Source organism: Pleurodeles waltl, chromosome 8, assembly GCF_031143425.1.
Source record: "Pleurodeles waltl isolate 20211129_DDA chromosome 8, aPleWal1.hap1.20221129, whole genome shotgun sequence".
NCBI classification, from domain to species: domain Eukaryota; kingdom Metazoa; phylum Chordata; class Amphibia; order Caudata; family Salamandridae; genus Pleurodeles; species Pleurodeles waltl.
The window spans coordinates 497,717,765-497,789,853 of NC_090447.1; positions in this window are offsets into that span (position 1 = coordinate 497,717,765).

Genomic DNA, 72,089 nt, shown 5'->3' on the forward strand with positions numbered 1-72,089 from the left:
AATGCTAAACATTTATGAAAACTAGACAAAATTCTGAATTCAGCAAGGGGTCATTTGTGTAGATCCTACAAGGTTTTCCTACAGAAAATAACAGCTGAAATAAAAAAATATTGAAATTGAGCTGAAAACAACTGCCATTTTTCTTTATGTTTTACTCTGTAACTTTTTCCTGCGATGTCAGATTTCTGAAAGCAATATACCGTTTTGTCTGCTGGACTCTTCTGGTTGCGGGGATATAAAGGGATTGCAGGTTCATCAAGAACCCTAGGTACCCAGAGCCAATAAATGAGCTGCACCCTGCAGTTGGTTTTCATTCTATACTGGGTATACAGCAATTCATTTGCTGAAATATGAAGAGTGAAAAAGAGGTATCAAGAAAACCTTTGCATTTCCAAAATGGGATCAAGATAAGGTTTTGAGGAGCAGTGGTTATTTGCACATCGCTGAATTCCGAGGTGCCCATACTAGCATGTGAATTGCAGGGCATTTCTCAAATAGACGTCTTTTTTACACACTCTCTTATATTTGGAAGGAAAAAATGTAGAGAAAGATAAGGGGCAATAACACTTGTTTTGCTATTCTGTGTTCCCCCAAGTCACCCGATAAAAATGATACCTCACTTGTGTGGGTAGGCCTAGTGCCCGCGACAGGAAATGCCCCAAAACACAACATGGACACATCCTATTTTTTTTATAGAAAACACAGCTGTTTTTTCCAAAGTGCCTACCTGTAGATTTTGGCCTCTAGCTCAGCCGGCACATAAGGAAACCTACCAAACCTGTGCATTTCTGAAAACTAGAGACCTAGGGGAATCCAAGGAGGGGTGACTTGCGGGGCTCGGACCAGGTTCTGTTACCCAGAATCCTTTGCAAACCTCAAAAAGTGGCTAAAAAAACAAGTTTTCCTCACATTTCGGTGACAGAAAGTTCTGGAATCTGAGAGGAGCCACAAATTTCCTTCCACCTGGCGTTCCCCCAAGTCTCCCGATAAAAATGATACCTCACTTGTGTGGGTAGGCCTAGCGCCCGCGACAGGAAACGCCCCAAAGCGCAACGTGGACACATCCAAATTTTTTGAAGAAAACAGAGGAGTTTTTTGAGAAGTGCCTACCTGTAGATTTTGGCCTCTAGCTCAGCCGGCACCCAGGGAAACCTACCAAACCTGTGCATTTCTGAAAACTAGAGACCTAGGGGAATCCAAGGAGGGGTGACTCGCGGGGCTCGGACCAGGTTCTGTTACCCAGAATCCTTTGCAAACCTCAAAAAGTGGCTAAAAAAACAAGTTTTCCTCACATTTCGGTGACAGAAAGTTCTGGAATCTGAGAGGAGCCACAAATTTCCTTCCACCCGGCGTTCCCCCAAGTCTCCCGATAAAAATTATACCTTACTTGTGTGGGTAGGCCTAGCGCCCGCGACAGGAAACGCCCCAAAGCGCAACGTGGACACATCCAAATTTTTGGAAGAAAACAGAGGTGTTTTTTGAGAAGTGCCTACCTGTAGATTTTGGCCTCTAGCTCAGCCGGCACCTAGGGAAACCTACCAAACCTGTGCATTTCTGAAAACTAGAGACCTAGGGGAATCCAAGGAGGGGTGACTCGCGGGGCTCGGACCAGGTTCTGTTACCCAGAATCCTTTGCAAACCTCAAAAAGTGGCTAAAAAAACAAGTTTTCCTCACATTTCGGTGACAGAAAGTTCTGGAATCTGAGAGGAGCCACAAATTTCCTTCCACCCGGCGTTCCCCCAAGTCTCCCGATAAAAATGATACCTCACTTGTGTGGGTAGGCCTAGCACCCGCGACAGGAAACGCCCCAAAGCGCAACGTGGACACATCCAAATTTTTGGAAGAAAACAGAGGTGTTTTTTGAGAAGTGCCTACCTGTAGATTTTGGCCTCTAGCTCAGCCGGCACATAGGGAAACCTACCAAACCTGTGCATTTCTGAAAACTAGAGACCTAGGGGAATCCAAGGAGGGGTGACTTGCGGGGCTCGGACCAGGTTCTGTTACCCAGAATCCTTTGCAAACCTCAAAAAGTGGCTAAAAAAACAAGTTTTCCTCACATTTCGGTGACAGAAAGTTCTGGAATCTGAGAGGAGCCACAAATTTCCTTCCACACGGCGTTCCCCCAAGTCTCCCGATAAAAATGATACCTCACTTGTCTGGGTAGGCCTAGCGCCCGCGACAGGAAACGCCCCAAAGCGCAACGTGGACACATCCAAATTTTTGGAAGAAAACAGAGGTGTTATTTGAGAAGTGCCTACCTGTAGATTTTGGCCTCTAGCTCAGCCGGCACCTAGGGAAACCTACCAAACCTGTGCATTTCTGAAAACTAGAGACCTAGGGGAATCCAAGGAGTGGTGACTTGCAGGGCTCGGACCAGGTTCTGTTACCCAGAATCCTTTGCAAACCTCAAAAAGTGGCTAAAAAAACAAGTTTTCCTCACATTTCGGTGACAGAAAGTTCTGGAATCTGAGAGGAGCCACAAATTTCCTTCCACCCGGCGTTCCCCTAAGTCTCCCGATAAAAATGATACCTCACTTGTGTGGGTAGGCCTAGCGCCCGCGACAGGAAATGCCCCAAAACAGAACATGGACACATCACATTTTTTCATAGAAAACAGTGCCTACCTGTGGAATTTGGCCTCTAGCTCAGCCGGCACCTGGGGAAACCTAGCAAACCAGCACGTTTTTGAAAACTAGAAACCCAGGGGAATCCAAGATGAGGTGACTTGTGGGGCTCGGACCAGGTTCTGTTACCCAGAATCCTTTGCAAACCTCAAAATGTGGCTAAAATACCACGTTTTCCTCACATTTCGGTGACAGAAAGTTCTGGAATCTGAGAGGAGCCACAAATTTCCTTCCACCCAGCGTTCCCCCAAGTCTCCCGATAAATATGATACCTCACTTGTGTGGTTAGGCCTGGTGCCTGCGACAGGAATAGATCACACAACGGTCAATGTTGGTCCTTACGTGAGGCAGCTGTTGACCCTGGGGTGATCCATTCCTGACACAGGCACTAGGTGTAGGCCCTCAAGTGGGGTAGTGTTTTTATCAGGACAAGTGAGGAGTCACTGGGTGGTAGGAATGTTGTGGATCCCAGCATATTCCTGTAGTTTGTGTGACAGAAATGCGAGAAAAATAGAGTTTTTTTTCAACATTTCAGCTTTGCAGGGTATTCTGGGTAAGAAAACTTTGGGGAATCCACACAAGTCACACCTTTGTGGACTCCCCCGAATGTCTAGTTTCCAGAAATGTTTGGGTTTAGTGTGTTTCTCTATATGGCCGCCGAATCCAGGACCAAAAACACAGGTGCCTGCCTTACAAAACCAGTTTGTTTTGCCATAGACAATTTTGATGTCTCCACAATATGATTTGGGTGGTGGAATTTGGGGCTGAACTAAATTGGTGAGCTCCCAAGAGAGCACTCTCTCTCTGCTTGCCGCCGCATTCACCTGCTCTCTGGGTTGGCCTAACCCACTATTACCCAGTTGCACGAACAGCTTGCGAAGGGACAGCAGGACTGTCCTCATCACCTCCCTCATAATGTACTGGAAGAGGAGTTTTCGAATGGGACTCCTCTGACTGAAAAATCACTCCCAGAGTCTGCGCCATTGTCCTATCCCTCAGATGCTGTCTCAGTATCTGATGTCTCAGTCTCTGATCCTATGTCAGAGCGGTCCTCTATAACCCAAGTGCAGGCAGCAGTCATCCATCAAGATGCCATCTCTGCTATTGGCTAAACTGTTGCTCTAAAACACTAGCCTACGTAGACAGTCACAAAATCGATGGTGTGTGTGAGATATGTGCAACAGTAGAGGCCACCTTACCTGCGCTTCTTCCCTCAATCAGCACGTACTTTCAAGACACTCAAAAAACACCTTGTCACATACCATTCGTCACAGTCTTTAGCACCTCCTGCGCCCAGTCCAACAATCATTATTGGTGCTCCCACTCCCTCCTCCTCGGATTCCCTCATTACCACCCAGCAAAAGTGCCCTTCATCTCTCCATAGACTTTACTAATGTACTCAGCTATTTACATAAAATACAGATGTGCTCTTTGCAGTAGGCATATAAACCTTCTGCGCTTCTTTATGGCACTAAAACTGCCACTAGACAAGTCGGACCCTTTTCCCCCCAGGGAAACCACACACATATTGACAAAAGTGATGTATATATGACAGCCAACCACCTGAAACTCAACTCAAGCAAAACCGAAATAATCCTCTTTTGCCCACACAAAAACACCTGGGACCCCCCATGGTGGCCCACCACGCTAGGCCCTGCACCCACCCCCGCCAACTACGCACGCAACCTCAGCATCATCCTAGACTCCTCCCTCTCTATGACCCAACAAATCAACGCTCTTACCTCTTCATGCTTCAACAAACTCCGTATACTGAAAAACATTCAAATGGATCCCCACAGAGACCAGAAAAACTGTCACTCACGCACTCATCAGCAGCAGGCTTGATTACGGAAACGCCCTCTACGCCGGCACCACTCTAAAACTCAAGTGCAAACTACACGCATCCAGAACTCCGCAGCACGACTCATCCTCGACCTCCGCCGACATGAACACATCTCTCCACACCTCAAATCCCTCCACTGGCTCCCCATTGACAAAAGGATCACCTTCAAGATCCTCATCCTCGCACACAAATCACTCCACAACACAGGCCCTGCCTACCTCAACGAGAGTCACCTTCCACACCCCCACACGAAACGTCCGCTCAGCTGACCTCTCTCTCGCCTCTGTCCCCCGCATCAAACACACCACCACCGGGGGCAGATCCTTCTCCTACATTGCACCCAAAACCTGGAACGCACTCACAACCCACATTCGCAAGACCCAAAACCTACTTCTTTTCAGGAAGGGCCTCAAAACCTGGCTTTTTGAACAGTGAACCTCCTAGCCCCTTTCCCTCCCCCTGTCCCCCCCCCGCAGCGCCTTGAGACCCTCACAGGTGAGTAGCGCGCTTTATAAATCTCTTTGATACAGATCTACCTATATATATATATATATATATATATATATATATATATATATATATATATATCTCTACATAGATATACCTATAGATATATCCATGTACCTAGATATATCTATCTAGATAGATATATATATATATAGATATATACATATATATATTTTTTAGTTGCTGTATTGTTTCCTTGGGGGCCAAAATGGCCCCCAGGGAAACCCTACAACATCTAAAAAAAAAATTGCCCCCACAGGGGGTCACCCTGCCCACGGGCGACCCCCTGTCATCTCTTTTTTTTTTGTTGAAAAAATCGCGCCCCCCCCCCCCCCAGGGGGCACCTACCTTTTTTTAAATACCGGCCGCCCCCCAAAAGTGAAATCCCTGGTGTCTAGTGGGGTTTCCTGGCCCCCGATCGCAGCTGTGCTGCGATCAGGGGCCAGGAAACCGTTTCAGAAGGCCTCGTAAGAAAGGGGAGACTCTCCCCTTTCTTACGAGGCCTTTTCAAAATGTTTCCTGGCCCCCCCGATCGCAGCTGTGCTGCGATCGGGGGAGCCAGGAAACCTGAAAGTGTTTCCTGGCCCCCGATCGCAGCACAGCTGCGACCGGGGGCCAGGAAACACTTTCAGGAAGGCCTCGTAAGAAAGGGGAGACTCTCCCCTTTCTTACAAGGCCTTCCCGAACGTGTAAAAGGCCGTTTTCCCCATGAAAGCAGGAAGCGGTAGCTTCCGTGTCTCCCGGGGGTAGTAAAAAAAAATAAAAAAAATCCTCGGGCGCGACGCACCCGAGGATTTATTAATGCCCTTCCTGGTGTCGGCCACTGGTCGTGACCCGCACCAGGGAGGGTGTGTGGGCGTCGGCCAGTGGCCGACGCCCGCACTCAAGCGGTTAATCTCAGTACTGCTGCCACTGCCTTTGCAGGTGGTTGACCATCTGATTGGACTGGAGTTTTCTCACTGCCTATACGTGCTAACATTTTTTCTGATTCTAACATTGTGCACCCGTGGCATAAAGACAGGTCCATGAACTCCTCTTCCCTCATCTCCAAGCACTACAACTTAGATTGAAATTGTTCGGTCCACCGGTGCATTTTGTGTTCTACTGATGATGGCGAGGCAGCAGGATGAATGCCGTCTAAGTTTAGCTGAACTGAGCCATTGGCTGGCCCTACCGTTGGGGTTTTCACATAATTTGAAGCCTGGGGGTTGCTTGAAGATCCAAAAATCCAGGTTTGTGGTTTTTATTGTACCGAGAACCTGGGGTAGAAATTGCCACTGACATCTTTGGTACATGTTTTTTTTCCTTGCCTTTTTAGCTGGCTTTTTTGCCTTTTAGATGTACGTTTGGGTATTGGAGCTGAATACTCATTTGTGCACTCCGAATTTGTAGACGCTGTTTTTCCCATCTGTGTGAATTCATCTATATAAATTGAGTTTGTTGATGTTAATTTTTCCATCTGTGTCCCCATTGTAGTGGAAAGAGTGATATCTGAAGTGTCTAAGAGTGTGAAAGGCCTACTTCGCACGTTTGGATCATCATTACCACAAAAGGATATATCCTGAGTATTTACCCCATCTTTTGCAGGACAATTTATCACTGCTCCTAGTATCTTTTGAAGTGACACTGTGTGAGATGGACCGTGCTTAGTGTGAGGAAGTAGCCTCTTTCTAGCATGGTTACCCCCACTTTTGGCCTGTTTGTGAGTGTATGTCAGTGTGTTTTACTGTGTCACTGGGATCCTGCTAGCCAGGACCCCAGTGCTCATAGATAAAACCCTATATGTCAGTGTATTTTGCCTCTCTCACTGGGATCCTGCTAGCCAGGACCCCAGTGCTCAAGGTTTGTGGCCTAATGTGTATGCCTGTGTAGTGAGTAACTGTGTCACTGATGCTCTGCTAATCAGAACCTCAGTGCTTATGCTCTCTCTGCTTTTGAATTTGTCACTGTAGGCCAGTGACTTCATTTGCCAATTTCAACTGGCATACTGGGCCCTCCTAATAAGACCCTAGTTTATGGTACCTAGGTACCCAGGGCATTGGGGTTCCAGGAGATCCATATGGTCTGCAGCATTCCCTTTTGCCACCCTTAGGGAACGCAGACAAACCCTTACACAGGACTGCCACCGCAGTCTGCGTGAAATAAAGCACATGTTATTTCACAGCCATTTTCACTGCAAGTAAGTAACTTTTTAGTCACCTATATGTCTAACCTTCACTTACTGAAGGTTAGGTGCAAAGTTACTAAGTGTCAGGGCACCCTTGCACTAGCATAGGTGCCCCCACATAGTTCAGGGCCATTTCCCCTGACTTTGTGAGTGCGGGGATGCCATAACGCTTGTGTACTACATATAGGGTAATATCTATATATAGCTTTACAATGGTAACTCCGAATATGGCCATGTAACATGTCTAAGATCAGGGAATTGACCCCCCATTCCAAGTCTGGTATTGGGGAGTCAATTCCATGCATCCTGGGGGCTTCACCATGGACCCCAAGTACTGCCAAACCAGCTCTCTGAGGCTTCCACTGCAGCTACAGCTGCTGCCACCTCACAGACAGGGTTTTGCCCCTCCTGGGGTCTGGGAAGACCAGTCGCAGGAAGGCAGAACAAATAATTTCCTATGAGAGCAGGGTGTTACACCCTCTCCCTTTGGAAATAGGTGTGACAGGCTGGGGAGGGGTAGCCTCCACCAGCATCTGGAAATGCTTTAAAGAGCACAGATGGTGCCCTCCTTGCAAAAAACAGTCTACACCAGTTCAGGGACCCCTTCTCCCCTGCTCAGGCAGGAAACTGGACAAAGGAAAGGGGAGTGACTACTCCCCTGTCCATCACCACCCCCGGAGTGGTGCCCAGAGCTCCTCCAGTGTGTCCCAGACTTCAGCCATCTTGTATTGCAAGGTGTGGAGTCACTCTGGAGGCCTCGGAGTGTCCAGTGCCAGCAGGTAACGTCAAAGACCCCTTCTGATAGGTCCATACCTGATAAGGTAGCCTATCCCCCTCTCAGGGCTATTTAGGGTGTCTCCTGTGGGTTCTCTTAAGATTCTGCTTGCAAGTTTCCTTCAGGAATCCTCTGCAACAACTTCAGACTCTTCTGACCTCAGATCAACCGCAGCCTGCTCCAAGAAACTCTGTAACAGCAACAAAGTGTCTACAAGAGACACTTTTCTTCAGCAACCTCAGCTCCAAGTCAGCAACTGCAACAGTTTCCACAGTGTGCATGCTCTGGGGACTCCCTGTCTTCATCCTGCACCAAACGGACCGAAGAATTCTCCCATGGAGTGGCAGAGTCACTCCCATGCTCCAAGCAGGCACCTTCTAATGTGACAACCGGTACCCTGGGACTTCCCTCATGGCAATGAGTGTGCTCCTAAGGGCACAGAGGATGGACATCATTGACAAAGACTGTCCTGAGGTCCTGCTGACACAGTATGGAGGAGGTAAGACCTTGCCTTCCTTGAGAACAATGGTACCAATGTGTATTGTATCTGATTCACCTCCTGAAACCTCTGTGCACTCTTTGCAAAATTCCTTCATGCACATCCTGGCCCAGGTCCCCAGCTCTCCACCCTGTGATGCTCAACTCACTGAGTTGTTCTCCGGCGGCGTGAGACCTTCTTTTGTTGTGCTGCATCAACTGTGTTTTGCACCTGGGGCGGGGCAGGGCTCCGCGGAAATCTGATTGGCTACGTGATGCGGCATTCTGCCAGGAGCAGCTGTCAATTTTCTGGGAGCTGGCCCCTGCGTGCTCTCACCCTAGAGACATTTGGGCACCTCTCCGCTCTTTTTTGGAGCCTCATGGCTGAATTGAGAGAGCCTCAGCAGCGTATGAGTGGCCATGCACATGACTGATTGGATTGGATATTGCTCCCTGTAAGCATGGAATACGCTGTTTGGTGGATGATCCTGCTGCGTGAGTCCGCTCTTCCTCCTCCATTCCTATATTGTTGTGGCTGTTGTTGAGTTTCTACCCTGGAGAGCCCTAGCATTCACATTTATCCCTATGGGTGTGCTTCCTGTTGTTGCTCTTGCCATGTGCATGGGATGTCGCTTGTGACTTGGGACATGCTGGGAACCTTGTTTCATTGGACTATGCTTTCCGTTGTCCCTAGCGATACTGTGTGCACACTTATGGACTCCTTGGGCTGCATTCTTGGCTCCTGGGGCTGTTGTTGTTGGTTCTGTGCAAAATTTGTATAAATAAATTTAAAAAAAACAGTGTTTTGCATCTCCTTCGAACCCAGATCCTGCAGCTTCTGGGGGTGCTGGCTAGCATCTTGAGGGGTCTCTAAAGTGCTGAGAGCCCCCTCTTCCTCCTCACACAGAGTTGAGGACCCCAGGTCCCTCCTGGGTCCACCCAGCACCATTTTGATGACAAATTTACTTTTATCGTAGCCAAGGCTTGTTGGCACCTTCCAGCACGAAATCTCATCTGCAACGATCTTCCCGCTGTGGGACATCTTTTGCATTATGCAAGAACCCACTGGCAACTTTCTAGGGTGCATTTCTGCAGTCTTCTACAAACCAGGGACTCTTCTTTTGCACCCTCTTCTGGGTTGGCAGGGGCTCCTGTTCTTCCTGGAGCTTCTTTTGACTTCTGGACTTGGGCCCCTTCCTTTGCAGGTCTTCAGGTCCAATAATCCAGCAGTTGTTCGTTGCAGACTTGGTTGGCTGCTGCGAAGTCCCAAAAACAAGGTGTAGTGTGTCCTAAAGAAACTTGCAGTACTTTACTCCTGCTTTTCTGGGCTCTGGAGTGGCGTAATTTACTTACATTTACTGTATTCTTATTCTGCCAGCGAGTCTGCACACACTACACTTGTCTAGGGGGGAATTTGTGATTCACATTCTAATTTCTTAGTATATGTTTTGTGTTGCCCCTAGACCCATTTTCTCCCATTGCATTCTATAGGATTTCCTATTCTTTGCATTGTTCTATGACTATTTACTTGTCTAATTTTGGTGTTTAGTGTATATATTGTGTATAATGCTTACCTCCAGAAGGAGTATTGTCTCTAAGATATTTTTGGTACTGTGTCACCCAAAAAATACCTTTATTTTTTGTAACACTGAGTATTGTCTTTACTTGTGTATAAGTACTGTGTAACTATAAGCGCTATTGCATGAGCTTTGCATCTCTCCCAGTTCATCCTAAGCTGCTCTGCTATAGCAACCTCTATCAGCCTAGGCTGCTAGAACACTGCTACTTCACTAATAAGGGATAACTGGACTTGGAATAAGGTGTACGTACCCAAGGTACCCACTACAAACCAGGCCAGTCTCCAACACTTAGAATTATTGAGAGTAGCGCATTCGCTCTTATTTGTTTTTACTTTTTCCAATATCTCTGTTCAAATATTTGGTAACATGCTCAATTTATCGATGATTGATCCACTTTTGCAAAAATCTTACTGTTGGTCCATATTGAACTTTTGATCTGATGGCCAAATGGGCAGCAGATCCAATTTGCAATTAATATCAGCGATGTGAGTGGCCATAACATTCATTAGATCAATTTGTAAATCAGGTTTGTTGGACTGCATAATGAGAACTGTCGTTGAAGTATGAAGAGCGTTTAAAAGTGAGGTGTGTAGTCGAGGGAGGTCCCCCAACTCGCAACTAGTAAATTCAACTGGAAGGGGACTTTTGAAGAATGTTTTGCTATTTCTATTGATGGTAACTGGAGTGGTGTTGTTGGTGACTGGAGTGTCCAGGTTACTAAATTCCATTGCGCCTACATCTAGTTGTAGTTTGCTCATGTCACTAGAGACTTCTATGATCGTGTTGGAAACTCTTTCTTGTTGCAGTATGGCCGGACTTTGATTATCGTTTTCCAACAATAGTGGTGGGCTCAGGTGCTGTTCTTTTGGATTTGTTAGGTCAAAAGTTTTCACTTCCAGTGCCTCAACCAGGACTTTGTCATTTGTTATGGAGAGTGACTGCAACCAAGTATCATCCATTCTTCCAATAGATGCATCAAAGCTGATGTCCAATCTCTCTTTGGCCCCCTGGGTGTCAGGGTTTGACTATGGTATTGGGGTCGACTGTTGGCGAGTTCCAACAATCACATGGTCGTTGTATGTCTCCATCAAGTTACCACAAATAAATGGTGGCTCAATGTGACATGGGTTAACTGTTGTGTCCTGTTGGTGGTCACCTTGAGGAGTTTTACCCTCCGGAGCGTGAACCTGAGCTGTGATCAGGGTGCTGCACACCTGAGAGTTTTTATACGCTATTGCTTTGCTTGTGACCCCAGGATTGTTCTGTTGTTAACGGACTAAGCTTGCATTGTATCCTACAGTAGCTTGCTGGTTTGAAACTTCCTGGAGGGAGAAATCTGTCATCAAATGCTGAATCGAGGTTGTAGAGAAGTTGAGACTTCTTGATGTGTTTTTATTGTCTGAAGCATCATACCCCAACTGCGTTGTGCCCAGTATTTGCAGGACCAGTGGGGTTGGCAAGCCCTCAATGGTGTCAGGATTTGAGAAGAAAGCAGCCCTTGGATCTTTTAGGAATGCAAACTTTTTGGTAACTCCTGACTTCTTGAGTTAGACCTGAAGAGGAGTGGGAGGCAGTACCAATTGGTAAAGTCAGCTGCTTTGTGCACCCGGTGCAGTACATTTTCCTCTCCTTTGTGCTCTCCTTTGGGGTCTTTGAGTCCTTGATTTGCCCTCTGTGGGGACCCTGACTCGACCAGATCTCTTGGTAGCTCAGGGAATCGATCTCTTGTCTCCTGCTGGCAAATCATAATCTCCTTGTGCCTGATAAGTTGAACTTTCTGGAAGCGGAGGGCTGGCAGATCTTGAACTCTGGGGCAGTAGGTGAGCGAGGCACACAGGACACTCACAGGCCACACCCAGACCTAGCTGGGCTGCTACTGTGTGGACCTGGTGCACTCACTCTGTGACTGTTGGCTAAAAGAGCTGCGCTCACCTTAGTTGGTAGATTAATTGGAGGGGGCCTTGGCACAAAGCCTCCTGCTGGGTTGACAGAAGATGGGGAGATGAGGAAGATAAACGGGTGGGCACCTGCCCGGGATGAGGAAATGTAGAATAGGGCTGGACGGCACTGGGCAGGATGTGACCGAGAGTGAAGCCTTGGTAGGATGGGGTGGGTGGCACACGGCACAGGGGCTTAGTTCGAGACAGGTGTTGAGTAGCACGCGGAGGGTAGTGCGGATGCTGCTGATGGCCACTAGTTGCAAGGTGAACAGGGATGGATCTGAGGAGATCAGTAGTGGCAATCACGAGACAGGGCCGCTTGGTAGCGAGGCACAAGGATCAGGGACGTGACGTGGATGTGCAAGAGCGCAGTGCCACACAGCGATCTGGGGAGTGTGGCAGATATAGTAAGCCGGCACAACCTGCACCAGAAAGCACTCAGAGCACGCTCAAACCCACCACCTCTCGAACCCTGTACCCTGCGCCGCTCCACACAAGCACACCCCCTGCTGACCATCACCGACCTCCGTCGCCGTCGTCATCACCCTGCTCGCCTTAGCAGACCGCAACGCATTACTCACCCCTCCACAAGGCGCCACTGGGAGCAGACAATCAGCTAGCCACTGGCCCCCACTAACCCCCTAATCCCTCAACACCTCAACACCGCTCCTGACCCCTGCACCCCAATCTCTCCAAGAATCCCCCACTCCCCCCACTCTCCCCACTCACCACAACTGCAGCCGCCACTCTGCCTGCATCCTCCACAGCTTCCTTGACCTTCATTCAAGTGGTAATCACGAGGATGGGGCCACTACTTTTCCGACATTTCTTTTTCCCCACCAGGCGCGCTGATTTGCTCATGCGCTGCCTCAAGGTTGCGGGTTATGGGGGTTATGGGTTACGGATGGACTGGGTGCAGGGGGGTGAGCTCTCACCAAGCTCCTGTACTCCCGGCGCTCGTTCCTCTCGGGTGCCGCTCATCCTTGCCGCGCTCACAAAACCTGGCTCCTCCCCTTCCGACTCAGTTAGTGCCCCGACTAAACTTCCGACATTCCGATTGAGACCATGACAATGTTTTGTGGCAGTCGATGTACTGTATGCAGTATAACTGTAGGTTGAAATCATTTACCCTGAAACAGTCCCATGCAACCTTTGCCTTGCGTTGTATTAGTAGGGGCCCAAAAAGATTCTACCTAGTTCGCTTTCTCCATTCCCTCAGCCACCACTCGTGTTCCTGTGTAATGTCTGGTATACCATCAGGCTCGTTTAACCAAAGCCAGTCCTCTCCCAAGGATTCTGGAAGTGCGGCTCCTGCAGTGGTTCATGCAAGTAGGCCCCATAAGAAGAGTAAAAGGAGAAAGTGTAGGAAAGGTGGACAACTTTTAGCCAAAGTTTCAGTGAGCCATGGATTCTACTCTAGTAAGTAAGAAACTCCAGAATTTAAATTGGTAAAGTCCTACCTGACCCACATTAAGTCCTGACTAGTCAGGCAACTGTTAAGCCTGAGATGGCGTCTCCTCAGTTAACAGACAAGAGAGTGGAAAAGGGTGTTTGCTACAGGATGTGGTAGCCCCACTCTAAAACAGCAGACAGGACCCCTGAACCCAAAGAAGCCTGTATGTTAGTGCCTTAACCTGTCAGTGAAGAGCTAAAGTTGTGGTTCTGGGCACTGACAGGTGTCAGTGGCCTCCGCTGAGTGTTAGCCTTTATGGCTGCACTGCCTTTGGCACTGTGGTCTGACCCTATGTCAAATAGCAATCTAGGCCTGCGGACCCTCTTAGTCATGGTGGGGTTACTCAAGTTGTGGGTGGCCTCGTTGGTAAGCAGAGGTTGCCTGGCTAAGATAGGATTAGAAGAGGTGGACGACTCTCATCACAAAGAAGAGAGAATTGACAAGGAAACTAAAAGAGCAGACAAAGACCATTATGAATGGGGTCCTCACACTTCCTAAAGCAAATGACCTTAACAGGAGGATGTCAGGCAGAGTAGACCCTGCAACCATCCAGCCTGCTTCCTTACTTTTCCTCGCCTGACTAGATAAACTCTTGTAGGTTGTGGCTGAGTCTCCTGGCCTGTTGGCTAGGGAGGGGGGTGTTATGTTGGAAGCTTGGTTCTGGTTGCTATACTGCCCCCACACTTTTTGCCTGATATTTGATGCACCTTTGTCTGAAGTGCACTAGGTTCCTGTTAATTAGATCCCCTGCACCAGTGTTCCTTCCCCAAAACAAGATACCTATTCAATTGCTCCTCAAGTGGCCAGGTCCTCTAGCACCTCTGGTACCTAGGGCCTAGGTACTGAACAGGGTCCCTAAGAGCTGCAGCACAGTTGTGCCACTGAAAGGATGCAGCATCATCTGCATACTGACAGCCACTGCAGGCTGCATGACAAAGGTGCCCAAAAAAGTGAAAACATGACATGGCATACAGCCTGTGTGCCATGCCCACTAAACACTACACCATGTAAATTTCGTAGGTCACCCCTACAGCAGGCCTTACAGCCCTAAGGTAGGGTGCATTATATTACATGTGTGGGAATATCTGTAAGAGCAGATATGCCCCTGCTATTTCTTTGTCGGTTCTTAGACATAGTAAGTAAACAGGGAAGTAATTTTAAGTATATGTGCTGGACACTGGTCAAAATGAGTTCCCCAGCTACATGATGGCTTCACTGAAATGAAGAATGTTTTGGATCAAACATCTCATATTAATAAACCTTCACTGATGCCAGTGCTAGATTTATTAATACATGCACCCAGAAGCCACCTTAGAGGTGCCCCCTGAGAACCTACCACTTGGTCCATTTAATAATATAGCCCAAAGTATGACTCCATAGAGACCAGTAGACAGAATGAGGTATTCCAGATAGTATGTCCTGCAGACATTAAAAGAGGGCACTACAAACACTGGTACCCAGTGTGATTCATGTGGAAGTTGAAAGAAGGAAGCAATTTAGTTTGCTTTGAAAATTAGGTTGGTGGTATGTTAATTATGTGATTAACATTTTGCTAAAGCCCTTCTTAGTTGTCAAGATAAAAAAAAATTCAATAAGCTGCAACAGTTTTGTTTGTAGTAACAGTTACTTACATTTTACTATTGTTGGGGAGAAAGATGGTAATTTAACTTGTCCCTGACCTCGTCAGGCAAGGCACCGGGGCCTAACGGTGTCACTTAAGCCATTTTAAAGAATAATCAGGACTTGTACTCTCCCACTGCAACTGAGGTTCTAAATGCTGCCAGCAACTCAATTATTCCATTCACTTGGTCACATTCCATTATTGTACCAATATTGTAAGGAAAGGAAGAAGGGGGAGCTCCATTGCTGCCATATTTCTTTGAATTATTCCATCAGTAAGGTAGCCAGTAGAGTGATCTTAAATAGGATTCAAATAAAGGCCCAAGGAAATGCATTCTCATTCTCACTGAAACTCAGTTCATTTTTAGAGCTGTTCTTGGGTCTGTCAAGTAATGGCTTAACATACATCTGGGGCATATTTATGAGCCCCTTGTGCTGCCGTTGCATCACTTTTTTTGACACAACGGCGGCACAAACCTTGCTCTCATAACTATGTGTGGCTTTGAATGGCTTCATATGCGTTGAGTAAGGAAAGGCAGTGCAAATTTCTGCGTTGCCTTACTATGCACAGTCTCCCAGGATTGTTTTGTGCAGGAAGATGCTCCTTCCTGCACAAAAAAACAATCCTGCATGCAATGCAGGCACCCTTGCACCATAGTGCAAGGTTGCCTGCATTGGTTTTAGGCTGCCAAAATGGCCCCAGTGTAGTGGTAAAGGACAGGAATGTGCTGTATGTCATAAATACAGTGCATTCCAGCCCTTTCCCTTTGATGCAGAGCAGTGCAGCAAGTTGAGTTGCAGCACTGCACTGCTTCAAAAACCCATACATTTTGGCCCTGTTATTTATCAAATCAGGTCTCGTCTTAGGAGGCTTTTTACATCTAGATTTGATGGCTCAGCTTAAATTTTGACGGGATAAACAGGTAAAATATTTAGACCATGGCCTTGATTTCGTTCTTGGCGGAATCGGTCCTGCCGTTGATTTTCCATCGGATTTCCCACTCACCAGTTTGCCAGGCCGCACACTCTATATAGATGTGGGCAGATCCATAGAGTCCATCAACGAATTGCCGTCACCGTCAGGAATGTATACCCAAGTTGATGGTGCAATAGGCAAAAACAACTGGCTAAGGGACACCAGCCAGTTTTACTGGTGGGTCAATCATGGTGTGCCTTCCCATGGTGTAACTGTGGCGGCCAAACCTTCACGCCTGAGTTGGCAGATTGGGATGTATATAAGCAAGAAATATACCATTTTGGGGTTTTCCTATTTCCTGCCACCATGAATCCAATTGTACAAGCCCTACCTTTGCTGCTGCTACTGGACCAAGATGAAAATCAACCGTATAGTCACCGGAACAAAAGGCAAGTCACTGTATTCCCTGTGATCATCTGAATTGTTGGTGTGCATTAGCATTAGACTCATGCATGTTTAAAAAAGACTTGCAAGCAATAGTACAATGGTATGCAAAGCATATGTGTATAATGTGGTAGTTAGAAAAACTCATCAGTCTGGTATTAATTGCCTTAATACCAATGGACACCTGCATAAAAGGTTACATAAATCCCAATTCGAAATGTGTCAATTCAGGTGTGCATAATCATTTTCCATAAATTACCATATCAGATACATAAACAGTGCACATCATTGGAACTACATAAATCTAACATAATGTGACAATTGCACTACAAAATCCTACAAGTGGGTTAACACAGAATATACAGTCAATGCCACCTCTAAACTTCAAACATGTCAGAGATGTATTAAGGTCACATTTACCCTTTGTTTGTGCCATTTCTGTTAAACATTAGATGCCATTTACTTCTAAAGTGTAATTTTCCCTGTGTAATGCATATATTCACATGATTAACCTATAATTTTAAAATGAACAGTCAGACATTCTCCAGTCACAAAAATAGAATATTTTATTACTTTAGTGTAAGTGTCCAGTAGTATGAAGAATGCTTGCACCAAAATTAACATGTCCATCACAAATGTACAACACTAATGTATGCACTATATAAATATGTCAAAAATAAAACCGGTGCTTGTCATGATCTGAAATGTGAGTAAGTGCATGCCACACACACTAGCAAAAATATTATCATTAGCAAACAATTACTAAAAAATAAACATTAATGTCAGGACAAAGATTTTTTTAAAAAGATTGTTTATTCAAAAATGAGACAATTCTCTCATATATTCAGTTTGAGAAATAAAATTCTCAAAAATGGTCCATATAGTGCACTTAGTGAGTCTTGGGCTGCAAGCCCAGAATGTGCCACTTAATGTAACAGGAAAGTACATCCTCCTCTGGAGGGCACATCTATTGAGCACAAAGCAAGCACATCAGTGATTTGACTTGGGGAGGGTTTGGGTTTTGGAAGAGTTGCCTTGGTTTTGGGAGCGGTTGGTTCAGGTTAGGGACGGCAGGGCCCGGTTATGGGAGGGGTGGGCTTGGGTTTGGAAGGGGAGGGTTTGGGTGTGGGAGGGGTGGCTAAGGGTGGGGGAGGGCAGGTTTTTGTTTCGGAGGGGTAGTTTTGGATGTGGAGGGGGTCAAAATGAGGGCAAGTAAAAGGTCTTCTTTAGGGAAATGGGTAGGGCGGTTGGCATGGAGTTGGATTTGGGAGCTAGAGGGAGTGGCAGTGGGTGATGTGTATGTGGTGTACGTTTGGGTGTGTGTTTTTTCTGGGGTGTGTGTTGTTCATGTGAGTGTGGGCTTTTGTGTCCAGTGGGTGTTGTATCTAATGTATGTGTGTCTCTGGATGGGTGTGCTGCTGAGGTGCTGGGTGAGGTTATGGTAGTAGCTAATGTGGTGGTGCATGTGGGTGTGGTGGTAGCTGTGCATGTGGGTATGGAGTCTGTTAGTGTGGTGCCTGTGGAAGTGCTGTTGGTGACTGTGCTGTGGGTGTGGTGGTGAGTGTGGTTTATGCAGGTGTGCTGGTGATGCATGTGAGTGTGGTGGTGTGTGTGGTATCTGCAGGTGCACTGGTGGTGGTGGTACATCTGGGTATAGTGGTGGGTGTGGTGTCTGTGGTTGTGCTGCTGGTGGTGGTAGCTGTGCATGTGGGTGTGGTGTTTGGTGTCATATCTGTATTCTGTGTGTGTGCTTGTGTTTATGTGTGAATGTGCTGCTTGTGTGTGTTGGAGTGAGTGTGTGCAAAGGAGTGAGTGTTTGTTGCACAGGGCTGGGAATAACAAATTGGGATGGGGAATTGGGATGGGGAAGGGACAGGTGTTGGGGCATGAGATTGGGATGATTAGGAGGCTGTGGTCAGCAAGGAGGTTGGACCCTGGAATGATCTCTGTAGGCCAGACATAGCACTGTGAATGCTTTCCAGATAAGCTAGCATTTGTTGTATATGGCCTCTAAGCACCTAGATGGCATTCAGTAGAGCAGCCTGGCCTACAGAGATGTCTCCTAGGAGGTCAATAGTCTCCTCACTCAGAGTAGCCGAGGGGACGGGGTTGAGGGAAGGTGCCTACAGCAAAGGATACACCGCCGCATTTAGGGGGTGGGTTTTGCCGACTAGGGGGAAGCAAGAGAGAGGGCAGAGGTAATTCTCTGGGTGGTAGATAGGGATACAGGGGGTAAAGTTGCAACACGGTCCACCATCACTACTGACTGGTCTTCTCTTGAGGCCTCTGGAGAAGGTATACTGGAGGGTCTGGCTTTTATGCCAATCTCTCACCCTCTGTGCTACTGTGTTCCTAAGTGTCTGTGGTTTCAACATCTGAACCACAGTGGCCAGATGCTTCCCTGCCTATGTGACCAATCTCCTCTTCGCCTGATCCAGATGATGCTGTAATTACATGTACAACAGTGTCAATGTATCTGTGTAAATAGAACTGACCATGAAGGTTGATCAAAACACATTTTTCAAGTTTTCAGATTTCACCTGTTTCAAGGCATCAAAACTTTGGTTCTTTATTATCATCATCTCATACATATAGGGAACATTTTCAGAAACCATTTGGTCACACTTTTGTTATTCCTCATGATAGCTCCCATATCATATATGACCTTGACTCTCATATCTATTGGACGTTCTCGGCAGGAACTGTTTAACACCTCTGAATGGGTGGGCTCTGTTGTTTAGAATAGTGAATGTATGTCCCAAAAAAGGATATAAAACAAAAATGTATTTACACACTGTGTTTGCAAGGCTACAGATTACACATTGATGCATTTATACATTTACAAAATGAGTAATGATTTGGGCCTGATGATGAGTTTTCCAAATGGGATACTCCAACATATGGGATGAAATCTTCCACCTTCAAAAGTGCCTTTAAGTATCCTATTTTTTACCATTATTGATATATCATCTCAACATTACAAAGGACATCATATCTGGTTTACGGTATGTGGTACTCTGTCACCAATGTGTACACATTCCTGTCTGTGTTGTACCAAAAATTGTATGCCTATCATAATTATTCACCACTAAATAGACTGTCTTGCTTGCACATTTGTGAAGGAGTAAGACATCATGCAAATTGTCACTTTTAATGTGAAAGAAATACTAATTTTATTTTAACATCTGGGTTATGTTTGGAATTTAAAATGTAGCCATTTAACCTGATGTCACTAGTCATTTTGGCTCACATGCTCACTCTTGTTTGTCTAAAAAAACAACTTACCACTGTGACGTTTGGAGCATCCACTGTATCACAACAGCATGTTATGCTATGTCTCCTGTAATAGGACTAACATAACATAACATCATTCACAAAAGTGAAGGAGCATCATAAATCACACAATCAGGACCAGTGGCCTTTCCACTGTCCCTTATACCATAAAAGTACCTGATGTATATTTGTTGTTTAGGTAGGCATGTGTCTGCTCAAACCAGTCCTTTGGTAATGAACATACTTCAAGTGGTATTTTTTACCAAAATATAATGTACAAAACAAGTCATCATACACAAAGGACAAAACGTATACATTCAAGGTCTCTTCTTCTGTGTCGGCCATAGGTCAATCTTAATGTTGATGGCAAAGTCAGTTGCTTTAACAAAAATAAGCTATTTAACATGTTGAACACACATTAGAACCTAACCCCTTCATGCAGCTCTTGGGCTTGCAATTACCCATCAGGGTCTTGATAGGCCACTGCAAGTATGTTGGCCAATAGGGGGGTCAGGGAGTGGCACGTGCACTTTCCACATTGGGTGGATAGGTAGAGCTAGACTTCTGATGTCTTTCTGGTCCAGCATTCTATCTACTCCCACACTTTCAGCAGGGGACGCTGGGCTGAAGATAAACCCCCGGGTCCACACCTTCTTGTTGTTGGCCAGCGTTGGCCTATATGGATAAGAAAAAACAAGGACAAAAGAGTTTTGTGAGGTTTTGTTTGTCTGTATTATTGTGACACAATTTTATTACACCTCTCACAAGCTTTTATAACATGTCAGTGCAGATTATTAAGCAATATACAAACTTTCCTAGAAAACACACTCATGTTCCTAATCCAGGCCGCAAACTTCATCTGGGCCAGGGGGACTGAAACCTTTCCTGTAGTGAGGGCCACTCCTGAACAGTACAAATCATTGTGAGCTATTAAAGGCTAAACAACTTGTGCAGTATTAGCACTCTCCCCCATGCACAGCTACATTGGATTAATGCAAATATTTTTAGAAGCTGATACAATGGTTTGAAACACACACAGTGACTAAGGAAAGAATGAAAGAGCCTTCATCTGGGTCAGTGAGAACATGGTTTTGGGTCATGTATAAGTAAGTATGTGTAGTAATGGGACATACTTGTATGGATGATTTAAATCCTGTGTCATTTATGCTTGCAGCACAGGATATACCTCTCTCCAAATGTGGCACCATTATCCTGCTAAAACATATAGACACTCATCTTTCCGTAAATGGGCTTTAGTTTAAATATAAACAAAAACATCAGACAACTCCATTACTTGAATTTTTTTTCTTGCACTTTACATTTCTCTCATTTCGACATTTGTCTGCCTTTTTTTTTACTCATACTACTGGTACAGTGTCTACTGGACACTGGAAAAAAAGGACATGCAGTTTGTAAAATGAAATCTGGATTTGTGACTAAAATGAACTGAAAAATCAGCTTATTCATTCAGATTACTTTTCATTTCAATTTATAGACTTTTCAAACATTGTCAAACATCATTATGCCCCTGCTAAAATGTTCAGTTTGCAATACTCCAATCACAACACTTCACTCATAAACACAACGGGACAAATTAGCCTGTGTCTGAAGGTGAAACAAGTTACTTAAAAAAACATTTCCCATTCAATCATGTACCTGTTCCTCTGGGTTCCCACTGAGCTGGCTTTAGAGGTACAGGAACTCCTGGGTGAAGAGTTCCAATTCCTCAGGGGAGAAGTTAGTGGCCCTGTAACCTATTTAGCCCAGCATTCTGAGTCCCAGAGGCTGGTAACAGAAGCAAAAATGGCGGAATTGTTGTTGGCTGCAGTGTTAGGAGGCTAGTGTGCTTTTATCAAGATGCTGCATACGAGTACACAGCATACAAGATCCGTGTCAGACACAAAAACAGACATTGACTTTCGTGTATGGCCATCATGCACACCTGCTTGTGTCTGTGTTTGTCATGGAGTGTTACATCTCCTACGCAGTCAGCTTTCGCAGATGGCCAGTGGAGTGCCAATGTCCTGACGGTAATGTCAAGCGGATGCCATTTTGGGACATGAACCAGTGTGTTTTTTAACATTAAGGCCCTCATTACAACCCTGTCGGTCGGTGTTAAAGCAGCGGTAACACTGCCAACAGGCTGGCGGTAAAAAAAATGGAATCATGACCACGGCGGAAACAGCCAACACATACAGCCACTTTAACACTCCGATCGCCACGGCAGTAGCAGCAAATACCGCGGCAGTAACCGCCAACAGCTAGGCAGAAGACAAGGCTCTACCTACTGTATTACAAGAGGCCTTTACACCACCTTTTTCGGGGCAGTACTAAGGCCATCAAAAGCACAGCGGAAACAGTGTTATGAAGGGAAACAACTCACCTCTCAAGGAAGAATCAGGATGCCATGGAGCACCACCATGCTGGTGTATCTGCTCATACACCAGGAGCACCAACGCCGGTGATGACGACCATTGTGAGTACTGCACCTAGCACACAGGGGAGAGGGGGAGGAAAAAGAGAGTGACACACACACGCAACACCCCCACCCTCACCCCAAACACCATACACACAAACACATGCCACAACATTACATATACACCCCGTAACCCTCAGGAATAATGCAAGGACAAAAGGAATGGAGTCAAATTAGTGTAATTTTTTTAATAGTTAGAAAAACGTTCAGAAATCACAAACAGTATGTAAAATATATACAATATATACAAAAGGCAGGACAATGTCCAGTCAAAATGTCTGTGGCCCACTGGGCCAAAACACATAGGCCAAGCCCACACTTGACTCCTGCCTCAATACGGAGAGAAGACTGCAGGGGCATCAGGTCGAAAACACACAGGCACCTCAGGGGCGCGAGGAAGGGGGGGACCTCAGCCGGAAGATGGTACAACGCCACTTCTCCTGGAGGGGGCTCCATGCCCACTGCTTGGTCCTGGGTTGTACAAAGCCACAGTCTCTCAAGTGGGTGGCTTGCCCACTGCTTGGTCCTGGGGAGTGCAAGGCCACAGTCTCTCTAGTGGGTGGTTTGCCCACTGCTTGGTCCTGGGGAGTGCAAAGCCACAGTCTCTCAAGTGGGTGGTTTGCCCACTGCTTGGTCCTCGGGAGTGCAAATCCACAATCTCTCAAGTGGATGTCTTCCTCCACTTGTTCTGGAGGGGGATTTGTGCCCAGTGTGCTACATCATGCCAAGGATAGGGTGAGTGGATGGCTCCTTCCAGTGATTCTGGAGGGGGCTTTGTGCCCAGTGATGCAGCACATGGGGAGTGCAAGGTCACAGTAACTCACCTGGGTGTCAGACCGACACGATGTTCTGTGGCCAGGATGCATGACACACTATGGAGGCAGGTCTACAGTCCATCCACTGGCGGGACAGCTGTACAGTGGTTGCAGTGCCGGTGCAGGTGTCAGTGCTGCCAGCGGTGGGGGGAGGCTCCAGCCCTTTCCCTGAAGCCTCGGATGGCTGCCCACTGGGACTGCTGCTGCTGGCAGTGGTGCTGCCTGCGGCGGTGCAGGTGGCGGTGCTGGTGACGGTGCTATCTGGGGTGCAGGTGTCGGTGCTGCCATTGGTGGGAGGCAGCTCCAGCCCTTCCCCTGCAGCCTCGGATGGCTGCCCAGTGGGGCTCCTGCTGCTGGCAGTGGTGCTGCTGGCGGTGCAGGTGGCTGGCCGCGGTGCAGGTGGTGGTGCTTGCGGCAGTGCTGGTGGCGGTGCTGGCCACGGTGCAGGTGGTGATGCTTGCGGCGGTGCTGGTGGCAGTGCTGGCAGTGGTGCAGGTGTTGGTGTTGCCAGTGGTGTGGGGTGGCTCCAGCCTTTCCCCTGCAGCCTCGGACGGCTGAAGTGCCATGGCTGGTGTTCTGTGCCCCTTCCTCCCCTTGGCAGATGATGGTGCCTCCTTGCTTCTGCCAGCTGGTGTCTTTGCCTTGGCCTTGCTGGCTGGTTGTGCCTCCTTCTCCTCGCTGGAATCTGTCCCCTTTTTGCCCTTGCCAGGTGGTGGAACCTTCTTGACCTTGGCAGGTGTTGGTGGCACTCTGGCAGGGCTGACAGTGCCTCCTTAGAGCCTCTCAGAGCTGCAGAAACCACAGCAGACGTGGACTTGGTGGCTGAGGTGCTGGACTGGGATCTGGGCAGCCTAGCCTGAGGGGAAGGACAGGGGGGGATGGGGAGGGAAGAGGACAATGTTGGCTAGGAAAAGCTTCTTAGGGCCATTGGGGTGGGAAGAGGGTGAAGGTTTGGGAGTGGAGGAAGAGGGAGCGCTTGTAGGAGCTGTCAGTCGGCTGTGTTTAAGTGCAGGTGCATTAGCTGGATGCTGTTGTGAGGTGGATGGCTGTTGGGTGGGTGTGTGTTTGTGTTTGTGTACTTTGGGAGGAGCGGTCACAGACACAGTGGGAGAGGACACAGGGGACGTGTGCATGGATGTGGGGGTGGTGACTGCCAGTGAGGGGCATGTAGTGATAGGCGTGCTGGTGATGGAGGTAGTGGATGAGGATATAGTGCATGCAGGTGTGAGTGGAGACGATACTGGGAGGGAGGTGGACGAGGAGGAGGAGAGGGACACAGTGGAGGCAGTGAATGTTGGTGTGTCTGCATGGGGATGGTGCTTGTGAGATGCAGTGTGGTGCTTGTGTTTGCCTGAGTCACTTTTGTGTGTTGATTTGGGTGAATGCTGGTCTGAAGGTGTGCTTGGGATAGGTTGGGGGATTGGGACTTTCTAGAGGAACTTGGAGCGGGGAGGCTGGAGACAGGGACAATGGCTGCCATCAGTGCAGAGGCCAGGGCCTGAAATGTTCTCCGTTGGGCCGCCACGCCAGAGTGAATATCCTCCAGGTATGCATTTGTTTGTTGCAAATGCCTTTCGACACCCTGGATGGCATTCAGTATGGTTGACTGTCCAACAGTGAGGAATCTCAGGAGATCAGCAGGGCAGCAGGGCTGACTGGGGCAGAGCCTGAGGTGTCTGGGGCGAAGGAGATGCCCACCCTCCTGGGTGAGCAGGCACAGGAAACATGCTGAGAGGCTGCTGGGAGGGCAGTGCTGGTGTGGGGTTGGCAGCTGTACCTGTTGTTGGGGTGGGTACAGAGGTGTCTGCTACCGCCATGGAGCTTCCATTGGAGGAGGCGTCGCTGTCTGCAGTGTCCCCTCCTGTCTCCATTGTGGTGCTCCCCTTGCCCTCTGTCCCAATGGTGCGCTCACCCTCTGTGGATTCGGCCTTCAGGCCCACGTGGGATGCAGCTCTCTCCGTCGCCGGTGCCTCTGCTCCTCCGCCAGATGATGCTAATGCACACAAGGACAGGGTGACAAAACAAGGGAGAGAGAGAGAGAGGATATACTTGGTCAATTCCTAACAACAACAACACCGATGGCACACACAACACACAGGGATCAGCCCTATGCAATAGGCCATGTACTACCAGTTACACAGGTAGTCACCAGCCCATGGGGTACATTGCCCAACTCCATTGGCTGCACACCTGAAACCAAAAGGACCCTGCCCAGTAGTAGATGCCCACTAACACTATTGGGGTTGGAGTGCTTCAGAGCTTGCCCAACAAGGGACCTACCCTGCCTGTTCACACTGGCCTAGGGGCACCCACAGCCCACATCCCCCACCCAGTTACAACCTGTACTCACCCCCTTGTGGCTGCTGTGATGCCTTCAAGCACCCATCCAACTCCGGATAGGCCACCGCCAGGATGCGGAACATAAGGGGGGGTCAAGGTATGACAGGCACCCCTTCCTCGTTGGGAGGCCAGCCCCAGCTGGGCCTCCGCCGCCTTCCTTGCCCAGCAGCGCAGGTTCTCCCACCGTTTGCGGCAGTGGGTGCTACTCCTGTCAAAGACCCCCGGGGTCTGCACCTCCTTGGTGATAGCACGCCAAATACCCTTTTTCTGATGGGCACTGACCTGCAGGAAAATAGGCATAGAAAAAAGGGATTAGTCATACCGTCCGGACAGTTGCACTCATGGCCCACAATATCCCTCCCATCCCCTTACGCACAGACATTGACCACCAGACATGCAGCACTCTGCCCAGGACCCCTCACCCCCCCAACATGGGGCTTACACACACAGCAATCCAAACATTCATGACTCACGCATCATACTCACAGTGTACTCACCTGTTTGTCTGGAGGACCATAGAGTAAAGTATACTGGGTGTAAGACCCCATCACCAGTCTCTCCAACTCCTCCAAAGTGAAGGCGGGGGCTCTTTCCCCAGACACTCGATCCATTGTCGCTTCCAGACACAGGTCACAGCAGCACTTGCAGTGTAGGTCCTCTCCTGTAGAAGGTCAGGTAGCAAGTGAGTGAACAGATAGAAAATGGCGGTCATGTCCGCAGCAGTGCGTAACGTCACTGCCGGCGAGCATCGCCATTGGCTCCTGGAACCCAAAGGGCCCAATGATAACCAATGGGAAGTTGCGCTGCAGTCATCGACCGCCGATCACAACGGCGCACAACTCCAGCGGAATTACCTCATTTCCACTTGTCTCTCCTTACAGGTCAGGCAGCCGCCATTTCAGGGTGGAACAGGCCATGGCACCTAACTGCGTCACAGCAGACATTGGCACATCAACTGACTCTCGAATTCACATACTGTTTCTGTAAAGGAAAAAATGCATTCTAAATTCACATGTGTGTGTGAACATGACCCTCTACTCACCGTTTTCCACCCTAGAGTTCAACCGCTGAGGATGAATAGGAGATGGAGACATCCCCCCGTGTACAGACCCCTGGTGGACCTGGTGACAATGGAGGACAGGCACATTATCATGACCTACGGACTTGATAGGGCCACAATCCAAGAACTGTGTGCCCAATTGGAGCCAGACCTGATTTCAACTATCCTCCAGCCCACAGGTATCCCCCTCTAGTGCAGGTCCTGTCAGTGCTCCATTTCCTGGCAAATGGTTCCTTCCAAGCGATAGTGGCCATGGCATCAGGGATGTCTCAGCCAATGTTCTCCAACGTGTTGACCAGAGTGTTGGCAACCCTGCTGAAACACATGCACAGCTACATCGTATTCCCCCAGGTGGATGATTTGGCCACAGTGAAGGCTGAGTTTTATGCCCTGGGACATATCACCAACATTATTGGTGCCATTGATGGTACCCCTGTAGCATTTGTCCCCCCCCCTGGAGAAATGAACAAGTGTTCAGGAATAGAAAAAGTTTCACTCTCTGAATGTGCAGATGGTGTGTTTGGCGAACCAGTACATCTCCCATGTGAATGCAAAGTATCCAGGCTCAGTGCATGATGCCTTTATCTTGAGGAATAGCAGCATTCCATATGTGATGTCTCAACTCCAGAGGCACTGGGTGTGGCTAATAGGTGAGCCCATGGTCCCCACCCAGTATGTGTTGGTGTATGTGTATGGGTGTGGCCCTAAGGATTAGTGTCTGGGTAACAGGTATCACTCAGTATTTGCAGGTGACTCTGGTTACCCCAACCTCTCATGGCTGCTGACCCCAGTGAGGAATGTCAGGACAAGGGAGAGGAACATTACAATTAGGCACATGGGCGAACAAGGAGGATAATTGAAACAACCTTTGGCCTCCTGGAGGCCAGATTCCAGTGCCTCCATCTGAAAGATGGATCCCTGTACTACTCACCCAAGAAGGTGTGCCAGATCATTGTTGCATGTTGCACAACCTGGCCTTGAGACGCCAGGTGCCTTTTCTGCAGGAGGATGATACTGGAGATGGTATTGTGGCAGCGCTGGAGCCTGTGGACAGTGAGGAAGAGGAGGCAGAGGAAGAAGATGTAGACAACAGAAGTTCACTCATTCAACAGTACGTCCAGTGACACATAGGTAAGACACTGTAACTTCACTTTCCATTGCAGTTTTATGTTAGATATTGTACATGGCAGCCTGATTTCCATATGTCTATGGTCACTTACTGTACCCTTTGGCATCTCTATTTTCAGATCTCTGTGCCCCACCCTGGCTCCTGGTGTGTTTACTGCTGCCCACTACAGGTCATACCTATGTATATATAACTGTACATATGAATTGCAATGCTTACCGCTTTTTAAACTAATACATATTACAATCATTTGACAGACTCCATACTTGTATTTGTTCCAATGGTGTTTATTTAAGTGCTAATACGTAGAGGGGGATGTGCAATGGGCTAGGGTGACGGTGGCGGAATGCCCAGGATAGAGTCCAGTCCATTTGTGTCACAGGTGCATTGTCCAAGGGGGCATAGGAAGGGAAGCAATGGCAGTACAAGGTGCACAGGGTGACAGAGTGGGACAGAAGGATGACATTCAGGAGAGTCTTATTTCCTGGCGAGCGTCTTGGCAATGTTCCCTGGCTTCTGCCTGGTTCGCAGGGACTGTTTGTGGGGTGGTTCTCGTTCTGCAGGGGGTGGGGTGCTGGTGGCCTGTTGGTCCGGTGGCGGGGCTTCGTTTCCACTAGCGCCGGCGGAGGTGGAGGGCTGTTCTTCAGTGTGGCCAGAGTCAGGGGCCCATTGATGTGCCACTGCCTCCCTCATGGTGTTGGCCATGTCAGCCGGCACCCCTGCAGTGGTGACCAGGATGGTGTGGCTGTGTTTGAGATACTCCCTCATCCCTAGGTACTGTCCCTCCTGCATCCGCTGGGTCTACTGCAACTTGTACAGTATCTGGCCCCTGGTCTCCTGGGAATGGTGGTATGCTCCCAGGATCCCTGCAAGTGCCTCGTGGAGAATGGGTTCCCTAGGCCTGTCCTCCCCCTGTTGCACAGCAGTCCTCCCAGCTTCCCTGTTGTCCTGTGCCTCTGTCCCCTGAACCGTGTGCCCACTGCACTGACCCCAGGTCTCTGATTGTCTTGGGTTTGTGGGGTTGCCTGGGGTCCCAGTAGTGGTGGTGGCACACTGCTGATTGACGTGTCCTGGGGACAGTGGGATGGGCCAGTTGGGTGGGTGCTGTGTTGGGGTTTCCTGAGGGGGGAGGCTCTGTGGTGGTATGGGACTGTGGCAGGGTAACCGATTGTCCAGAGGTCTCTGATGAGCCAGGTTGGTCATCGTGATCTAGGCGTGCAGAGCTGCTGTCATCACTGTCGGCCTCTTCTGTGGGGGCACTGGATGTTGGTGGACCTCTGGTGACGTTGAGTGGGTGTCCTGTGGGGATGTAAATGCAGTGTTATTGTATCTGCGTGTGCCATCTTGTGCATGTATCTGTTTCTCTCTGTGGTTGTTATTAGCAAAGTAGGGTTGGGTTGTGTGAGATATTATTGGTTTGGCTAAGAGATTGTCACTAGTGTGCATGCTTTGGTGATGGGCGTCCATGCAGGTCTGTGATGGGTGTCCATGCATTGGTGTTGCATGCAATGCTTGGTATTGGGATGGGTGGGTTGTGATAGTGGGGAATATGTGAGGTGGGGAATGATGGGGATGAGGGTAGGAGTTTGTGATGGCGTGCAGGATAGGGTGGTGAAAGTAGTAAAGATTTGACTTACCAGAGTCCAGTCCTCCTGCTACTCCTGCGAGGCCCTCAGGATGCATGATCGCCAAGACTTGCTCCTCCCATGTTGTTAGTTGTGGGGGAGGAGGTGGGGGTCCACGGCCAGTCCTCTGTACGCCCACCTGGCGTCTTGCAACCATGGAACGCACCTTCCCCCGAAGGTCGTTCCACCTCTTCCTGATGTCATACCTTGTTCTGGGGTGCTGTCCCAGGGCGTTGACCCTGTCCACGACTCTCCACCATAGCTCCATCTTCCTTGCAATGGACGTCTGCTGCACCTGTGATCCGAATAGCTGTGGCTCTACCCGGATGATTTCCTCCACCATGACCCTTGGCTCCTCCTCTGAGAACCTGGGGTGTCCTTGTGGTGCCATGGGGGTAGTGTGAGTGGTGTGTGTAAGGGTGTATGGGGTGTTGTGTTGGGGTGTGTGCTGTGAGGTGCGTTGATGGTGTATGGGTGATGGTGTTATGTGGCTCTGAATTAGTGGGTGCTCCTGGCTTGTCTCTATATTTTATTTCATTGTAAGGGGTTGTGGGTAATGTGGGTGTGTGTTTTATATTTGATTGGGTGTGTGGGTGTGGGTGTGGTGTGTGTATGTGTGTTTTGAATTGTCCAATGTGGTGTAGTTGTGTTAGTGTGTGTGTATTTTGGCCGCGGCGGTGTGTCCCGCCAATGGCTTACTGCGGTTGAATGTCTGTCGCGGTGATTCTTGGGTCATGATGCTGTGGGTGTATTTCTGTTGACGTAACGGTGTGGGTTTTGGTACTGCCAGTTTATCACTGACCTTTGGGCTGGTGGACTTGTGAGGGTGTCTGTATAGTCGCGGATTTCTCTCTGTGGGTCATAATACCCATAATGGTATACCGCCGCAATCACGTTATGTTGGTGGCCGTCAGCACGGCGGTCGGCGGCATCTACTGCCAGGGTTGTAATGAGGGCCTAAGTCTTACACCACCCCTTAAGATGGTGGCTAGCTTGTTTACCAATGTAAAATACACAGAACACTGTTTTTAGTTAAGTTTCACACATTATAATGTAATACATTACTGTGTTTTACCACAATAGTGATGCAGTGTATTTCACACTTCCATTGATGGATTTTTTGACCCAAAAATAAATAATGCATAAATAACACATTTGAAATGTATTATTTGAACTTTATTTTTATTTTTAAATCAGACATTTAAAATAATTGTTATTCTTAGTTGAAACATAACATAAACATGATGTGCCTGATTCACAAAGGTAAACTTTTACCAAAAGTCTAAGTTTAGACCAAACGTCAAAGTTTAGACCTAAAGTCTAACTTTACTATTAAAAAGGGGGGACTGAAAGAACCACCACTAGCCCTCTGGGCCTCGAGGTGATGCTTGGAAGCCAGGGAACGCACTCTCCCCTGCAAGTCATTCCACCACTTCCTCATTTCCTCCTGTGTGTGCAGATTGTTAGCTACAGCCTTCAATCTGTCCACTATTCTGGTCCACATTTTCCTTTTCCGAGGTGTGGTTGTATTTTGTACTTGTGATCCAAACAGCTGTAGCTCTACTCTAATACTTTCATCAACCATGACTGACAATTCTCTCTCCGTAAAATGTGGATTCCTCCTCCCTGCCATACTGAGTGTCAAAAACAAAACTCTAGCGTCCCAAAAGATGTTGGAAAATCAATAAAATGAAAGGGAAAAACAGAGGGAGACAACAACAAAGAAAAAAACTGCATCCTTTGTGGCAAATTCTGAATCAAAATAGTGATCTGCAGTGGAATGGCAAAGGATCATGCTTCTAAATGGAGTGTGTTTTATAGTGTGTTTAACATGCGCTCACAATTGTCCAATATACCTCAGGTGTGAGCTGCTAGCATCCATCAAATAGTCACAACCATAGTACACTGCTGCACGTGTCCCCCAATAGACTCTCGCTGTCATGGGACCCAAGCAGGTATAACGCCAAAATGACTGTGTTATCTAAATATGATCAGCACAATCCCACTGTCTTGATTGTGATGGAGTGCTATATGCCAGCACGGGAGGCATCTACATCGGCTGCGGGACACTGCACTCCATCAACATGGATGGAGGTTGAACCGCCATAGGTCTAAATATGGTGGCCAGAATTCCACCAGGACCTAAATCAGGCCTTATGTTTGTTAACATGGATATTGATAGTGCTGCATAGAATTTCTCTACCAATAGCCTTTATATCTCACTGCCAATGTCAGATTTGAGCTCTAAGGAATGAAGCAACAGCTTCAGTCTGGCTAGGCACGCTTGTCACTTTCAATACAAATGAGTTGGAGAAATTCATGAGGAGACCATGAACCTCAAGACCGCTCAATCTTGAATTCTCTTTAATGAAAAGTATATTTCAGAGAAAGTTGTTCCATTGTTTCCTATCTTGGTGTAGTTCCTGTTAACTCACCTCACTGGTCACAATTGGTGTGTAGGAGGATATCTTTGACTTTGCTGTCAGACTGCAGTACAAATAACTCACACATATGTTGGATATTTACAGAAGTGATTCTCATCAGTATTTTACGGTGGTGGAGCCTGAGGATTAACTAATATCATCGGTTTCCAATTTGAAGTAAGAGGTTCTACAGGTGGCTCTTAAGTTTCCCACACTGTATTTCTCATTGGTAATGCATGAAGAGCTTGGGTTAATTATTTAGAAGATGTCAGTAATCTGTCACTGGTTCCTTTTTGGGTTTTCATGTAGGCTAAATTGGGAACTTCGCAAAACAGCAACATATTAACGTTGGCACTAGGGGGTTATTTAGTGCATGATGCGTGACCTGGTATCACACCAGGGTGCCAGAGTTTATAGTATCTTCCATTCGGCTCTTGTTAACGCACTGTAACCTTGCTGATCACCCAGTATTTTTCATCAGATCGTTTCACAAAGTGCCAAAACGGAAAATGTTTTTGAAAAACAAAATAGAATAGCCTCGACTCTCTGGAAGGTTTACTTTTTCTCTTTGGGACCAACATGCTTTTCCTGGTGATTTCAAACAGGAATAAAAGTAAGTCAGGTAGCTGCAGGATGATAATCCGTCTGGCAGATGGGATACTCAGCCACATTTGTGGTGGAGTGTCCAGTACACAAAATGGTAAATGAGGACCTTAGTCAGACATTGCATAGAAATATGCAAACTGTCAATCAGATCTCTTTTAATGCTGTAAACGACTGAGGGGATGGAGCCTTACTTATATTTGGCCTCTGTTACCTCTGAGCATTGTCTACTTACAATGTTCATAATGGGTATTGTCCGTTACATGCTTTCGATCATGAAAGGTTGTAAGTCCACTAATTCTTTGAGCATCTGTCCTGGCACCCAGAAATCTTCTCAAACATTGATGCACTTTACTTTATTCTACACTTTTTATTTTACCTACATCTGCCCAATACAAGTGAGAAACAATAGCTGTATAAGGCTTTGCAATGTCTTTTTATACTTGCAGATGCTATGAAGTCCTGTGATTTGTTATACCGTGGGTGGTTTTCTTGCAATGCTATAGAGGTTAGGGCCAATATTGGTAACTGATTGATTTGGTGGCTTTCCCGATGTATATATTGCCACTGATTCACTTTCTTTTACTATTTATTATGCACATGTCATGCTGTTTTTAACTGTATATATTTGTTTTTATGGTTGCAACATAACTGAAATAAAAATGATTTGATTTGTGTTGAATTTGTCTCTAAGACTTGAAAACTCATAGTACTTATTTTGTTTTTGCTTTTAGACTTCTGTTGTGGCCTGCCCCTCCCCCCACATGGAGGCCAGCCCTGTTTAATTGCCTGTTAAAATTATTTTGAGCTGCATCCTTCAGTGCTCATCTTTTAAAGTAACTTCAGCTGCTGTGGAGTTATTTTAACCCCTTTACTGCCAGGCCTTTTCCCCCTGAGGTGGCAAGCCGTTTTTGGGCTGTTTGGGGCAGTTCACGCTTAGGCCCTCATAGGTTTTTGACCACATCAGCTACCCATGTCAAATTTGCGTCCTTTTTTTCCAACATGCTAGGAATTCTTGAGGTACCCATACTTTGTGGGTTCCCCTGAAAGAGACCAAAATATTAGCCAAAATACAGCGAAAAGTTTGTTTTTTTAAAAACAAATGCGAAAAAAGGGCTGCAGAAGAAGGATTGTGGTTTCTTCCTTGACAGTGGCATCAACAAAGGGTTAGCAGTGCTAAAATCACCATCTTCGCAGCTTTCAGGAACAGGCAGACTTGAATCAGAAAACTAATTTTGTTGCGCTTCTAGCCTCCTTCCAGTTAGAGACAGAAATGGGCATAAAACCAATGCTGGATCCCAGAAAGCTAAACATTTCTGAAAAGTAGACAAAATTCTGAATTCAGCAAGGGATAATTTGAGTAAATCCTACAAGAGTTTCCTACGGAAAATAACAGCTGAAATAAAGAAATATCGAAAGTGAGTTGAAAAAAACAGTTTCTCAAAAGACCTCTTTTTTACACACTGTCTTACATTTGGAAGGAACAAATGTGGGGAAAGACAAGGGACAATAACACTTGTTTTGCTATTCTGTGTTCCCCCAAGTCTCCTGATAAAAAGTGTACCTCACTTGCATGGGTAGGCCTAATGCTCGCTACAGGAAATGCAACATGGACACATCACATTTTTACATTGAAATCTGACATGTTTTTGCATAGCTGTAGATGTTGGCTTCCAGCTCAGCCGTCACCTACGGAAACCTACCAAACCTGTGCATTTTTGAAAACTATACATCTGGGGGAATCCAGGATGGGGTGACTTGTGGGGCTCTCGCCAGGTTCTGTTACCCAGAACTCTTTGCAAACCTCAAAATTTGGCCAAAAAACACTTTTTACTCACATTTTGGCGACAGAAAGATCTGGAATCTGAGAGGAGCCACAAATTTCCTTCCACCCAGTGTTCCCCCAAGTCTCCTGATAAAAATGGCACCTCTCTTGTGTGGGTAGGCCTAGCGTCCACAACAGAAAATGCCCCAAAACACAACGTGGACACATTACATTTTCCCAAAGAAAACAGAGCTTTTTTTTTGGAAAGTGTCTAGCTGTGGATTTTGGCCTCTAGCTCAGCCAGCACTTAAGGAAACCTACCAAACCTGTGCATTTTTTAAAACTAGACACCTAGGGAAATCCAAGATGGGGTGACCTATGGGGCTCTCACGAGGTTCTGTTACCCAGAATCCTTTGCAAACCTCAAAATTTGGCCCAAAAAAACCTTTTCCTCACATTTCCGTGACAGAAAGTTCTGGAACCTGATAGGGGCCACAAATTTCCTTCCACCCAGCATTCCCCAAACTCTCTCTGATAAAAATGTTATCTCACTTGTGTGGGTAGGCCTTGTGCTCGTGACAGGAAATGCCCCAAAACACAACATGGACACATCACATTTTCCCAAAGAAAACAGAGCTGTTTTTTTTTCAAAGTGCCAAGCTGTGGATTTTGGTCTCTAGCTCAGCCGGCACCTAGGTAACCCTACCAAACCTGTGCATTTTGTAAAACTAGACACCTGGGGGAATCTAGGATGGGGTGACTTGTGGGGCTCTTACCAGATTATGTTACCCAGAATCCTTTGCAAACCTCAAAATTTGGCCAAAAAAACGCTTTTTCCTCACATTTCGATGACAGAAAGTTCTGGAATCTGAGAGGGGCCACAAATATCCTTCCACCCAGCGTTCCCCAAACTCTCTCCGATAAAAATGGTACCTCGTCTGTGTGGGTAGGCCTTGTGCTCGTGACAGGAAATGCCCCAAAACACAACATGGACACATCACATTTTCCCAAAGAAAACAGAGTTGTTTTTTGCAAAGTGCCAAGCTGTGGATTTTGGCCTTTAGCTCAGCCAGCACCTAGGTAACCCTATCAAACCTGTGCATTTTTGGAAACTAGACACCTAGGGGAATCCAGGATGGGGTGACTTGTAGGGGTCTTACCAGATTCTGTTACTCAGTATTGTTTGCAAACCTCTACATTTGGCCAAAAAAACACATTTTCCTCACATTTCAGTGACAGAAAATTCTGTAATCTGAGAGGGGTCACAAATATTCTTCCATTCAGCCTTCCCCTAAGTCTATCCGATACAAATGGTACTTCACTTGTGTGGGCACGCCTTGTGCTCGCGACAGGAAATGCCCTTAAACACAACATGGACACATCACATTTTCCCAAAGAAAACAGAGCTGTTTTTTGCAGAGTGCCAAGCGTGGATTTTGGCCTCTAGCTCAGCCGGCACCTAAGGAAACCTACCAAAACTCTACATTTTTTAAAACTAGACTCCTATGGGAATCTCGAAAGAGTTGAATTGTGGGGATCTCACCAGGTTCTGTTACCCAGAATCCTTTGCAGACCTCAAAATTTGGCCCAAAACACTTTTTCCTCACATTTTGGTGACAGAAAGTTCTGGAATGTGAGAGGAGCCACAAATTTCCTTCCACTCAGAGTTCCCCATGTCTCCCCATAAAAATTGTACCTCACTTGTGTGGGTAGGCCTAGTGCTCACGAAAGGAAATGCACCAAAACACTATCTGAACACATCAAAATTATCAAATACAAAACTACCAGTTTTTGCAGGTGGCACCTGCGTTTTTGGATCTGGGTTCAGCAGCCATACAGGTAAAACTACTAAACACAGACATGTCTGAAAACTAGACAACCGAGGTAGTCCAGGGAGGTGTGACTTGCGTGGATCCCCCAGTGTTTTCTTACCCAGAATCCTCAGCAAACTCTAATTTATCTAAAAGTCAATTTTTTCCCACATTCCTGTGTGGGATCACCGCACCGGGACAAATTTCTTACCACCCAACATTCCCCCTCAGTCTCCCGGTAAACATGACACCTCACTTCTGTAGGTGGGCCAAGTGCCTGTGCCAGGCAAGAGACAAAAACATTTTGAAACTGAAGGGGAACCAAAGCTGGTCCAAAAGGGCAGTTGGAAAAAAAATAATTTCTAGGCTGACAAGTGGGGCAGAATTTTTATCGGTATAAATGAGGCAATGCTGGGTGGTAGGAATTTTGTGGATTCCTGCAGATTCCAGAGGGTTCCATCACAAAAATGGGGAAAAAATGTGTGATTTCCAGCAAAGTTCGAGGTTTGCAGGGCATTGTGGGTAAGAAAATGGTGTGGGTGCATGTGAAGCACACCACCCTGGACTCACCCAGATGTTTAGTTTTCAGATGTGTCTAGGTCTTGTGGATTTTTCTACATGGCAGTGTCCCAGAGTCCAAAAAGTGCAGCCCTCATCATTCCAACTGGGACTATATTGAGAGTTAGCAAAGCTCTCATGGCCCAAATGTAAAACCAAAACCCAAAATAATCAAATGTTCTCTTGCTTGCCGTGGTTTTAGTGTGTGGGGGAGAGCTGAAAGACTGTTACCCCCTTCAGTTGGCATCTAGTAGGCTTTCTGCCCCCGCAGGTGTGGATTTGGGGTAATTGCTCTACTTGTCCACTGGTGGGCAGAACAAATTTGGCCCCATTTATTTAGGGTGGGGGTATGGCCACACCCCTACCCTCTTATTTTGGAAGAAAAAATCTTCCCTGGTCTCTGGTGGTCTTTCTGCCCCCCTTAGGGACAGATGGGCTTTGTAAAAATTGGCTGATCTGCCCCAAAGTGGGGCAGAAATGGTGAACAGTAATGTTACCCCATGGGGAGCAACCCTTGCCCAAGGGGCTGCCCCCTATACAAAACACACACACACCAATCCCTGGTGCCTAAATGGTTTCTACCCCCCCCCCCCCGGGGACAGATAGGCCAAATAGAAATAGGCTGATCTGCCACCAAGGGGAGCAGATATGGCCTAAAATAAATCCCCCTCCCAGGGGAGCGACCCTTGTATAAGGGGTCGCTCCCCTTGTGTGAAATTGGTGCAAAAAAATAATCCCAAGTGCCTAGTGGTTCGCCCCCCCCAGGGTGAGATTGGCCCAATAAAAATAGGCCGATCTACCCCCAAGGGGTCGGAAATGGCCTTAAAGTAATTTTGCCCCCCCCTTGAGTGACCTTTGCTAAGGGGATGCTCCTCTCTTGTCAAACTCCCCCCCACCAAAAAAACTCCCTGGTGTCTAGTGAGCATTTCTGCTGCCCGATCGCATCGCGATCGGGCATCAGAAATGCTTTGAAAGACATCAAAGGAAAGGAAATTCCTTTCCTTTCCTTTGATGCCTTTCTTGGCCCCTCCACGTGATCGGAGGAGTAATGTAAAAGCATCTCTCCTCTGATCCGAGGGGCAGGCCTCTAACGTGGTCAGCGCGTGATCACGCGCTGACGTCATCAGATGCCACGGGGGTGGGAGGGGAAGCGATTCCACTTCCATCCCTTCAGTGGGGGCACTGAGGCAAGGCTCATGGGGAAGCGCTAGCAGTCCCCCCATGAGGCGGTTCCAGTACATAATGGTTACGTCCTTGGTGCCTCAGCGCCAAAGCCAAGGACGTAACGGTATCGTCCTTGGCTGCCAGTGGGCTAATGGAATCTTTGCAGGTTGTGTATGACACATTTCACACATTTGTGCCCACAAGAAGGATGATCAAGAAATATCTTTGCCTCACTGAGGGGCATATTTACAAGAAAGTGGTGCATCGGCTCTGATACGGCATTTTTCCCAGCATCACCCTGTGCCCCCTAACGTCAGCATGGTAGCACTGTATTTACTATAGAGCGCACCAGGGCACACATTAGCACAATGGCATCATCATTTATGATACTAATGTGGCACTTTGCTGGATTAGCGTCAGAAATCATGGAACTAGTCCAGCAAAGCACAGGAAGACCGATTATTATGGGAGCGTCACTTTAGCACCTGCCCTGAGCAGGCTTTGAGAATGACAGTAAAAATGACGCAGTGAAATCTTCTAAATTTTACTGCGCCATCTTTTTGGGCATCCCTATGGGGAAACACCCACCCTTGCATACATTATACCTGGGGCAGGTATAATGTGGTGCAAGGGGTTACAAGGTATCGCAATGCATGCATTGCACCACTATGTAAATATGGCACATGGTGGGGGCCTCCTTAACGCCTCATTAGTGTAAAGAAAATGTGACGTTAGGGCAACACAAGAAGGTACCAGGGGCTTGTAAATATGCCCCTTAAGATTTGGATTGGAGCCTCCAGCCAACTATGAAAACTGCAATGATATTTTGTTGTGAAAAGAGGAAAAGCATTTTAAGAGGATGCTTAGTAACCTCAAACTATTCAGTTCTTAAGCTAGAACCTGCACTCCCTAACATAAACCATGAGTCTGATTGAAGGATAGCAGTCTTACCTAGTGAGGGACCTCTTGCTATTGATGTTCTTTTTTGTTAGGTCTGTCTAATACAATTGTTAATGTCTCAAAAGTGTAACTGTATGTACACTTGATTCTGATTAAGTTTTGTGTTAGATTTAGAGAAACCATATGATAATGTTAAAGCCTGTGGGATTGGATCATCAATTGTGAAGGTACAGTTAAAGGTTGTAGGCCTTTCTTTTGAACACCTGACAAATCCTAAAAGCCTAACCTTGATGATGATGACAGCCAAATGTTACTGCAATGGTCATGTTGCCAGTATTTCTGGTGTTCTATTTTAGTCACTAAAGGTGGTGCACAAATTGGTACCTGCTGTCTCATAGATAATAGAAAGAGGCAGGTTTTAAAGAGAGGCAAATACTAGGCTCAGTTCTCTGCCAAGTCCATCTGTAAACAGATAAGGTTTATGGAGTTAATATCCTCCTGAAGCAAACTTTAAGGGTAGGTTATTCAGCAAAGCCCCTATAGCCGGGGTTCTGAACTGTTAAATCTGCAAAAATGCTGCAAACTTTAGTAAATTTATGAGCAGCATTTTGCTACGAATGCATTAAAGTTGACATCCTTTTAAAAATAAAATAATTTGCTGGGTATTAATTTAGTTATTGTTATGCCTGTGTGCTGCTGATTTCTGACCTTTCAGCCAGTAGCACCTCCCTGCGTCTGCTTGGACTGCTCTGTCTCACTATCCTTAGAGCCAAGAGATCAAAAGGGAACATGGTGTACGGTTTGACGATCCATGGTAGCAAGGGCCCACGGCATTAGGGGTCATACACTACATTTGGCACAACTGGAGTCTAGTAACATCTGATTGGTCTTGGACCCCTGTTGCTGGATTTCATAAAGGCACGCACACAATCTTGCCAAAAGCATCTTGACAAAGCTGCACTTCCACTGGCCTGCTTATTTGGTGAAGAGGCTAGGTCATCCTCAGTAGCAATGAGTCAAGGCTTCTGAAGTGAATACAGTCTGTCATTTCAGTAGATTAAGGGGGCCCAGAGGAAATGTCTGAATGGCCGCCGCGGTCTTTTGACCGCGGTGCGGTCATTTGGCGGCGGTACCTTGGCGGACGGCCTCCGCCGTCCGCCAAGGTCATAATCACCCCCTAAATCTGCTTTCAAACCATTTAAACTTTAGAGCTGCACTGTTAATTGTCTATAATGTTGTTATACATATCACTCCTTATTTGAACAATCAAAATAGCTCTGCTGTTATTCAGGCCAACATCCAGTCTTTCATTGACAATGTAAATTCTCTCTATTGGATCAGTACAAACTAATCTCTCCGAGACAAGTGGCAGGAAGAGAGCATACCATGATTGAGGTGGCCCTTCTGTGCTGCCTTCCATTGCCCCAAAAGATGGGGCTAGTCTCATGCAGTATAACTTGCAAACATTTTCATCCAAGGCTGTGTGGAAGGATGTGACACATCCCATCAAGAATAAACAGAGCCATGCAGAATGTTCATTGCAAAGCCTGTCATAACTTGATCCTCAAAATCATGAAGGGTAGATGACAGAATTCTGAAGATGCTAGCATTGAACTTTGGAATGAGCTTGCAGTAGATCACTGATTGAAGGAAAGTGTCTCTAGGTCCTGTGAGATCCTGGGTAATTTCTGTTCCATTGTCCTTTTCTTTGAGGGCCACTGGCAGCTCATCAGCCACATGTTATGCTTATGTTAATAGACTTTATAGCATGTCACTGGGCCCTCAGATCTAGGTTGGGTTGCAAGACAGATGGACACGGACTCTACAAGTAACCATTCAAAATGATCTACATGTCATGTGAAATTAAAAGATAGCTGGTCAAAAGGCATAAACATCATAGAATGTAATTCATGAAACACTGGAGCTTCAATATATGTATGTTTGGTTGGAGAAATACTAACATCCAAAAATGTTAATTAATTACAAAGGAAACACAAACATGCAATAGTACTTACATTTTCACAAACTTTCTTGTTGTGTCTCTTATCATAACTTGTCCACCTGTGTTGCATTTTGCATCCTTCACACTGATCAGTTACTGTGTTCCTTCCTCCAATCCAATTTCCAGAAGTGGAGCAATGCACAGACAGACTTAAACATCAATACGCTAACTTTTCTTTGAAGCAGGTACTACCAAGGAGAAATGCATTCATTTCTCCAAACATTCCACACTCTGGCCCATATTTATACTTTTTGACGCAAAACTGCGCTGGCGCAGTTTTGCGTCAAGAATATTACCGCCGGCTAACGCCAATTCTTTTTTTTTTACGCACACCGCAGCATCAAGTCGTAAAGCAAAACGACGTTAACACGCCGGAAATGACTGTGGGTCGAGTTACGACACCGCAAACCGGATATGCAGCGTTTTTTGATGCAATAGCGTCAAAATTCCCCACGAACACAGCCATTTCAGCAGAGGAGAGCCAAAATGGATCCCAGATGCCTGTACAGACCCCAGGAAGATGACAAAAGACCAGGAACCAGTCAGGAGGACCCACACAAGAACAAGGACACTTTTAAGAAGAAAATAAAGTGTTGCTTCAGTGCTGAGGAACAGGAAATTCTGGTTAAAGAGGTGAACGAACACCAGCACCAACTGTTCGTCACCTCAAAGTTGCCAATCAGTAGGAGAGAGGCAATATGGCAACAAATTGTTGACAAGATTAACAGTGTGGCAGAAGTACACAGAAAAGTCATCAAGCGCAAGAAACACTGGCATGACTGCAAGCGCAGGACCAAGGAAAAGATGTCCAGGAACAGGAAGGCAGCACTGCAGACTGGAGGTGGGAGTCCAGCACACCAGGAGGCTCTGGACCACATGGAGGAGATGGTCACAGCCATCATCCCTGAGGAGATCGTCACAGGGATTCAAGGACAGGACAGCGCAGACTACCAGGAGACAACACACATGCACGGTAAGTTGCATGGGCAATTATAATGCACTAATGTCAACTGTAAGCAGAGGGGGGATACAGACCACAAAATGCATGGAAGTCATCATATACCTGGAGTGGCATGGGTAAAGGGGTATGGCATGGGGGCATGGCCTGCACAGAGAGAAGCTGGGGCACACCATAACACTACACCAACAACAGTCCCATGGGGGCATGCTGCCATGCCAACGATGGAGCAAAGGTAATGCCACACCAGGAGGGAAGGGCACAACGTCAAACTGACATACTGGCACACGTCAGCCACTATACCCCCTACAATAACTAGGGCCCAATTAACAACCTCTAGATAATACCGACAACTGAAATGTAACAGTGACAACAGTTGCCACTACCACCTCTATGCAGCTCAAGTAGCCAATGGCAGTAACATCTCCATGGATCATACTCACCTAAATTAGAGGGTTGAGGATGACAACTTCAACAATCCCCTGAAACAAGACAAACGCTCCAGTCCCGTCAAATGTGAATGCCCATAGTTGTCGCAATCATCAGCCAATGTCATCCACATTAGGAGCTACACAGCACTAAGGTCAAACCCATGCTGCATATGTCAGGGTCCATCCTGTGCCTGGGTCACAATGCAACATCCCAAATGTCATACTGCTCAGACAACAGCATTGATGGGGAGGACACATGTAACTGGTCACTGACATACACCTGCACAGTCAGAGGAGGAAATAAGACACTGCTACGACTATCAGGGCAATCCAATCTCCACACATTCCCCAACATCAGCTGTACGCATTACCTATGCCAACATCCATATCGTGCCATAACAATGTTATGCATAGGTTACGCTACATGTGAACTACATATAAGTGGATGTGAAAGATCAGAGACTGGGGCAGGTCCAGATTGTTAAGTGTGGTGCCAGTGCCATCAGAGCACCCACAGCCAGGGAAGGGCTCACCATGAGAATGGATGTAGACGGCGGTTTGAGTAGGACAAGAAGGTGGCAATTCATTATTTGGCCTAAAACAACACTAGAGGAGATGATGCTGAAAAGTCCTAAAACTTAATACAATACATGTGACATGCAGGTGGGCCATAGGCCTGGGAGAATGCCCATCTAAAAGACTGGAGGACGACTGGAACAGGAAACAAGATCACAATGTGAAATCATTACAAGGCAGGCATGTCACATCACAAATGCCACAACACACACACATTAATTGTACCCCATTTCATTTCAGAGGACGAAGGATCTCCTGCCAATATGCCTGTCCCGGAATACCCTGATGACATGGATGACGAGCTGACAAACATTCCCCAGCAGAACATCCAAGATGTCCTAGGAACCCTCCAGACCCCACCTTCAGTCACAAGGAGGAGCACAGAACAAGCAGCCATCGCAGAGGATCCACCCTAATTGTAAGACCTGCCAGCTCCAATACAGCTGAGGACTCAGACAACACAGGCACCAGCTTTGAGAGAACTGTAGTTGGGGTACAGCAGGAGCTGGCCAATGAGGTGCGGGTAGGGATGCAAACTATGGCAGCCAGCCTAGAGGGGGTGCGTTCGTGCATGATGTCATCTGCAGATCAGGCAGCAGCTATGCAAGCCCTAACATCCATCCTGCAAGGACTAGAAGAAACTGTCAAGGAATTCACCACTGCAGTAAGGGAGTTGCCACAGCACCTCACACCCCAAACCTTCCACTGCATGTACGAATGCAATCATGACCCCCTCAGGGCCGACCTGGCTGCCTACCATCGTGATGTGGCTGCTATTCTTAAGAATCAGCAGATCCTCCTTGCAGCAGTACTGCCCTTAAGACCTTCACTGGTAGCAGTGACCGGGATGTCTGACTCCACGTCTTCTAACACTGAGGTGTGTGTTGCCCCTTCACAACCACCACCACCAAGGACAGAGGAGGCAACACACACATCAGAAGAAGAAGACATGGAACAGAACACCTTCACAACGAAAAGTACCCGGAAGCACTAGTCCCTGCCACATGGCCAACTATTACCAAGGTCCAGCGCTTTGTAACATGCCAGTCTTACAACAACTGTACTCAATGACTGTTCTACAAACCACTGTTAATCTTGTCATCCTGCCCAGTGATTGTCTTTCACTTACTCATTGGCAAATCCTGTCCCTCTGCACTTTCTAACATATCACCACAGCATGTCAAAAGCATTTTCCTTTACCACTTGTGTAGGATCACAATTGAAGATGTCACTATAATGGACTCACAATCGTGGACAATGTACATATAGCACTACAGCACTTTTCAATAAATAGCAAGTACACAACAACTTTGTCTCTGTGTAATGTGACACATCAACTGTACAGTAGATAACTGAAATGTGACTCCTGTCAAATTACGTAGCTTGACAATACAACTGTCCTGAAATTATGTAGTCAAATAAATTTGCACACTGGCCATGATTGCATCATACTCTGCCCCTCCTGAGGGGAATAGCTGATGAAGTGAAAAACCATACACCATCATGCTGTGTTGGACAGAATAATGCTTCCTCAAGGGATATCTAAGTCATCAAATAGTGGCAGCAAAATGTTGTCACCATCCAATACTAACACATATAACAGTGCCCACAAATCTAAGCAAACACTCCAAAAACTGCATGAATGAAGGTGTCTGAGTTTACATCCAAATAAGTAATCATGCTGAACAGTATCACAAATGATGTCTGTGAGTCATGAAGACAATACTACAAGAGTGCTTACGACCACTCACCTTATAAGCGTGTCCTTGAACATCACACTGCAGTCACAGCTAAAACAGTTCCCCCAATACCAAATCTGGAAGCACTGTTTGTGACTTTGAAAATATACTTATTGACAAAAACACTTTAGGATCCATATTAACTATGATTGGTGGTTGCAATGAATGGTGGAATCTTTGCAAGGTAGCTCTGGGGTAGCTGCCAATCTTACAGATCAGTTGGGATTTGTTTGTAGCATAGGACACAAATGTAATAGAACAAAAATAATGTACACTTATGCCAAGGCCCTGATCAACAAGCAGTTAACACATACTGTAAAGGGTTCACTATATATTTATTAGACGGTAATGACAGAAGAGGAAACTCGGGGAAAAGTCTTACCTACCCTAAACTACCCTAACTACTCATTACCCACAACTGTCGCTAACTAACCTGACCTAAACCTACTTATCACATGTAATAAAATGTTCTAAACATCAACCCCCCACCCCCGTTATGAGACGGGACACATGGAGGACAACAGATACTAACCTAAACACATACTATACTATCCTAAACAAATATATATTTTTGGGTATTTTTTTGATATTTTTTTATTTTTTTTATTTTTTTTGTAAACACACAAGAACCCCAACATAGCCCAAAACACACCCGCCCACACACTCAAAAAGTAACAATAGAAAGAATCAGGACCCCCCACCCACTAACACTAACTAAACTAACAGCCTATACTAACCTAACACTAAGCCCCCTAAGCCCACTAAGTATAAGAACAAGGAAAGAGGAGGGAGGGGAGGGAATCATGTCCATATTAAAAGTCTAGAGGTTGGCCCTCCGGAGGGTCCGCTTTATGGACCACACACGCCTGTTCACATGTCGAACATCCCGCTGCAGGTGACTGATTTTCCGTAGCACATGGTCAATTTTTCTTTCCATTGCCTGAAAAGCTGCAGGGTCAACTGTAGCAGCTGGGGCAGTCTGGGTACCGGCTGAGGATGTGTGTGGGCGTGTAGAGATAATGCCTGTGGGCTGCCCTGAAGGTGTTCCTTTGCTGGGGCCTGGAGCAACTGCAGATGTTGGGACAACAGTCCCAGTTGTGGGTGGTGCCACCTGGGTGGAAGTGGTGGTTGTGCTGGTGGTGGCTGTGGTGGGCAAAGTAGGGCCACCGTGTGGGAAAGCCCTTCATGCTCCGGAGGCCCGTTTATTCCAGTATCCTTGGGCCATCCGTCTGAACCCAGACTCTACCAGCAGGATATGCTGGTACCTCATAGCCCGCCTCTGGAACTCACGGACCTGGATGGGTGTCATGTTCGCAGCTGTGAAGACAAAGGCAAACAATTTACTTTAGGAACTGCATTGTGTGACATGGCACAAGAAGTAAATCAGACAGTACATCCGCTGTACTTGTAACAGCTCATATCATCATACAGATCATTGAATGTCCCTGAGGAAGTACATGGCACGGCAGCCTACAAAGTTCATATCACACATAGCACATTCAAACCCTACAAAATGGGTAACAACTGGCATTAATTTGGCATCTGAGTTCTGCCAGTTGTCAGCTAACAATCATGCTGCACATCCTCCGCCAATGCCAGGGCTACAGATGTCAGTGTACGGGCTGGAAATCTAAAGCCACATGATCTGAAAGGTGTAATTGGACTTGCTAGATTAGTACTCATGTGCCATCCCTGAGTGTGTATACTAGGTTCCAACCAAACATTCACTTATTCACATGTATGTTTAACATACTGGTAGCATCAGTCCTAGGTACCCTATTCACAAACCCATGCCTGTGTTTGAGGGTGGGGGGGTGGAGGAACAACAAACAATTCCAAACAACATGGACACCCAGGAGTCTATAGAAAGCTGGACATGTGTTTGGCTCTACACATACACCACAGGTAAGGTCTATCAACAAATAGGAGACAGCAAACCCTTGACCAATCCTAGAGCCACACATGTCAGGAAATGCAGACCTTTGTCCACATCATATACTTCCAGTAAGGCATGACTTACAACAGACACAGAGTTGCAAGAACACCCATGATCATGATTTGCATGCACACCTAGGCCATTGCACTTAAGTGCCACATACTTGTAGCACTACATGTGGAGCTAAGTGCTGCTAGGAATTTCAACCTACATTTGAATAAGTACTTTGGTGAATAGGGAAGAAGAAGTCTGTTGGAAAGCAATTTGCAGTCCCAATCTGGGAGAATGTGGGTCTGACAGGCAGACTAAATCTGAGATGAGTTCCAGTGCGACTCTTGTTGATACAAGTGTTATCCACATGACTCACCCCAGTTCTCATTGTGGGGCCTCCAGGAATGACCTACAATCCCTAGATAATACAATAGGATAAGCATTGGCCAACTAAAAAATGGTGAGAAACTGAAATCCTACTCATGGAACAAGACAAATGATTGGCGAGCACTTCATACCTTGCTATGTGTTCAACACACAGGAGTCCATCACACATCACCAGCAAACACAATACATAACAGACATATCAACACTTACTGGAGTGGTTGGGGTCCTCAAATGAAGCCACCTCTCCAACAGTGTAGGGTGCCAGTCCACCTGTAAGGCATGGAAGGAAGAAATGTGCTCAACATCTGTGCACTGACCAACAATTTCAAAGACAAAAACAATGTGTAAGATGACATAAGTAATTAAAGCCATTCAGACATGATGATACTGCATCTGATATAGCACGGCTAACATATACATAGCATGGGTCTCCTGTGACAATTACACACATATTTGCACACATGCAGTGGCCCTAACTATCATGTGGTGGCAAACATGCTCCTTCATTAGTGATCAGAAATAATAATGGAGTGTAATCGTCTCATCATGTGCATCCAAAAGAGACATCGAAAGCCTGGTTACTTGAGGAATGCATTACCAGTCAAAAAGCTTATGTGGCCATGACACATTTATGACACATACATGTAGGTACAATGTACAGAGGGGCAGGAACTTTTGCAAGCCCTCATGTTGTTACAGTTTCTTCATTTGATGTGGTTCAGCAATGGTAATTTGCACCAAACATAGAGCTATGAACCCATGTGCATACCTTTGGACTGCCATCCCTAATTGGAATGTGGCACAACAAACTCCAAATACCAGTGTAAGATGTTAGCTGAGGGCACCTTACACCTTTTCCCAATATTTTCAAATCCAGATCTGATATGTATCAAAAAGATGAAGGGCCACAATAATCCATAACATTCTTAGAACTTCCAAAAACGCTTTCCTTGCACATTCACCAGACACACATGAGACATATGTCTGGGCCACATTGCTATCATCAATTGACGTGAAGCCAGCAGTCATTTTCTGCATCATGTAGTGTTCCTAAAGTCAGTCTAGCTATTTCGTCAACAAAGGTTGCCAATATTTTAGTAAATCTATACTTCACTGGCAAATGTGACCTATACAGTATAGACATGATTGACTCCTATTTTGTGTTGCTGTCTGACACAAAGGCGGCTACTTTAAGCAAAAATATTCGATAAGTTTGCAGAGCACGTGCTTCCTGACAGCTAGCAATTGTGGTCCTTCACATAGTCCATCAATGACCCTGTATGTTTCCGCAGCATTCCACACAGTCAGCAACTTAGCCGGCAGATATTGTACAAATCATCTGATGTCACTACAGAGCTTTTTTTGTGCAGATTTACATTATTTGTACTCACCGACAGTGCCACAAATCACTATTCACAGGTGGTCCAGCAGATCTTGCTCCCTGGTGATGATGTCAGCCCAGTGGTGCTTCAGCTGGTGGTCATTCCTCTGGCTCCCATACACGCGCTGCAAGTGATGCAGCACCTTTCCCCACCGGATTCGTCGCGCCTCAGTGTGATACCCTTGTATCACCTGCATCCTGCCTTGATCTTGAGTGGGAGGAAATGGCACACCAGCCATATAAACCCCCCAAGCTCCTCCTCACCCATCCTGCCAAGACGTGGTCTAAACAACATCTCAGCACCGAAAAGGGGAATAGGGGATAAAGAAGAAGAAAGGAGGAAAGGGGGAAAGTAGAAGTACAAAAAATAAGTAAACTTAACAACTAAAAGAGCCCAACTATCCCCAAGCTAGCACTACCCACAACAGACTCCCACAAACAACAAATACAATACAATACCGGACAATTGTAAACAAAACACACTCAGACAGTATACAACAACAATATTTATTTCACAAAGTAACAAGTAAGGTAGCACACAGGACACAAAAGCACAAAATCACTGGACAACACTCTGAACACAGACACACAGCCTAGAAGATTCACAGACTGCAAAGTGAAAATGAAAGAACACCCACTGTACATAATCTGTAAACAGGATATCCTATTACATCACATCCTGCATAAAATGGCCGCCGTTTTTGTCGTTATGCGTCATATTTTTTCATACATACAGATTGTGCGTCATATTTTTCGACACACAGAAGTGAAACTTAGGCCGCTTCCAAATAATAATAAATAGTCTTTATAATTATTTGAATGCGGCCTAATTTTCACTCCTGTGCATCTAAAAATATGACCCACAATCTGAATGCGTGAAAAAATATGACGCATAACGATAAAAAACGTCGAAATTTCAGGGCAGGAACTGGTTTGGGGGATTTTTTCAATTTTAATGTTATGTTACATTTGGGACACAACTTAGATAGACTGATTGCACTCACTTTGGTGTTGATGGTGTATGTTCACATGCGAGACATCGTACTGCAGCAGACCATGACCCGCTACTTCCTTAACAAGATTTTGACGCTTGGCTGACGCACTAGATGGCCATATGTGTGGCCTACATATGTGTATTGCTCAATCTGGGCATGTTTGGCATCAGGAGAGGATAGCAAGGTGACGCACATGAGTACAATACCTCAATGCCTATGGCTCAATGTGTGTGCAGTGGCTACTAATGTATTAGTCGACCCAGTGTGTGTGCATCACAAGATGCATTATTGCAAATATGCTTGTATGAATGTGAAGTCAATGTGTCCAAACCTTAGATGCAAGTCATTGTGGAAATGAGAGAGGACATGTGTTAGTCATACAGGTAGCAACATCCGCTGTGTGCACTTCCAAGATTTTGGGTAACATAGACACCACAAATGACAAAGCATGCACCAGATAGCTGGCAGACGCTTGTTCATGTCAATGGTCCACAAGTTGTCCATCCCATGTCCTAGATTTTTGGTAACTGCTTCCTTGGCACTTGTTTGTGAATCCCACAGTGAGTCAGGCACATGCATAGACAAAGTGGGTACCATGTAATTGGCCCAGACAGCCAAAGGTCAACCACAAATGTAATATGACACCACAGTTGAGGTCATATAACTGAGCCACAACTCTCCATTGGCTGTGGTGGACCAGCAGACGAGGCAGCACATGTCCACATTTTTCCAGTGATCAGTTGCACGGAGGTGTCTTGTTCATGTGTGTGGTCCAATGTTAATCCTGTATATTTTTAGGGGTGTATGTTGTCACAGTAATGTCCAAGTCTCATCATGAGTGAGTGGCAGTTATTCCTGTATCTACTGAGTACCCTTTGGAGATCAATGTTAGTAAAGTCAATGAGGACATGAAAACCTACATGGGGATGGTCCCACCCTGTCACTGAAGATGTGTTATGAGACTATCAACAGGGCAACCTTGGTGTGCTGAGTGAGATAATGTCTCAGGTGTCATGTTCCGGCAGGTGTCATTACAACATTTGTACACAGGTTGGCCTCTTAAATTCCCACTGCATCTGGGAACATCATAGCCTCTGTGCTGATTATTCTCGCAGCTATTCACCACGCACGGGCCATCAATATGTTGTGAGCAATGTGATTCAGTGTTGGAACTGTCAGGTCCTAACATGTGTGGACTTTTCATGGACATTATCAGAGGTAGCTGGTTCTGCTGGAGGCACCTTACCCAATCCCTGCATACGGCCCTGGTACACTGTCACACTTTGTCGTTCATGCATACATGAGACCCAGACAAGGGATGGGCCATGATTTTGGTATTCAAAGACAATTTAACAAATATGGCACAATTAAAAGGCAGATGATGCTATACAATGTATTTGGGTATGCATTGATGAAGCACATGACAAAATACCCTCTGAGGAATGAGAGGTTTGGTAAAGCAAGTGTGGTACATATGTAGCCACAAGGAATCTTTAGTGTAACGCACAGACAGGTGCCAGTCAGGCTGACAGGATGCAGGGTCAATCAGGATCCAGCTATTTCACAAGTTACATAATCAGTGGTCTGACTAAGACTGGTGGGAGGAAGAACAAGACAGTTGACATGGAAAACTGTGAATGTCCTGTGTTTTTGAAGGTGACACATGAACCCAAGGGCTGTGTTACACGGATTAATTACTAGTAATGCATAACGGTGTATTTGGCAAAATGGCAACTTCTTTGCTGTTCCAGGCATCAGCAGGGGCAGTGCATGTTCAGATGGGTGGTGTGAATGGAGGTGATCACAGGTGTGTGCTGCATCTGTTTCTCAAAAGTCCTGTATGTGAAATTTGAATTCACATGGCCAACAGTACCTTTCGCATGGGAAGCAATCTACAGGTGCTAACAGGGCTTAGTAACTACAAGCCAGTGTATTAATTGACCTGACCTCCATGCAGTCAGATGTTCTATGACAATGGTATACCATAGGAAAGGGTGTAGCACACTGGATTACTATTGTTTGTCTGTGTGTGTAGAGGAGGGAATATCAGGGTACACATATTACTATTCCAGGGACCTCTTCAGACAGGTGGGTTGTGACCAGGAGCATGGGTGTGTCAGGAGTTAGGAAATGGGCTGGCATGTACATGGAATGTCATGTGCGCAATGCTTGTCATATGTGTGGCACTTGCGCTGTCTATGTTCTGCTTATATGGAACTCTAGTCACAGATAGCCTTTGCAAAGATTGGATGCAGTTGGACTTACTGCTGTCAAGTGTCTGGTCATACATTGCTGTTACCAATGCAATAGCACATCAACTGCCTCATGTATGAGGCTGGTTTTCCCCTTTTTGAGTGATGGTGTCTTGGTTGTGTGCCATATGCTGCGATGAACCATGTTTCTAACATGTATGTGTGAAATAGTTGTAGTCCTCTGCTATTGCCCTTCAAAGGTGAAATGTACAGGATATATGTCATTTACAGCGTTTGTGTGTGTGACTGTTGTATGATACACATCACAATTGCTCTGGGATTTTCTGTGTCATGATCGGTATATCAGCCATGCTCCATGAGGCTACACTCTTATTCTGATAGTTGGAGATAAAGATAAGCAAAAATTGATTGGCCAGACCATACTATGTTGATTATTATCGGTGTTTATTTACATTAATTAATACAGTGGTGATGGTGATTATTTTTAAAAGAAATTGTTCAAGATATGTTGGCGCCTACGCACTCCAGCAGCCGTGTTTTGTTGTTTCCCCTCATGTTGCAGGCCACCATCCTCTTCTTCCTCCTCTTCAGGCATATGTGGCTCTGGTTCCAAGAGGGGAATGTTCCTTCTTATGCAAATGTTGTGCAGGATGGCACATGTTAGAATGATCTTACAGACCATTTCAGGGGAATATAGGAGGCTGCCACCAGTGATGTCGAGCCATCTGAATCTCGACTTGAGGATGCTGAAGGTCCTCTCAACTATGCTGCGTGTCCTACTATGTGCATCATTGTAGGCACGCTCTGCTGCAGTGCTTGGGTTGCCAAATGGTGTCATTATCCATGTCTGGATCCCATACTCCTGATCAGCTGAAAGAGAAAATGAATGGGATCATGTTGATGTAGCTTGCCCCATTAATATCACCTTGTATGGCAGTAGGTGTCTTGTGTTGTCTGTGAATCATTTGTGTTATTGTGTTGCATCCTAGGCTTGTAGGATGTACCATCTGCATTGTGTTGTTTCCTTGGCTGAACAAGATTTGAATTCACATGGCCAACAGTACCTTTCACATGGGAAGCAATCTACAGGTGCTAACAGGGCTTAATAACTACAAGCCAGTGTATTAATTGACCTGACGTCCATGCAGCCAGATGTACTATGGCAATGGTATACCATAGGAAAGGGTCTAGCACACTGGATTACTATTGTTTGTCTGTGTGTGTAGAGGAGGGAATATCAGGGTACACATATTACTGTTCCAGGGACCTCTTCAGACAGGTGGGTTGTGACCAGGAGCATGGGTGTGTCAGGAGTTAGGAAATGGGCTGACATGTACATGGAATGTCATGTGCGCAATGCTTGTCATATGTGTGGCACTTGCGCTGTCTATGTTCTGCTTATATGAAACTCTAGTCACAGATAGCCTTTGCAAAGATTGGATGCAGTTGGACTTACTGCTGTCAAGGGTCTGGTCATACATTGCTGTTACCAATGCAATAGCACATCAACTGCCTCATGTATGAGGCTGGTTTTCCCCTTTTTGAGTGATGGTGTCTTGGTTGTGTGCCATATGCTGCGATGAACCATGTTTCTAACATGTATGTGTGAAATAGTTGTGGTCCTCTGCTATTGCCCTTCAAAGGTGAAATGTACAGGATATATGTCATTTACAGTGTTTGTGTATGTGACTGTTGTATGATACACATCACAATTGCTCTGGGATTTTCTGTGTCATGATCGGTATATCAGCCATGCCCCATGAGGCTACACTCTTATTCTGATAGTTAGAGAAAAAGGTAAGCAAAAACGATTAGCCAGACCATGCTATGGTGATTATTATCAGTGTTTATTTACATCAGTTAATACAGTGGTGATGGTCATTAGTTTTTAAAGAAATTGTTCACGATATGTTGGTGCCTATGCACTCCAGCAGCCGTGTTTTGTTGTCCCCCTCATGTTGCAGGCCACCATCCTCCTCTTCCTCCTCTTCAGGCATGTGTGGCTCTGGTTCCAAGAGGGGAATGTTCCTTCTTATGCAAATGTTGTGCAGGATGGCACATGTTAGAATGATCTTACAGACCATTTCAGGGGAATATAGGAGGCTACCACCAGTGATGTCGAGGCACCTGAATCTCGACTTGAGGATGCCGAAGGTCCTCTCGAATATGCTGCGTGTCCTCCTATGTGAGTCATTGTAGGCACGCTCTGCTGCAGTTCTTGGGTTGCTAAATGGTGTCATTATCCATGGCTGGATTCCATACCCCTGATCAGCTGAAAGAGAAAATGAATGGGATCATGTTGATGTAGCTTGCCCCATTAATATCACCTTGCATGGCAGTAGGTGTCTTGTGTTGTCTGTGACTCTTTTGTGTTATTGTGTTGCATTCTAGGCTTGAAGGATGTACCATCTGCATTGTGTTGTTTCCTTGGCTGAACGAGTGTTTGGCTGCTGACCGGTTGTCAGCAGTATGTTTTGGGATTTGCAGTACAGTGTGCACTCCCTAGCATTGTGACTTGGGATACAGGTGTCCATGTGTCTTCACTGGGGGTGAGATGATAGTTCCATACACAGGTTAAATTTGACAGTGTTTTTAACAGGTTCACATCAATGTACCCTGGACATCCCATACCTTTAGACTTATGCAATAGATTAATTTAAACATCATTGAGACGCTTACATTTTGCAAGGTGACAATTAGGCAAACCACTCCAAACATTGTGATCATTGACGTCTTAACATTAGACTGTACACTAATTTCAGATGTGTGACAGGGTCAATGGTGACCTATGAAACATGGCTAGCAATGTCACGACCTCAGGGTGTTCCTGTCGACATGTTGCTGTTGTGGTGTATCTGTTGTGTGTCCTAGAGGGTTGCTGTGCAGTGTGTATATAAGTAGGTTTCTGTGCTTACCAACAAGTAGTCCATTGTCATACCGTCCATCCTGGAAGTGTTGATTGATGGTGCTGTGACGGAAGATGAAGGAGTCATGGACACTCCCAGGATATTTTGCCATGATGTTGGTGATCAATCCTTGCTGATCGACAATGGCCTGCACGTTGATGGAATGTGTTTGCTTCCTGTTGCGGTAGAGGTGTTCAGTTGCAGCAGGTGGCACAAGACGTACATGTGTGCAGTCGATTGCACCAAGGACATGTGGGAAGCCACTAATGAGGTAAAACCCCTGTTTTGTTTCCTGCTGCTTCTGCAGTGTGTTAGGGAAGCAGATGTGGCGAGGTGTGAGTCCAATGATGGCATCCAGTACTTTGGGAAAAAGGCAGAGAATGATGGCTGTGATATTCCGGCAACCAGGGCACTGGTTGTTTGAAAAGAGCCACTTGCCAGCATGTGAAGTATGGCAAGCAGCTTGGTTTCTGTTGGGATGGTGCGGGGTGTCAGCAAGGTGGGTGCCAAATGTGGCTCAATGTTGCGCAGCAGCTGCTGAATGGCCTGCCAGTTCAACCTGTATCTCTGGATGATGTCATGTTCCCTGAGGCCATGAAGGGTTGTTCTGGTGCAGAATATCCTCTCCTGCCTTCTGCCCTGCCTTTGGGGTTGTGGTAGCTGCTGTTGTTGTTGCTGGGCTCTGTGTCTGCGTGCATGCTGGATGAGAAGCCCCTCCCTGTCTCCCTTTTGCTGCTCTGCTGCTCTGCTGTTGCTTCTGTGTGTTCTGATTAAATACAGGTGTGTTTGCCCCATTTTAATGTCTGCCCTGACCCAGGCGTTAATTTTTTATGCAAATCGGGCTGTGCGTCATTCTCTGGCTCCGCCTCCCGGCCGTGCGGCATTTTTGCCCGAAAGCATAAATATGACGCATGGCGATTTAAGTCATTTTTTGGACAAGAACGCCTACCTTGCATATGATTAACGCAAGGCGGGTTGCCGCATCCGAAAAATTACACACACAGAGGGATTTTGACGTCCGTGGGCTCGGGCGTCAAAGTTTAAATATGTGGCAAGGTTTGCGCTAAATGTGCGTCAAAATTTTTGACGCACATTCAGCGCATACAGAGTATAAATATGCCCCTCTGTGACAGAATATAGCTTCAGAGGAATGTTTGAGATGTGGCATCCCAGCGAATAAATGCATTCTTAGCTTGTTAGTTGGGTCTGACATGCTTAGTCCGGTCTTTTGTCTCTGTGTCAGTTTTTCTTGTTTTGAGCCAAGAAAGACAGTGACCTTTGATGTAAATAAGATCGAGGGGGAAGACAGATATAGCAATGTGGTGGCCGAATTGCAAAGTGTGAAACCAGATTACCTGGAATCAATACAGCTTCCCTGCTTGTCCAAATTATGCAATCCTAGGAAAATATTTTATTTCACAGCCCCTCCTTTTTTTATCTGGATCCAACTTGGTAGACAATATGGCATGCTCCAGTGTGCACAGGTGGTTCCAGGTTGATTAGCACGGAACAAAATCCACCTGGCTACAATGAATCAGTGACCTTATCACTCATCCCAATCTACTGGGTAAGACTTTAGCCCTTATTTTCACATCACAATTCAGAAGCAAAATGGGATTGTAATGGGCACAGCAGAATTGATCCTTTATCAATTTTGGAATGATTGGGATATGTTCTCTATTGAATTCAGAACAAAGCACACCCATAGAGGTGGCTTCCTTTAGCATGGCATTGAGGAGCGGGATGGTCAGATCACTCGTAGCCCTATAAAATTACAGGGGGAAACCACCTTCTTTGGTAGTTTTGGTCATATTCAAAGATTTGATGGCCTTGGTACACTCCTCCTCTGAAATAGGCTGTTCCAGGTCCTCCCGCTCAGTCACTGGGAGGATGGGAGGCAGAGGTGGGACAATATAAGCATGTTCCTGTATGGTATCAGCTGGGGAGTCCATTGCCTAAAGTGCTGTATAAAAGGTGGAGAATTCCTGGTCAATTTTAAGCGGGTAAGTCAGAAGAAACCCAGCGGCTGACCCCATACCTAGAATGGCCATCTGTGCTTCCCATTGTTTCAAATGCATCTCCAAAAGTTGCCCTGCTTTCTCAGTGTGTTCATATATGCTCTGTCAGATACGGGGCAGTGCCTCTTCCACTTGCAGATTGTACATACCATTGAGTTCAATTTTTTATTTAAATGAGGGTCCTCTGAGAAGTAGGAGTAAAGCTGGTTCGATATTTCTTCAGGTGGGTTTGAACATCCTTTTCCAATGCAGTCCTCTTAGCAATAGCTGTAACGTGCACAATATCAGCCTCTCTCATCAACATGCTACACAGGTAAGTTGCAAGGAAGTTGCTTAGAGGTCTCTTTCAGTTCATTCGGCTTGAGGTAATTATGGGGTAAGACTTGCCGTTGAGATTTCTCCTCTGGCAATTTGATCTGCGAGGTATTCAGGGACCAAGTGCTGGACACAGGCAGTGTCAACTGCAGATCTAGAGTGAGGACAATGGGGTTATGATCTGAAATTGCTCCAACTTCAACATGGTACTTGCAGGTCAGCAGTAGGGTTGTAGCAGTCATCAAAAAAAAGTCTAGCCATGATTCCGAACTGTGAGTTGGGAAACATACATTTATTCTTGGTCCATAGGATGGAGTAAGTATCATATGTCATGTAAAGAATGGTCTTCCATCAGGTTGCGGAGTACAGCTCAGTTGTTGTTATGTCACATATCTGATTTTCCTAATTTATCCAGAACAGGATCTAGAATCTAATTTCAGTCACCACCTATGATGAGCTTATAAGAGACACATTTTGCAAGCTGTTTGTGAAAGTTAGAGAGTCATGGGAACTTTACAATCAAAAGTGCATATATGGAGGTGACAATAATAATGTGGCCTGCAATTTTAATCAATGCAAATATATAGAGTCCGTGGTTGTCAGGTCTTGATTTCAGGATTTGAACCCAGAGCCTCTTCTGAAACAAAATTTCCACTTCATTCTTTCTTGGGGAAGACTTGTCGGTGCTCATGTAACTCTTCATCAGACCCAGTTGAAAAGAGGACCCTTCCCAGCCAGTTGTGTTTAAGCTTTGCAGAGTCTTCCCAATGGATGTGTTTCCTGCAGAAGGACAATATCCTGCTGTTTAAAGGCAAACAAGGTGACATTCTTTTTATGTTTGGTGAAGTGGGTCATGCTATTCACATTGAGGGACCAAAGAGACGAATCTGCAGTACGATGTTGAAGCATATTGTATTAAACAGTAGAAAGTGACTGGCTTAAAGTAATGTAAAGAACTGGATTTTGGGGGGGGAACATGGAAACCATATAGTGAGCAGCAGCTGAGCTCCCCCGAGCACGTTCCTGGCAGGACATACATGAGCCAGCTTGTGGCATTAGGTGAGCCTGGTCAGCCTGGTCAGGTCAATGAGTACAGTCAAGAGTGTCAACAAGAGGCCCCATGAAAGAAGGTCAGAGATTGAATTAGCCCGGTATTGCCAGAGAAATCTCTCCCTACCATTCTCTTGGGCTTCAAAGAAGAATTTCAAGGCAGATGAAAGGTGTCAGAGGCCAGACAGGTGGGTATTCAAGCCTCCTTTTCAGCCCTGTCGCAGAGATTTGATGAAGTGGCTGAACATACCAGAGCACTAGAGGAGGAGGTTGCCTTGATTAAGCAGGATGTTGTGAAAAATACCACCGGGATAACTTCACTGACCAAGAAAAATCAAGGACTGAGGGAAGATATTAAGAGAATAGAAAATCATTCCCAAAGAAACAATCTAACATTCCTAAATGCACCTGAGGCCGAGAAGGGTGATGACATGAAGTCCTTTATAATCTCTTTTATCCGGGAGGTGGTATTAAAAGAGAGACCAGGTATTAATTTGGACCAAGAAATACAAAGAACACATAGAGACCCTATCATGAGGAATACCCAGTGGCAAAGGCTGAGGAGATCTTAATGAACTTTCTCTCATACTCAATAAAAGAGGCAATACTGGGTATCACATTGAAGAGTGGATCCTTTAATACAAAGGGGTTCTCCTTTACTATCAGGTCAGATGTGGGTACAGCAACAGAACAGCAGCAGTGGGAGTTCAGTGGAGAAGCTTCAGAAATTGGGTGAAAAGTGCAGTTATAATTCCCAGCAATGCTGTGCATTATGTAGAATAACGAGATGTTTAATTTCAGTAATGTGGCTGATGCAGATGCATTAATTGACTCCATTAAAAAAGGGGCAAATCCTTAACTCCTCAGAAGCTTTTGAATACTATGTTCACTTTTGGGGGGCCAGGGGTGGCACACCATTTTTAGCTTTTATCTTCCTGTGGAAGGGTGTTCTGTTATTACCTCCTGGGGAAGCTCTTAAGCTTTCGAAATGCCCACAAGCATTGGGAGGGCTCCCCAGGATGGGACACAAGGGCAGATGGGAGGAAGGGCACTGGGTTGGGTGTAGTGGGAAAAAAAAGAAGAAAAAAGTTCTGGCCAAACTGTTGGGGGAGAGGCTCAACCTTGTAGACAATAATGGGTGAGGGTAACGAGTTATGATTTTTGACTTGGAATGTTAATGGTCGTAGAAGTTGGGGTAGGCACAGATTGGTGATGCAGTAGCTTGAAGACATTTTGGGCTACAGGAAACTCACCTCACTGCATATGACAGTAGAGCCTCCTTCTCCAGGGTTAGATGGTTAGGGGGCTATGGGGTCTCTGATCAATCAGAGTATTGTAAGGGAGTTGTGTTACTAATGAGGAAGGGCACAGGAGTAGAGATCCAATTATAGAAAACACACAGCCCAGTTAGGTGGGTTTAGCGGGCATGAGATGTGCCAGTTTTGAGTTTGTGTGTGGGGGGTTCTACACCCCAAATTCAGATGACCTACTCTACATAGCCAAACTGGAGTGGAATTTGGTCATGCTAATGGGCTCAGTGATTCTTAGGGGATTTCAATACCCTACTGGCTGCCACCCTAGGTAGAGCGTCCCAGAGAGACCGTTCCCAAACACCATGGACTAGGCATATCCTCAGAAATATCTTGTATGGTTTAGGGTTGGTGGATGCATGGAAACACATTAAGGGCTCAACGAGAGGCTACACTTTTCGTAGCAAAACGTGTGACCTCCATTCCAGACTGGAGTACTTTTTGGTGATAAAGACTTTGTGGTCACAATAAAGGAGATTAATTATCTTCCTCGTCGCATCTTGGAACATTCCGCAGTCACCATGCTACTTCATTGCCTCGGAGGTAGAAAAAATTAAATGTGGACTTTAAAGCGTGCCCTCCTTCTTGACGAGGATGTGGCGGCCACCTTCAAAAAACAGTGTTAATTTCTTCCTTGACAATGATGGCACCACCCCATTTGTAGTTGTCTGTGACACTTTTAAAGCCTGTATTAGAGGGATATTGTGGAGTCAAGCACACTTTAAAAGTAAGTCAGAAAAGGCAGAATTGGCCAGACTTGAGCAAGAAGTAGGGGATTGGGAGTCTGTAATGCAGGTGCAAAATGTGGCACAGATAGAGGCAAGGTCCTGAAGCAGCTGGAGGAGGCACAGCTACATTTTAAAAGTTTTGCTGGATACCATATGTAGGGAAAGGTTGCAGGATTGGTGTTTTAAGCAGTTTGAGTATGGGGAATGATCTGGTGCATTTCTAGCGTGGAAAGCGATGGTCGAGAGATCCAGGAATATCATTAAGGAGTTGATAGTTAAAGCACAGGGAGATGTTTCAAATAAAGTTGAGGACATGCAGGGGTGGACAAACTTGGGGTATGGTTGAGGGTTTTGGAAATACCTGAGCTTACAATGGAGGGTAGAGAGCGCATGGAGGTGCAAATTACCCAGGAGGAAATTAGGGAACATCTGACTAGTAGAAAAAATGTCAAGAATGCAGGACCCAATGCCACCCCCTCAGTTCTCTATAAGCTCCTAAATGAAGACGTGGTGCCAGTGAGGGAAGTCCTTTTTAAGTGGATATATCAGGGCAAGGTTCAGATTTCTGATTCATGAAAGGAAGACACAATCACTTTGATTTAAAGCCTGCTAAGGACCCTAGGATGGCTGATTCTTATTGACCAATATTGCTATTAAATGCAGACTATAAGGTTTTTGTGAGTATTTTGGCTGGAAGGCTGTCTAAGCTAGCACCACAATTGATTCATTCAGATCGGAAGGGCTTTGTGGCAAAGCGGCAGATACATGAGCTTACTCAGCAGTTGATAGGCTCTATTGACTTAACCACAACCCGAGGGAGTCCCTTGGCACTAGTTACAATAGATGCTGCCAAGGCGTTCAGTCTAGTGTACTGGGTCAATCTTTGGGAGGTCTTGGCAGTGCTCGGCTTTAGACCCCCTTTTATTTTGACCCTTCAGGGTCTGTATGAGTACTCTTTGGCCAGAATTTTACTTAATGAATCACTGACCAGGGGTTTTGACATTTTCAGAGGTATGCATCAGGGGTGTCCCTTGTCCCCCCTTCTTTTTGGTATTTATACTGAACCGCTCACCCAGCAGCTTAGGAAGTATATCCAGATAATCCTCTTTTGTTCACTGCATTACGGCAATAAGATTGCTTTATATGCGGACGATTTGGTTATACATACATCCGATCCTGCATGGATTATCCAGAGGGTGGAAAGACTGGAGAAATATTTGGGGCCCGGTCGGTGTATACTGTGACTAACTCCATGTCAGAGGTAATGTGTTGGAATGTAGCAAACTGGACAGGGGAAGTGTGGACGGAGATCAAGTACCTGGGTATTGTCATCATTCCCTGGAGGCAATCCTGCACCACAATTTAGGGAAGGTGACTAAAGAGACAGAGGCCTTACTTGCTAGATGGAAGAATTTGCCTTTAACTCTCTATGGGCACGTGAATTTGATTAAGATGTTTGTCCCCCCTAAACTGACCTATCTTTTTAATTGCATTCTATTAGACCTGGCAGCTTTTTGCATGTCTCCCCTGTCTTTTTGCCTTCTGACCTCCTGTTTTATCGTATACAGGACTCAGTTTTTGCTAGTTTATTGTCTCTGCGCACTTTACAACTGCTAATCAGTGCTAAAGTACAAGTGCTCCCCATATAAATTATACTGTTAATTCGTTTATCCATGATTAGCATATTTGATGTACTGGTAATTCTCTAGTAAAGTGCACTAGAAGTACCTAGGGCCTGTAAATCAAATGCTACTAGTGGGCCTGCAGCACTGTCTGTGCCACCCACATGAGTAGACCTGTAAACCTGTCTAAAACCTGCCACTGCAGTGTCTGTGTGTGCTGTTTTAAACTTCCAATTTGACCTGGCAAATCTAGCCACTTGTCAGGCTCAAACCTTCCCTTTTGTACATGTAAGGTACCCCTAAGGAAGGTCCTAGGTAGCCCCAGGGGCAGGGTGCAGTGTATATTAAAGGTGGGACATGTACTGAGGTGTTTTACATGTCCTAATAGTGAAATACTGACAAATTCAGTTTTCACTGTTGCAAGGCCTTTCTCTCTCATAGGTTAACATGGGGGCTGCCTTTAAACATCCTTAAAGTGTAGTTTCCCTTTCAGAGCAGATAAGCATCTGGGGTTTGGGGTCTCTGACCTCACAATTTAAAAACACATCTGTTGGTAAAGTTGGTTTTTAGATTGTCAGTTTGAAAATGGCACTTTTAGAAAGTGGGAATGTTCTTGCTTAACCATTCTGTGCCTCTGCCTACTTGTGTATTCCACATCTGGGTGAGACTGACAGGTGGGCTGTTTGTGAATCTCTACTAGACAGTGACAGAAAGGAAGCTGGGGTGTAGCCTGCATAGCCTGATGGGCCATCTGGGCTAGAGTGGAGGGAGGAGTGGTCACTTGCACCTGAAAGGGCTGTGCCTACACTCACACAATGCAGTCTCTGACCCTCTGGTGTGTTTCTGGGGCCAGGCCTGGGCAAGGAAGGATCTTGTCAACAACAGAGACTTTACTTTGAAGTTTGCCTACTTCAAAGGCAGAAAGGGATATAAGTAGTGGACCCCAAACCCCAGACTCTTAGAATCTTTCTGGATCAAGAGGGACCTCTGCCAAGGAGAAGAGCTGAAGAGCTGGAGGAGGAGTACTGCCCCTTTGCTGTGTGTGCTTTGCTGGGTTGGCCTGCAGTTGCTGCTTCTGCCTTAAAAGATAGCAAAGGGTGAAAGTTTCTGTGTATCCCACTTGAGAGTGTTTCACAGGGGCTTGGAGTAGAGCTTGCCTCCTCTTGGAAGTCTCAGGGATTCCAAAGACTTCCGTTTCATCTGCCTGCAGTACCGGGAACTGTGTGTTCTGTGCTGTTCAAAAAGAAAAACCACTGCAATGCTGCTGGCCTGCACCGTGACCTGCTGATGCCGCACGGAGCCGCACTGCCCCGGTTCACACAGCAACCCTGGTCTTACCACCGCTGCAATATGACGTCGCCACCGAGCTGCTGCTTGCACTGTGAGCCCCGCATTCTGGCATCGCCTTGCTCACACTGCAGCCTTGGCATCCCCAATGACGCCACTCCTGCTGACACTGGCGCGGCTGCCTGCACCGTGGCCCATGGACACCACTCGTAATGTACAGGAAGCACCATCCCGTCCCACACAGTAACCCCGGTCCACTGATGCAAGAACCATCGACTCCAGTGTCATAACCTGGCATCCCTGCCTGCACTGCGACGCGTGGATGCTGCACGGAGCCTGTCCTGCGCCGCACCCCTGACTTGGGCCTACCGACGACATCACTTCAGAAACAACAACAACGCTGCCTGCACCGTGACCTGGTGGCGTAGCATGTCATACCGCCCACCTTCACACCCCAGCACTGGTCTCACTGACCCTGCTGAATGCCGTTATCAATCCGCTGCCTGCACTGTGACCTGTGGGCACTGCACATCGCATCGCCCCACTTCACATCGCAGCCCTGACGCCACTCACGTCAGTGCTCCCGACAACCCCTGCACCAACCTCCGGAATCGACACTGCGACACCAGCAACGCCGCTCTCCGTACCTCATTGCAAGAATCACAATTCCCTGCATTTCCAAGGTACTGTTTGCAAATCTTCCCAACACCGTAGCTGACCCGCAACACAGCGGCTGGCCTGAACTGTTGGATTTGTTGTTCACAACGGCGTGATAGCCCCAGATGGAGTTATTGACTTCAAGGAACTATCTTTTTAAGTAATTCTTGCAAAATTTGTATCTTATTTATTGTATGCTGAATTTTTATCTTATTTGGTCTTGTTTTATATAAATAAATATTGGCTATTTTCACTGTATCAATGTGTGTTGTGTGAAAATGATTTACACATTGCTTCTCAGATAAGCCTGACTGCTCATGCCAAGCTACCAAGGTGGTGAGGAAGGGTTATCTGAGTGGGTTTCCCCCTTATCCTGACTAGAGCTAGGGTCCCTAGTTAGACAGGGTGCGAATTGACTGCCAACTAGAGGCCCCATTTCTAACACATTCCACTTACATTTCCAAGATTAGACAAGATCCAAGGGAAGATAACAAGCCTTATATAGACTTCTGGGTGGGGCAAGGTTAGCTTGGAAAAAGCTGAGGTGTATGCTTGTAAAGGGGGGCATCGCCCTGCTGGACATTAACATGTATTGTATGGCTTTCAGTTTGAAAAAGTAGTATGCTCCTGGGTACTCCAGATAGCTCAACATGGGGGGTGATCCTTGTGGAGATGGTCAGGGATCTGAGACCTGTTGGGTTTTTATATAAGTTTGGTGCCCTAAACCTTTTTTTAAAAAGTATGGTTAAAATTCTAAAGGCAGCATTGAGCTTGTGGATCAGGGTTAGGATTTTGGGCATTGGTTACTTTTCAGATTTTTGCACCCATTTGGGACTCCCCAGGCACACCAGAGTTCCTGTGAGACAAGTTAAGCCTCCCATTAAGGAAGGTCAGCATTGACACGTGGAGGAGTCATTTATTGAGGTTTAAATATTTGCAGTTGTCTTTCTGGATCAGCAGTGTCACTCAGGAGAAGGAGGATTCCTGGGATGATGAGTTACTACTACAGGATGTGAGGCCTAAGTTTAAGGAGGTTGCCACCTGGTATTGGAAGTTTTTAGAAGTCGAAGACAGAAAAATGGCAGTGCCACAGTTGGTTACATTTCCTATGGGAAGCATCTTTGAAGCAGTTACATTTAGTGGCTAAGCCACCAAATTTGAAGCAAAATCATGTATTTATCATAAATTGGCTTCACTGGACACCTCAAAAGATTGTTGCAGGCCCTAACCCCGTGGTCTAAAAGGTTTGGTTTTCTAAAAGCTAATGATGAACACCTATTTTTCACCTATACTGGTGTTAGAGGTTTTTGGGAGGAGGTGGAGATTGTTGTTAAGGACATACTGAGGTCAACATCAAATTAAGTCTTGAGCTGGTTCTGTTGGGGGTGGTTACGGTTTCATGAGGTTTCTTGAGAAGAGAGGTATGCTGTTCTCTCTTGTACTTTTAGACAGGAGAGAGCTCTGCAAGTGTTGGACAGACCCATCCCCTCCCATTGCAACAGATTGGCTCAAAGTGTTACATCGGAACTGCCATTTGGACATTGAGGGCAAGGCCGGTAGGGCTAACAAGGTATGGGCCGATTTTCTCATGTGGAGCGGTGCTAGAATCTGCTCCAATGGTCCTATGATTACACCTGGTGCCACTATGGATGACGAGTCTTCTGGCTCAGTTGGTGCAGTAGGGCCTTGGCAAATGCAGTATCTGAGAATCAGATAGCAATAACAAGTGATAAATGGCTTGAGTTTGCCATAGAAATGGTGGTAAGAGGACAAAAAAACTGTGGGAGGCAATGGGCAGGGATAAAAAGGGGGTCAACCTAACTTTCGATGGGGGTAATAGGTCACCACAGTTGGCCACTGCTCCAAGGAAGAGAGAAGAGCAGAGCTGATTGGGTTCACAGCAGTCATTGCCTGGCCAATAATGGGCGAGATTCATAGCTTATGAGGAGACCAGGATTTATTTCCATATTGACGGTGATCCAACTAGGGGTCTCTATCCAAATCTCTGGTTGCTGGCAGTCACCTCCTTGTGTCACTGTGGTGTTGGGAGAAAAGGAAGCAGAATAGTATTCATTGATGAGTAATGATAGTTTTCCATATCCTCCAGCCAAAGCTCCTGTTTAGTAGAATCCCAGAATACCTTGACCGCACCATTAACGATCACCAGCACAGTGACTAGCTCTATCCTTCCAAACCAGAGATCCAATTTCTGCAGCATTGGATGAAGAGCCAAGGGCTTCTTCTAAAGAATGGCAGTCTCATAGGAGTAGTCCGCTGAGAAGGTGATCCTATTGCTGTTATAAGAATACAGGCTATATTTGCGGGCATCTGAGAGGACCATCCTCACCTGCTGGTGGCAGAAGAAGATTGGCCCTGGCCCCTGGCGAGCAGAGGCGGAATGGGAGACAGTGCTATGTGTTTGTTCACACACTAGTGTGAAGGGGAAGGTCAAGCTTAACAACTGCAGTTGGAAGAATTGAAGAAACTGGGGCACAACCTTTGAGTCCATCGATTCAGGGACCCCAAAAATACAGACATTATTTATGTGACTGCGATCTTCTAGGTCTTCCAGTTTCCTCTGGGTATTCCAAAGTTTAATGCTCCAGGTCATAGTCTCTGTCACCCACAGGTCAAGGTCATCCACTTTATGTTCAGTATTATCCAGGGAATGTTGCAGTTGGATAAAGTCATCTTTCAAAAGTTTGAGTTCAGTATTAGTTTTTGTGGTGGCAGATCTGACCGTGGTGATGGAGGCCTGTATGGCATTAAGGGACTCATTATGGACACCAGGGTGATTTCCAACAGGGACAGGAGAGGTGGGGGTCAGCAGGTGTTTAACAGCCTGCGTAGCCTTTGTAAGGATGAGTTGGCTTGCTGCTTTTCCCAAAGCCATAAGTGCTGTGAAAGTTACAGAGTGAGAAGTATGACATTGGGCCCAGAAGTCCTCTACACCAAAAGTCAAATAGGGGGACAAACATGCCAGCATGGATTGGCTGTTCAAGGATATCAGGGAGGGATTGTGAGGCCTCACTTAGCAGTTCTGGAGCCCATCTCCCAGGTGGAGAGAGTGTAATTAATTCCAGGAGGTGGCCTCTGATAAAGTCAGTGGGTGTTGAGGTTCAGACCTAGAGTGACATCAAAGAGGCGGCTTGCCATTAGGGTACACACAGGCAGCATCCGCACCCAATAAGTTCATCCAGTCTGAACTTGAGCCCAACCACCCTTTGTTGGGATATCTCTGAAGTAGCTGGGCACAGTAGGGGAAGAGATCCCCAGTTGGAATTGGGAGGGGCCAAAGGTGTCATTGGCTCCAAGCAGGCTAGGCTGGAAAGGCCCCAGGAAGGCGAAGATGGAGATTGTACAGGGAAAATCCAGGCAGCAGCTTAAAGGGCAATGCACACCAGCAGCACCAGCACAGCAACACAGTGGCCAAAGAAGGAGCCTCAAGCAGGGTCCCAGGTGACGGCTTACCATACTCTGCCCGCTGGTAGCAACAGCACCACTGTGTCATTGAATTTCAGGGGTGGTAGAGTGCTGGAGGTTAAAGAGGTGGGCAAGCAACCTTGTAATCCACAGGCAGATTGCTGAGTGAGGAGCTTCAAGACTGGGAGTTCGCTCAAAAGTGCGTCCAAGTAGTCCCTCCCAGGGCCTAATAGCACTGGTGGGACCTTGTAGGTGCCACATTGAGGGGCAGGAAGCCACTGGTAGACATTCAAGTGGTGGTTCACCAGATAGCAGAGCTGGTAGCACCAGCACTACACTACTGAGGTTTGTGGCACCACTAGAAAAGCATGTCTGGCTAGTTGTCTGCTGGGAGCGATCAGCCGGCAGCAGCGTCCCCACCCAGGTCAGTCAGTCAGAAAATCTTCATTCAGATCTTGGATAGAAATCCATAAAAGAGCATATGTACAAAGTTTATTAATAGGTTAAAAAGATAAGAAAAAACCCATCAATAAATAGCAGTAGAATACGTCTACATAAATTGATCTGTACAATAATTGGAGCCTCTAAAAATGTGCATACCTTATCAAATGGTCATTCGGTCAACTAAAATATTATTTGCAGAACTTTAAATCATTAAATAGCAAATGGGATATATGTACATAAGAAGATCAGTACAATAATTGGAACCTCTTAAAATTTGCATACCTGATCAGATAGTCATTTGGTCATCTAAAATATTGTTTGCCGAGCTGTGCAAATTTGTAACAAGGTGCATAGCAGTTAGAATCGAGATATTTCCTTTCTTTATCGCTGCAGCAATAAAGCTATGAATTGCTATACCGATCATATCAGACTGGAGTAACTGCAGATGAGAAATAAATTAATAGCTTCCTTACATCTCCGGATATTTAGTGATTTGAGAAGTGGCATTAAAAAAACCTTCCTCTGCTCTTTGTACAGCTTACAAAATAAAAACATATGCATTTGTGATTGTTCTGAACGCATATCACATGGACAGGGTACTAGGTCCCCATTGTGGTGCACCTTAGGGGGATAAGCCACTAAAAAGTGGTCCAGGCCCAAACAAAACCTTGCCAAGAAAAATCTATGGTGCCATGGGACAGTTAAATGATAAGGATTGATTTTAGATGTAGTATATAAGGTTAGATAAGCTGTCACCATGCCTTTCCCCAGATCGTGCCTCTCTCTATCAGTAGCCAATTTATCTTGGAATTCATTTTTTACTACTGGGATGTCCTGTTTGCCTATGGCCCCAGGGTTAAAGAATAAGTCTGATCTGTTAAGGCGTCTCAGGGACTCTTTAATGTACATAACCCAGGGACATCTCTGTACTCCATCCAGCCTCATGCAGTTCATAAGCAGTGTCTGAGTGAGAGCTGCTTCCGGCCTAGTCCAAACAGATAATCAGAGGGCTAGAGGGGCTAACTTAATCCCTCTCGACCATTTATATAAAACGTAAAAAGGAAGGGTGCAAGAACAAAACCCTGTCTTATCCCTTTCCTAACCTTAAAGGTGCTGGTACATTGTCCCTCTTGCCCAAATCTGACCTTAGCTTCCACATCATTGTGGAGTTGGGCCAACAGGGACACTATCTTTGGATTAGCACCTTTATCGGTTAGCATCGCCCATAATTTGCTTCTGTCCACATTGTCAAAAGCTGCCATTAGATCTATAAATGTCAAATAAAGACACACTTGTTTCACCCCACATACTTTTCTCTAATCAGGTGGAGGTTCAAACATTGAACGACTGTCCCCACCGCCTTCTTGAAGCCAAACTGAGGCTTGGAGATAATGTTTTTGTATAGAGCCCAGGCTTCCAAATGGTCCAGGAGGATTCTCCCAAAAATCTTTGTGGTGGCGTCAATCAGAGAAGTTGGGCGATAACAAGCAGGGTCACTTCGGTCTCTCTTCGTAAAGATCGGTACAATAATGGCAATAGACCATGATGGAGGGAGGACAGAGGTTGATACAGCTCTGAAAACGTTTACCAATTTTGGTGCCCTAATATCAATGTTGTACTTAAAGAGATCAGCTGGGACCCAATCTGGCCCTGGAGCCGTATCTTGCACTGAGCCCTTAACAGCTAGTTTGACATCATTCAGGTGAATGTCCATCTCCTCAATGCCAGGCATGGCAGGGGCATTTATGACTGTCGTTTCGCAGTCATCTGAATTACCTTCATACAGCTTTGACCCATCTCTGCTCTGAGATGTGATCCTCAACACCTCTGTTTGTGTCAAAGCTAAAAAAAAAGGGGTATTGACGACTTTCCAAAATTGTGCCCCATCATTAATATCTGAGGCAATGCTCAATTTCTCCCAGGCTTCTTCTCTTATCACTGTCTTACTAACTGAAACTGCCTTCTTGTACTGCACCCTGCATTTCGTGACCTCTGATTTGTTTCTTGGAGTGGAGTTTAACGCCCAACCAGGTCATCAGATGGCAAGCGCAGGTGGGCGTGGTCAGGTGCTCGATGGAAGCGTGGCAAGGCTGAGACCCTACAACAGGGGTCTTCAAACTGGGGAGTGAGCCCCACTAGGGGGGGCTCAAGTGATCCAAGGGGGGTGCCAGGCTCTGGCCAAAAGAAACATTATGCTGCTAATAGGGCTTTTTTTTTAGTTGAAAAAAACGAGCATCAGTAAACTGCTCTGTAATGGGCCATCAATAACATTTTTTGTCATTTATATCCAAGCTGGGAGTATGCATCTGAAGAGAAGAAACTCCAAATGCTCTTCAAAACCCCCACCCCCACTTCTAATATTCACACTGTGGATACTTTTACACGTTGGTGAGACCTGCCTGACCGGAATAGTATTATTGGATTCGAGTATTTGATTGCATTTTTAAAACAGTATCCAAATTTAACTTTAACTGCAACATTTAAATAGGGCTAGACATATTTAAACTTTATCATTTTAATATAATGATTATAAAAAATCTGAAAGGGTGGCCCAATGCATTTTTTTTTTCACTTGGGGGGCGCAACATTAAAATGCTTGAAGACCACTGCCCTACTGGCTGTGCAGGTCCTCCACAGCTGGGGCCAATCCCAGGGCATTCCTTCAAAGTGTCAGTGGTTCAGAGGTCTGCTGGAAACACAGGGACGTGAAGGAGAACAGGGAGGCACCCTAGGCCATGGTAAGTCACCACTGGAGCAGATGGCTCAGAGCTTCAAAAAGGAGATGCCATTTTTATTTCCATTGTAACTCCACCACACAAGACCCTCTTTCCTCTTTATTATAACATATGAGAGTACTTTTAAATACTTGAATTCAGGATTTTGCATTCTACAATCACCTCTTATGTTTGTTTTAATCAACTATAATGTTGCTCCATTTATAATAAGAACTATTATATAGATAATATTTAGAGTTTACATGACTACGGACCTCCCTCTTAGTTCAGTGATGGCATTGTTGAGGGGGGAGCCATGAATGTTTTGAAAAAACAATACTTTTAATGCGGTGATATCATCTTATGTACTAAAGTGAAATGCTTCTGCTGTTTTTAATTTTGAAGTGATCGTGTCATATTTTTGCATCATGTTTGTTGTGCTACATACATTCCAAATGTTTTCATGCTCGGCTTGTCCATGAACTCTAGAGCCAAGTCAGAACCATGGTTTAGCTCTGACTCGTCTTATTATTTTACCTGCACATCCTCTTCTATTTGTGGCTCTGGTTTAGTACATCAAAACATGTACCCCTGCCCATATGCACCAATTTGACATCTCTATCATCATGGCTTCTTGTATTTGAGACAAAGAAGAGTGCATGCAGTGAAAATACATAAATGATCCCAAGGCGAGGACTCGAGGCCATTGTGTTGTATGTGAACATAATCATGAATCAGGATCAGGCTCAGAAACACATATAGTGATCCATTTACCAAAAAAGTAGCAAATCTGCACCCACAGGATTAATTCTTAAATGGCTGCACATTTACTACTTTTTGGTACTCACAACAAACATTGGCAGTACCAGACATGGAAGGTGTGCCAGTTTCAAATTTCCAGGCATTCTACTGGCAATCAAATATCCAAAAGGTGATTGGGTTAATGCTTGCAATTAGTCTAACCACTGGCAATTGCTTGGGGTAGCCTTCTTAGCCACTGTTTTTCAATCACTGTTACACTCTAGACAGAGATCCATCTAATACAAATCACTACTTACTCTATTCCTCATGGAAACAATCCATCCCAAATCTTGGCCATTTCACAGCTCCACCCTGAGACCCACTGTTTTTTTAGTTGGGAAATTTGAGATTAACACCTATCAAATCTCACCGACTAAGCTACGACCCTACATGCTGAATATATGTTGAACTCCACAGCAGATCATACAATGTGTACAATGTTTCCAAATTTGGCTAGGCATATCCTTTTGTACTGGAAGAGTATGCTTCCATTGCAAATCCAATGCTCGACAGCACACATACACACACACCTCTGAACTGTGGTCCAAAAACTGTGCATGGTGATAGTGCAAGGTATGATAGCAACAGCAGGCCATATTTAATAAATAGGGTTCTGATATGTTTTCTCCTTCTTGCTCAATGCAGCATAGCACCTTTGTGGTAAAAAATAACAAGTATGTCCCTTGTTCTATGAATAATGATCCGCTGCTGCTTCCATTGGACCATTTGTCTTGTGCAACTTTTTATTCAAAGGTAGCATGTAAAAGTTATTTGGTGGGAAAATGTTTCAACTTGTCACGTTTCTAGTTAAAGAACTTGCTGTTTCTTTTCTGACACAATTTGAGGAGGGTTCATGAAAATAAGTGTCACAAAGGAGATTATATCAGTACTCTCCTTTGCCCATTGCTGACTTTTTAGTAAATTTATAAATGCATTTATGCAGCTTGGAATCTACAAATGACTATTGCACTGAGCCATTCTTTCCTAAAAGTTTTCTTTTCTACAAAATATTAGAAGCCTGATTAAAAACACAATTTTGGGCTGTAAATTCCACTTATTGGTGCGCAAATTTGAATTCAGAGCAAAAATTGACAAATGAGAAATTCCCCAACAGCAGTCCCAGGAACAGATAAGATGGCCGAAATTGCCACTCCTGACCTTCAAGATTAGCAGCAGAAACCTTTGTCGCACAAGGTTGTAATAGCTGCAAAAAAGAACAAAATGCTCCAAGGCTTGCAACGAACCCCCATCACAGCAGCACTGCAAAGTCTTATTAGGGTCATACTGGCCTGGAGGAAATCATATGTGGGCAGGAATTGAGCCCAACTGAACTTAGTTAAAAAGGATCTGTACCAGGGGCGCCTGACATAGCTAAGGGTTTGCTCAGGGCCGGTCTCAGTTTTCAGAAGCAGGAGAGAGCGGGTAACAGGTTTTGCAAGCACACTATTTTCCTTTGCTTCCCTACTAGAGTCAAAAACAACTACTTTCATTATCCTGCTGTCCCTTTTCGTGATAGAGCATGGATTATTAAAAAGGTCAGGATGGCCTAAAAACTGAGTAGCAGAATGAATATGTTTTAGCCAGGGGATCTTAGGGCCATGCGTACACCCAGGACAATCCTCTATAACAGTGGTTCTTAACCTGTGGGCCGGGGACCCATGGGGGTCCGTGAAGCCTCGTCAGGGGGTCCGCGGCAGCTTACAAAATTTAACAATATTAGGTCCCAGCTATCAGTATTGACTCAGTGGGGGTCCCCCGGTTCCAATAATGATTCAGTGGGGGTCCCCGGGCTCCAGTATTGATAAAATGGGGGTCCACAGAAGTGAAAAGGTTGGGAACCACTGCTCTATAATGTCCTTATTCAGGGCCATGGAATCTCCACCCCACACCGAGATCCATAATAACAGCTGGGCCACAAA